The sequence below is a fragment of the Dendrobium catenatum genome, unplaced genomic scaffold (genome assembly GCF_001605985.2).
Source record: "Dendrobium catenatum unplaced genomic scaffold, ASM160598v2 fragScaff_scaffold_1220, whole genome shotgun sequence".
Lineage (NCBI taxonomy): Eukaryota > Viridiplantae > Streptophyta > Magnoliopsida > Asparagales > Orchidaceae > Dendrobium > Dendrobium catenatum.
The window spans coordinates 12686000-12758088 of NW_021319682.1; the positions used below are offsets into that span (position 1 = coordinate 12686000).

Below are 72089 nucleotides of genomic sequence, written 5' to 3' on the forward strand. Positions count from 1 at the left end.
AAAGTTCATTAAATAAAAAGATAGTATATTTTAATCAAATTTGGGAGATAGAGAAAACTAAAATTTAAAATAATTGGAAATAAAAATAGGCTTCAGGTTACTAGTATGATCAGAACAATTTTTACAACTAGGAGGATGGACAAAGGTGAACTTCTCTCTCCTCTCTTCTCCAAGTTGTAATTGATGTAACTCACTTTTGAGTTGAAGCAGCCGAGAGCGATGAGTGGACTGCAGCCGGAGTTCCAAGGTTGCCCAGATATGATGTGTGGATTCCAAATTAAGAATGTAAGGTAGCAATGAAGCTGAGACGGTGGAGTAGATGGCAGACGCTAAATGTTGGTCGATGAGCATCCACGTTGAGTACTGTGGATTTATAATCACTGAACCATCAGAAGAGAGAAGCTGTTTTGGGGGTTTTGGAATATCTCCAGTCAAATAACCTTCATAGTTATTTGCTGTAAATAACTTCAGCAGCTCAGACTTCCATATGAGGTGATTGTCGGTTGTGAGCTGTACCGTGACCATAGTTTTCACATTAGACATGAAAAACTTCAGCTGAGGAGGAATGCTAACTTCAGAAGATGTATCTTTCGGTACATCAGATGACGAGGAGGTTGCAGAAGTCGCCATGAGTGATAAGGCAAACCTAGTGCTCTGATACCATGAAGACGCTCATTGTCTTCGACCTGCAAAGAAGAGAAAAGCAGAATGAAGAGGCAAGGAGTTAAGGAATCAAGAAATGAGCTAGGAAAAGTTACTGTTCATCTTCCTTAGTTCCGGCAGCTACAATACTTGCTCATATATAAAGAGGAGTTAGTTACATATGAACGTCTCGGATTAATAGCAGAGTTCCGACGGCTTATAATCAAAGCAGAGCACGTCAGATGAAATGGAGCAGAGGCGAGTGGAGCTGGTAGCCGAGTGAGACGGAAGCCATCTTATGCATACGATGTACTAACTATCAGTTGTTCTTATCAATTACCACCCTGTGAGCAATGTCATCGAATCGCCTCCACCTGCTCATCACCATCAAACAGTTACCGCTAAACCTCCACCTTATAAACAATACTACTTAATCAAATTGTCAAACCGTTTTCACATAAGACAAAGCCAGAAACTCATACTTTTTTAATCCCACCTTTTCAATTTGGGGGATGGGTGAATCCTTAGAACCTACACTTACCTAATGAAATCATTTTAACTAGGTCATGCCTTATGATATTTCCTTCTTAGATTTTTCTACATAAAACTCTTATGCATCTTGTGATATCTTATCTATGTGTGTATGAAATCTTGTGCAATGCTAAGATTTAACAAAATCTTCAACATACAATAGTTTTACATTATGCGTTAGAAAAATCCCCCCTTGCAAGCACAACGAATACATGTTTGATAGTCAACGAGAGTAATAATCACAACAACAAAGCTTCCCAATCTAGCATTCATCATTCCAATGACTAATTTTTAAATAAGGGACGTAAATACTCTGCCTCTTTCGTCCCTAACAAGTGTAACCCTATTGGAGAAGCTACATTGAGTCCGCCCCTAAAAGATCATTTTGGAGATATGGAGGACCTTAGAATGAAATCCTTTAGCTCAGCTTAAAGTGAAAGAAGAATAGGTCATCGATTTATGTGGTTCAACTTTATAGCCAACATCAATGGTCCAAAGAAAAATAAAGATTTCACTAATAAAAGATAAAATATATAACATACCAATGAGGTCCATCTTGTTTTGTTGGCTATAGAGCTTGTGGATGAAGGAAAAGAAAATTGGAGAAAATATTTTAAAAGTTATGCGATTAAAGTTCATTAAATAAAAAGATAATATATTTTAATCAAATTTGGGAGATAGAGAAAACTAAAATTTAAAATCATTTGAAAAAAAGTTAGGCTTCAGATTATTACTATGATCAGAATAACTTTTACAACTAGGAGGATTGACAAAGTGAACTTCTCTCTCCTCTCTTCTAACCCTACTGTAATATCTTCTCTTCCTCTCCTTCACAGCCAATGAATCAAATGAGGATGAGAGGTTATGGCTTATATACTTAAAAAATGAGTTAGTGGATTATGATTTTTAAAAAAAATAAATTTTCAGGATCAGAATTACAACACTCCAAACTATAGCACCGTAGCGCTACCCTCTAAACATTATAAATCCGAGAGGTTTGAGCCACGGCACTCACAAGTACAGCACCACAACACTCATTTAGATTTCATGCATACAAAATTTCCATGAGGGTTATTATAGGTCATTAATGATATTTAATTATATAAAATGTTGGGTTATTATAGGTGGCTTGTTAGTAGATGGGAGTTATATATCCAATGTGTCAAGTGATCAAAAGCCAAAGGTGCGCTTCCCTCCAAGCATAAGTCATTGAAGATGCATGTAGGGATGGCCCTTATTAGGTGAAGAACTAATGGGTCTGATCAATCTGATTCAAAGATTCATCATATATATTGCACACATATTCTTCAAGGAAATTATTTGAATTTATGGGTCACTAAATCAATAGCATTTGATTGTAATGTTAGATTTATATGACACTATTGGAAAATAATATGTAAACTATTTCAATACAACTCTTCAAATTTTCATCAGTACTCCCTCCTGAATTGATATAAGCATAAACTTCTTCCCTAAGTTTAAAGGACAAATTAATATTTTTCATCATTGACATATCTTCAAGAGATGGCTTATTTTATCCTACATTAAAGTTTCACTTAGGATAACTTTTGACGGCTACTTTTTTTGTTACTTTTAAGAAACTTTTGTGCTATAAAATTACTATATAAAGCAGTAAAAAAAACTGTCTCAAATGAAACCTACATCTCGTTCACATTATAAGTGATATGCAAAATCTGCATTGATAACTTGTCAAAAATTGCAAAGCAAACTAAAAATATTAAATAGAAACCGATGCAAATAAATCAATTTGTGAATTTAAGTTTCATTTGGGACGATTTTCTTATTGCTTCTTAGTAAATGTGATTTTGTATTACTACACACTAGAAGAGAACATCTTCCTCATAGCTTCTTAAGAAAGCTCCACTCACGCTTTACAAGTTCTAACAAAATCCAAAAGCATATTTAAGTTAATTACCTTCTAAAACTGGCACCATAACTGTTGGATAATTACCCCAACATTAACACTTTGAAGGCGAGTTTTACAAACCCTGAGAGAGTTAATGCGACATAAGCTCAATTCAAATACAACACCAGGATCCCTCCCTCCTCCCTCCTCCCTCCCTCAATCTTTTGGCTGCCATCCATAGAACTGTTCCTTCATGTCACTTCTCTGGGGAAAAATATGATAAGATAACTTATATAAGGAATTAAGACAAGATGAAGAGCAGCAGCTAAGGAAACATCACAACACAAGCATTTTTACACGCCAATCTATCAGCTTCAACCTTTATAAAACAAGGTTAACTTCAAAAAAATATATTTGAAAAAACCAGAACCATTACCAGGGAGGGTTACCTAGAAGCAAGCCTTCTTCTGGCAACCTTGGTCCTGTAACACCAGAGTTCAAAAGCCTCAGTCAGGTCAGGATATCCAGCATATTCAGATCTCAACCAATCTGATAAGATACCCGCTTGGTCTGATGATGGTAAGGTGAGAATGATTGAGACAAAAGCTGATTCCAATCCCTGCCAAATTTCACCATCCAACTTAGCTGGTGAGTCTTCTTCCCTCATTATTTTATCCTGCTCCAACAAAGCCCTCACTCTCTGCACAAAAGGAAGCCAAATCTTCACCAAGCTAATTCTGCCCAAGGTAGAAACAATGGCATTACCAAATCCAATGGTCTCCAACACCTTGGAAACCACCTCAACTATTTTAATTTCAACATCCATGTCATCTGAAACTGACTTCGCATGCTCAGCAGCTCTGAGTATGTTTGCAGATGCCTCCAACCAGTAATGCACCAAATCCTTCATTATTTCCATCTTGCCAAGTATCTGACAAGCCCATGAGATATCACACAGATGCGACCAAAATTCGTGGACTTTGCTCTCCAAAACACAATCAATTGATACAGTCAACATCGACTCTACAAAACTGTCAAATCTGCACAATAACCTCTTAATACAATCCTTTACAACTGACCTTATGAACTCATCATCCAAGGCAAAAAGAGGGGGATCGTCATCCTCAGTAAGCATGTACTCCAGCTGCTCCTGAGCAGAAGATTTCAGTTCCCGCATGGATATAGGGGGAGATGAAGTAGCAAAACGAATTGCTGAGATGAAAATCCCAGTAAGTGAAGTTTGGCAAACTGGTTGAAGACGAGAGAGAATACTTTTGTATTGTTCTCCAAGGTTAGGAATCGTCTTTAAAATCTCCTCTTCCTCGGCCTCCTCCCATGGAACGGCTTCCAGGTACTCCTTGCAATCACTAGCAATTTGATGACAACCCAGATGGATGGAAACTTGGAGCATGCCAAGCGCATTTCTTACTCCATAGCATTTATGAGGCCCTTTCACATAAAGAAGGCGAAGTGCAGTGACGTGAAAGTTAAAATCCAATTCTTGGCAGTAGACTTCCACACAGTTACGAGAATCAATTATCTGGCATGTAGGCCAATCATCAGAGAGCCGCTCAGCAAAGTACTTGCTCTTCTCTACGAGAACTTTGGAATGGCAGTAGAACCAGTCATCCCGACCTTCATGTGTCCTTAGCCTGACAACAGTGTCACTTGTTGCACGATCACCAAATGCTAATGCAACCATTGATGATTTTCCCCTGAGCTCAGAGAGGATAAAAAAAAGGCAAATCATAACTATTAGATAAGTCTTGGTGGAGTATTAGATAATTCTGGATGGAGTAGGAGAGCGGGTAAAGGCCCATAAGCAAAAGAGTTTTCTTAGTAAAACATCAGGTCACATGAAGAACTCAAAGTAAAAAAAAAAAAAAATAGAATGTTTCCAACTTTTCAAGCTCCCTCAGATTTTTTTATTTATTCGTTTTTGGTTAGCTGCTTTAGAAGAATCAATTTAAAGAACAATTTTATAGCATAATATTAATTAAGCAGTAACATGGTAGGGTGATGCACTTAAAGACTATTAAATAGAAATAACTAATCACAATGACAAAGTTATCATCTAAATTGAACGTTGAAGTATCTTATTTTTAGAAAAATTGATGAACTTATTTCTCAATAATAATGATGAAAACTAAAACATTGAAATTAGAATACAGAATGAATGCATTCTTAAATGCACGGGTAGAATTTCAAAGCAAAACTTAAGTTTTGCAAACCAAATTGAAGCATAAATGCTATCAGCCACCGCAATCAATCCCCTTCTATCCAAGGTTACCTAAAAAATGGGGAGAATAATCATATGCTTAATTACCCATATGCCACCAAAGAAAAAGTTCAAGACAGTTGAGCCGAGCAAGATAAGGAATGTGCTTTTTGGAGCCTAGTCCACGACCAAGCTAATTTGTGCTACCTTCTTTTTTGTTTTTGCTTGCAGCAAAGCTGAAATATCCATGCAAGTTTGATGCCACTAGAGCTCGTACAAAGAAAACATAGATTCTCAAAATATGGAATTTAGAATGCGCGGCTAGAATATTCTTATATTCTTAAAAGAGAAGGTATTATTTTAATAAAACTGTATTCAACAATATGCTGCACCAATAAGATAGGCATTTTCCATACAACAATAACAACATCAAAGGCGGCATGGGCCCAACACCAAGGTCGCCTCCTAGTCTATTAGCGGAACAGGGAGGAACCAGCCCCTTTGTGGGGCTCATGCATTGATGGAAAATTCAAATAGGAGGGGCAGTTTAGGAGGTAAATTATTTAGGGAGGGGTTGTTTAGTAATTCTGCTTTTATTTGTATTCTCTAAATAGGGGAGAAAGGATTATGGTTAGAGTTATGGGAGATGTTTGCTGATTTCTGAATTTTCTCTTAAGTGTTTAGGCTCTAGCCGCAGGAGAGCCGGATCTTCCTTTGAAATTGAAGATCCATTGCATATTGTTTGTTTTCTTTTACGTTTTTATCAATTATCAAGTTCCCTAGTGTTTTGCCTAGGGATTTTCCTCAACATCCTGCTTGAACCTTGTTAAAAATTCCAAATTTCAGCCAAAGTTTCTTCAATTTCTGCATTTGTTTCCTATCAAATTGGTATCGAGCACTTTCTCGGGCAGAAAAAACAAGTTCTTTTTTTGCTGTCTTTTATGATTGGAACCTAGATCCAATTCATGACAACAAAGAATATGGATGCGTTGGAGAGCGAGATGGAACAACTCAAGGCCGGAGTAGAGAAAAAATATTCTGGGGTGAAGGGAAGACTCTTGGCCATCGAAAACCACTTTGGGAACTTTGAAGAGATGATGAAAAAGATGCTTGAGATGCAATCGAAAGCATCGTCGACGATTCCTAGGGTGGAACCACGAGGAAAAGAGATCCAGGAGGACAGTGATGAATTGGAGAGCATTTTCCATCAAGGACCGCCACATGGAGCACTGTTGTGGGCGGATCAGGTTATTCCGAAGGAAGGACAGCAATGAGGAAGGAAGCCAACCCTTTTGGGAGATTATCCTGGCATGGGGAGAGGTGTAATTGAGAAGGGCATGATTGGGGGGAGCCATGGGGTCAAAATCAACCAACGGAGGCAGGAAAGGAATCACACCACCACTACACTGGGGTAATTCCCACCACTACACTGGGGTAACCAACGGGGGAAGAAACCAATGGTATATGGATGCGAGGGCAAGGAAGCTAATATGCCGATCTTTGAAGGGAATGATGCTCAAGGTTGGGTGTACCAAGTGGAACGTTACTTCACCATCAATGGGCTGACTAAGTTGGAGAAACTCGTGGCGGCCGGTTTATGTTTGGAAGGGAGCCTTGTCCCAATGGAGGGAGGCGAGGTATCCGATCTACTCATGAGGAGAATTTAAGGAGTGCTTTTTGGAACATTTTCGAGCCATCCGAAAAGGGAACATCCACGAGCAGTTCTTTGCCCTAACTCAGGAAGGAACAATTATAGAGTAACGAGAGAAGTTTGAGCTGATGTCAGGGAGACTGAGGGGAATCTCTGAGGAAGGGCTGGAGGGGAATTTCATGAAGGGGCTTAGAGAGGACATATGGGTAGAACCAATGATATTGAGGCCAAGAGGGCAGAGAGAGACGATGTAGCTAGCTCAAAGGGTGGAGGAAAAATACAAGAGAGAGAAGACCATCATAAGCAACACGTGGGAGGGGCCTATCGGAGTACCCCTACAACTCCAGCTCCCATAACCCAAATAGTATCCTTCCAAAGAGAAGCACCTAGGGAGAAGAGCGATGGAGTTCGCCCCGCGGGGAACTTCAAGCAACTCACAGAGGCAGAGGTGCAGGATAAGAGGGCAAAGAGGTTATGTTTTTATATGTGATGAGAAGTACACGTCGGAGCATAGTTGTAAGGACCAAACTCTTCATGTTCTCAACTGTCTGTGATGACGAGGAAGCTGAGAAGGGAGGTAGGAGTGAGGCATCGATGGAGGAGAAAAAGCTTCACTTAAACATGACTGAGGTCTCCCTGAACTCAGTGGTGGGATTCACTCTAAATCACACTATGAAAGTGAGAGAAGAAATAGCATACAAGGTAGTTGTGATGATAGATAGTGGGACCACCCACAATTTCATCTCTAACTAGGTTGTAGACCAATTGGGGATGAAACTGGTGGACACAGCCACACAGGATGCTATGGGGTGATGATGGGGATAGGAATGATGGAGACAGGTAGAGGGGTAGTCTTGACCAAATAGGAGATCCATGTGAGGGAGAATTTTCTCCCATTGGAGCTGAGGAGCACTGATGTCATCCTAGGGATGACATGACTACAAACTTTGAGGGATACCAATGTGAATTGGGGGATGCTGATAATGAAGTTGATAATAGAAGGGACGAGGATGGTGATTAAGTGAGATGTAGGGCTCTCCAAAGCCATGGTATCACTAAAAAACATGGTAAGAGCCATACAGAAGAAGGGAGGAGGATTTCTAGCGGAGCTACAAAGCTTGGAAGGGATAAGAGGGGAGGAAGGAGGGAAAATCCCTCTTTCAGTACAAATCAATTATACAACAATTTCGTGAGGCTTTTCAGTCATCTTAGGGATTGTCACCACATAGGGGACATGAGCATGCCATCACGCTGAGGGAGGGGGTATCATCAATCTGTGTCAAACCTTACCACTACCCCCAAATCCAAAGGGATGAGATTGAAAGGTTGATCCGAGAGATGCTGGAGGCTGGAATCATTAGGCCAAGCGTGAGCCCTTTCTCTAGCCCAGTTCTACTAGTTAAAAATAAGTATGGAAGCTAACAATTTTGTGTGGACTGTTGGGCACTGAATAAAGAGACTGTGCCAGATAAGTTTTCTATTATAGTGATAGATGAGCTTTGTGGAGCGGGGGTCGAAGGTGGACCTAAAATCAGGATACCATCAAGTCCGAGTGAGAGAAGAAGATGTTCCCAAGATAGCTTTTAGGACAAATGAGGGACACTATAAGTTCTTGGTGATACCCTTTAATCTCACCAACGCACTTGTGCTACCTTCCAGTCCCTCATGAAAAAGGAGTTTCAACCTTGCCTCAGGAAGTTTGTTATGGTGTTTTTAAATGATATCTTAGTATATAGCAAGTCCATAGGATTGACAGGGTACTACAAGAGATTCGTGAGGGGATACATCACCATTGTTTGGCCTCTGACAGAGCAACTAAAGAAGGACATCTTCTTGTGGGGGGAGCAGCTACTCAGGCCTTGAGAGATTGAAGATGACAACGACCACAATTCTGGTCCCAGCACTACCCGATTTCAGTCAGACCTTCAACATGGAGATTAATGCTTCATGATATGGCTGATAGCAATTATGCTTCAATTTGGTTTGCAAAACTCAAGTTTTGCATTGAAATTCTACCCGTGCAGTGGCGGAATCACGTAGATGTGAGGGGCGTGGAGCTTAATGCTTCATAATATGGCTGATAGCAATTATGCTTCAATTTGGTTCGCAAAACTCAAGTTTTGCATTGAAATTCTACACGTGCAATGGCGAAATCACGTGGATGTGAGGGGGGGCAATTCCCCCCCCCCCCCCCCCCCCCCACAACCTATTTCCCCCCCCCCTCCACTCTCAAATTTTGGAATTTTGGGTGTTTCTTTCACTCTGAAGTGATGGAAGTGTCTAATTTACCACAAATGTTACTTGGTCAGCTTTTTTTATCTATAAACCTTATGTTTTAAATTTATTACTAAATAAAATTATAATTTCTTACTTTATAGATGTCGTAATTTATCACATTCTTCGTTGAAGCTTTTTTATTTATGGCATGCTGTTTTAATAGGTTAGATAAGATAATTTACATGTATTAATGTATCTTGTATTGTACCATATAATAAATTCAAATATATTAAAATGTTAATAAATAATAGAAGAGTTGACATAAATTAAGAAGAAGAATAACTTTTGATAAAATAGCTCGATGAAACTTGAATGGGCAAATCTCTATTAGTATATCTATACATCTTAGGATTCTCTTCAGTTTTTTATGTTATCATTACTCTGACAAACCTTTCAGCCACATATCAATAGAAATTTGGTGGCAAAGTTTTGACAACCTTTGATTTCTTTTTAGGAACCTCAAAATTGTCTGATGCATGCTCAGGAGATGAGAGAAAGTAGAATATTGGTTGTTTGCAACAACCCCAACACGTATACCAAAGATCCCATGCCATTGGTTATTAAGTGCTTGGTCGTTGCTTCTCATGCTTGGTCATATATTTCTTGAAGCACTTAGCGGCCTTATAATAGTGAACAGATGAGGAGATGGGAAACATTCATAATATATCTATGTAGTAGAAGAGAATAATCATTCAAATAACGCATTAATATTTATAAAATAAACATCCATGATGAAAGTTGAATTCATTTAATAAATTTGCAAAAAAAAATCTCCCATATAGCCTTTGATTTCTTTTCAGGAACCTCAAAATTGTCAGATGCATGCTCAGGAGATGAGAGGAAAGTAGAATATTGGTTGTTTGCAACAACCCCAACATGTATACCAAAGATCCCATGCCATTGGTTATTAAGTGCTTGGTCGTTGCTTCTCATGCTTGGTCATATATCTCTTGAAGCACTTAGCATTTTATAATAGTGAACAGATGAGGTCCTGAGGAGATGGGAAACAATCATAATATATCTATGTAGTAGAAGAGAATAATCATTCAAATAACGCATTAATATTTATAAAATAAACATCCATGATGAAAGTTGAATTCATTTAATAAATTTGCAAAAAAAAATCTCCCATATAGCCTTTGATTTCTTTTCAGGAACCTCAAAATTGTCAGATGCATGCTCAGGAGATGAGAGGAAAGTAGGATATTGGTTGTTTGCAACAACCCCAACATGTATACCAAAGATCCCATGCCATTGGTTATTAAGTGCTTGGTCGTTGCTTCTCATGCTTGGTCCCCCCCCCCTTTCAAAAGAGAGGCTAGTTCCGTCCCTGGAAACTGATGCTTCAAGATATGGGTTAGGGGCAGTACTTATGCAAAATCACAAACCCATAGTCAACTTCAGCCAGGCGTTGACAGCCAGAGATAGGCTGAAGTCAGTCTATAAGACGGAATTGATGACTATTGTATTGGCTATTCAGAAGTGGCGGTCGTACTTGTTGGGCCGACATTTCATCATCGGGACCGACTAGTGAAAGCTTGAAGTACTTAGTAGAGCAGAGGATGGTAACTGAGGAGCGTCAAAGGCAACTGTCAAAGTTGTTGGGATATGATTTTGAAATTCAGTATAGGCCAGGGATGAAAAACAAGGCGGCAGATGCCTTGTCTAAATGTGTGGAGGAGCTCCAGGAGAGTGATTTCGACACCACTAATGTTGGATTGGGGGGCTATTAAGGAAGAAAGTGCACAAGACAAGGAGATGAAAAGGATCAGAGAGGATCTGCTGAAAGATGAGTAGCCATCTGGGTTATTCAGTAGATGGGGAGAGACTCTATACCAAGGGAGGTTTGTGCTGCCAGAAACCTCAATTTATATCCCGCACTTGCTATAGGAGCTCCACGGGAGCACTATTGAGGGTAACTCTGGTGTATAATGATTGGCGACTGAATTATATTGAAAGGGGATGCACAAAGATGCAGAGGAGATGGTGGCCAAGTGTGAGATTTGCTAGAGGAACAAGTATATGGCTATGGCTCTAAGGGGGGTACTACAGTCGTTGGCACTTCCAGACATAGTGTAGGAAGAAGTCTCTATGGATTTCATATACGGGCTACCACGATCAGAGGGGTTTATAAATATTATGGTGGTGGTGGACAGACTAAGAAAATATGCTCATTTCATTCCTCTATGACAACTTTACATGACAGTAACAGTGGTATCAGCTTTCATTAGAGAGGTGGTCAAATTACAAGGGATACTAGAGTCTATAGTGTCACTTTTGGAGGGAGTTGTTCAGGTTGCAGGGGACTGTGCTGAAGAAAAACACCATTTACCACCCTCAAATTGATGGGCAGATCGAGATGGTTAACAGGATCTTGGAAACATATCTGCGATGCTTTGCTTCAAAAACACCTCAGCTGTTGGCTAAGTGGATGGCGTGGACAGAGTACTGGTACAACACTTCGTACCATTCAACGTCCTAGATGACTCCTTTCAAAGTGTTGTATGAAAGGGATCCTCCTTGTTGCACTTTGGGCAAAGTGACACATCAATCTTTTTAGTGGAGCAGTACTTGAAAGAGCAGGACAGGATACTAGAGGAATTGAAAATACATATGTTGAGAGCCCAGTAGTTTATGAAAAGGTAGGCTAATGAGCACAGGAAGGGCATTCAGTTTGAGGTAAGGGATATGGTGTATTTGAAGCTTCGTCTATACAAGAAGAGGATAGTGGCTAGAGGAGGAATGAGAAGCTGACTCTGCGATACTTTGGCCATTTTGAGATAGAAGAGAGGATCGGAGCCGTAGAGTTTCTACTGAAGCTATCTCCGACCACGACCATACACCCGATATTCCACTTGTCACAATTGAGGAGAGCTATAGGAGATCGCACCTCAGTTGCAGAGTTACCAGTGACACTGACAAAGGACCTGAAGGTGGTTCTGGAATCGCTGGAGTTGGTAGAAATACAACAGGGGAGGGAGGAAGTAAGTGCTAATTAAGTGGAAAAACCTACCTGAGTGCGACGCTACTTAGGAGTCGTATGAGCATATGAAACACAAATTTTCGTCATTCCACCTTGAGGACAATGTGATTCTTTGGGAGGGGGTATTGATAAACCGGTCCAGGATGGACCGATCCAGCCGACCCAACACTAGGGCCGGCTCTTGGTCTATTCCAAGAGGAACAGGGAGCAGCCAGCCCACCTTTGTGGGGCCCATGCATTGCTGGAAAATTCAAATGGGAGGGGGGTAGTTTATGAGGGAAGTTATTCAGGGAGGGGTTGTTTAGTAGTTATGCTTTTATTTTTTATTCTCTAAATAGGGGAGAAGAGATTAGGGTTAGGGTTATGGGAGATGTTTGTTGATTTCTGAATTTCTCTTAGGTGTTTAGGCTCTAGCCACCGACTAGGGCTTGGGAGAACCGGATCTTCCTCTCGAATTGAAGATCCATTCTATCTTGTTTGTTTTCTTTTTCGTTTTTATCAATTGCCAAATTCCTTAGTATTTTGCCTGGGGATTTATCTCAAAATCCTGCTTGAATTTTCTGAAATTCCAAATTTCAGCCAAGGTTTCTTCAATTTCTGCATGTGTTTCCTATCAAATGCATGCTCAACTAACACACATAAACAGTATGAAAATTCATAGGACATTGAAGGATAAACCCATGTTCAAATTCAACAATAAACTATATAACAAATCATTAGCAACAGTTCATTTTTTTTCCCTGATGAAACTTCCGAAGTGTAATGACCATGAAGTCATAAAAATCAGTTGACATCATCTATTTGAACTTGAACTCATCTGCATGAACTATACAACGAAAGCAAGTCAATATTCATCCCATCTGCATGATACAAACGAAGGATCTGGGGCAGAGCTAAAACATTTCTTAAAGAGGACATACAAGTACAGAAGAAACATGTTTTATAGAAAGAAATTTTGCACTTGTGCAAACTCTCAACCATTTTGCTCTAGGCTGGAGACCAGCACTTTTGGTATCAAAGACTTCTTTCTGAAAACAAATCTTTAAGAAAATTTTTGCTCTCAAAATAAAAAAAAAAAAATCTGGAGACAGTCTAGGACCAAAAACTCTAAGTTCAATTAATTTACCTTATTCACTTGTCTTTTTCTCTCTCATATCTTACATAAATGACTAATTGATGTAATGTCGGTACCCTTGTGACTGTGACATTCATCAAGTTAAATCATGAATATTCTCACTTGATCACTGAGGTTCTCTTCGTGTTCTTAATCTCTCTTTATGCAACATGAAATTATCAATCCAAATGCTACAAAACTTGTAGCTCAAAAATCCTTGAGACATCCTACTAAAGTGAAGAAAGTGAATTCACCTCATCATTTGTGTGTTATTTCATCTTTCGTGGCTTTAATTGAAGTGTGTTGACTCTATGATCCCATAGTGTATGTGAATCTATTTTGATGATACAAACATATGAGGAAGAAACTAATGCTATATGATGACATTTCCAAGTTTAAAGATTGCAAGGACTTGGGTGTAAGATTCAAGACAATTGATGACAAATCCTATGACGAGAGAAGCATCAGAAACTCAAAACAAACTCAAGAGATGATAGAGAAGATGAAAGAGTAATTTATAGTCTATTAGTGGCAATAGAAAAATTAGTTTTGTATTCTGCTAGATGATTATTCCTGGGTCCAAGCTCTCTTTAGGAAATCCATTAAGTAAATACTATTAATTACTCAAAGTTATATTAATATTCTATATTTTAATCAAGTTAGTTAAATAGATTTTAGAAAAAATTTACAAAACAATTTGATCAATAATTTTATTAATTTTTACTAATTAAGGTTTAATTAAGATTAAAATAGTAATAAATATATAATTATTTTATAATTGCAAAAATAGCTTGTAATTTTATTCACATTAGATGCATCACATTTTTGCATGCAAAACCGTATAAATATAATATAAGTATTTATCAAAATCATTTAAATATAAGATTGAAAAAAAGTTCAAGAAAATAACCAAACTAACCTTCCACTAAATCTTATAATGAATGCGAGTAGGGGTGTCAATAAATGACCCGACTCAAAAAATTTGAGTTCAGGTTGACCAGTTTACTAAATGGGTCGGGTTCGGGTTGATCCACGAATTTGCTTTTGACCCAAAAATGACACATTTAATATACTTTTTTCTTATTTTTTTTAATTTGTTGGTATAATCTTCTTATTTTTATTAAATATTTCAAACTTTATAGTTAATAATTTACCAAAAAAAAATAACCAAAATGAGTTAACGAGGCATTCGGGTTGGTAGCAGTCGAATTCGGGTTGGTAGCAGTCGGATTCGGGTTAACTGAATTTTGGTCAAGCCAATTTCGGGTCAGACCTGAACCTGACGCGTCAATCCATTTTGACCCCTAAATTCGAGGCAATAAGCATCTAAGCAGCAATGGTCTTATAACCTTGGGTGTTTTGGTAACATTTGAATCAGCCTATAAGGTGAATAGTAGTTTAATGCTAGTTTATTGACCAAAATGGTAAATTTGAAAAAAGGGAGCTTTACTAAGACATTTTAATGGATTTTGGTGATTAAATCGAGTCTATATAAACCCTAAATTCTCAAATGAATAGGTTAGTGAAACTGCTATAAAAATCCTTTATGCCACGATCTCTCTAAAGCACTTCTCTTGAAGAACATTGTCATTATTTCTAAGGGATGAATTCTTCATTCCCAAAAAGCTTGAGAGCCTTTAAAGATCATTCATTTGCAAGCTAAATTTCAGTGCACAATGATCATCAAACGCTGCATGGTTTCTTTAATTTTTCATTTTTCATCCTTTATTACAATACTTGGTTACACCAAAAAATCAAAATATGTAGTTCATTTTTGTTTCCTTTTGTTATGTCATGGAAAGACTTGGTGATCTAGTATTTTTAGTTTTTATTTGCACTTGCCCGTTAAGGAGAGTGTATTTGTTAGGTTGTGATGTTCTTGATCTGCTTGAAGAACGGAGTTTAGGCTTGTGGTAGCAAGTCTGAGTAGTGGAATACTAATTTGAGAAGGAATTAGGTGTCCATGTAGACTGGTTTTAGTTGAATAACATAATTATTTTATATGTTGTCAACTTGTTTACTCTTTTAATTGCCCTTTTACTTATTTGTATTTATAATGTTAATTTTGCACTTATTTCTATTAATTGCAAATAATAATTCAGCCCCTATCCCCTCTTTATATGTCATACTCTTAAATTGATATCATAGAATTAACTCATTTGATAAAATCACCCAGGATAAACTACACATGGCACACAATTTATCTTTGACCAAATTTAGTTCGTGCAAATAACCCCTTGCAAAATAAATGCAACATATTTTACCAAATTTACTTTGTGCAGATTCTATGACCCAAACAAAACAAAATTACTTTGCATATAAACACTTCAGCTTAAGTCTCACCAAATCAAACAGAACATACAAACAACAAGCACCTTGAGCTTGCAATCAAGAATCCTAATCTGAACAGAATGATGTCTTAAAAGTCACCTCAAATGAAGAAATGAGCTTAAGACGTACTCACGCCCTAAGAGACAATAAAGCCTCTTACAAGTGGTAGGAAACAATTTGACAAAGAATCCAAGTTAAAATACAATGCAGTAGAGTCTAATTTCAAGATTTATAGCTGAGACATCCAGCCAGTAAAAGCATTCTAAGGTTAGAATCCAGACATAAAACTCCAATGCCCAGCAGTTAGCATTGAATGGAACTTCCAATGAATGAACCATACAAAAAGCTTCCGAAGAGAGAACTGAGGCACGTGGGTCATTACCTCAAGGCTGAACTCTGGCGAGAATATCTCACAATGGCACGGCCTCCACTGTTCTTGATTTTTTATGACATTCTCTTCTACCATGTTTCCCTCGGTCTTTCCCAGCTCCTCCCAATTTCCAGCTATAACTGAAATTTTGAAGAGTATTTGAGATTATGCAGGCCTATTTCATAAAAAGTGCTCAATGAACATGACACAAACATCAAGAAATACATACATAATAACTATTAAAACCGCTAAATCAACAAATTATCTGTATGCACCAATGATTTACTTTCATCCAACAATTTATTGAACAAGACAATTATCAAGAGAGGTCATAGTTAGCCTGCTAATCAATGCAAGTAGAAATCATAGTAAAAAATAAGCATTTGCATCATAATGGTATATATAAAAGAATGACCCAAGGAATGTCTATCAATAACAGTACAATGTCAGTCTCTCATACCAGCCCACATCTAAAGGGTTGTTTGGTTGCAACTATTATAAGTGTAAAGTAGAATTAAAGAAAAAGTTTTGAAATTTGTGGTGTTCAGTTGGAAGAAGGAAAAAAAAAAAGTGGAGTAAAACATAGGTCTAGTTGAAATTCCTTACCTACTCATTTAAAGTTAGATATATGTTGATATGAGGTAAGAATGTACTTACATTATTGTATGTTAACTCTATAAGCTGGAGTGAGTAGTTGGCTTGGGCTAATTCTTAGTTTATAATGATTGTAAAGATTGTGGCGATTATGCAATGAAATGGTGTTGATTTTATAACAAGCCTCACTTCGAGTTGTTAAGGTGAACAATTTATAACCTTAAACCCCCTTAATGTTGTTTTGCTCGTATTGGTAATGTTCTTTTCATAATGAGAAAAATCACTTGATGTGTTTTGTTTGTACAAGGATCAATGGGAGAGGAGAGATTTAATATGAAGTTAAAACTTACTTCTCAATGTAAGGTGCATGTGATTAATTTCATATCTTGCTATCTTTTATATGCATTAAGGATTACGGAGTGAGATTTTGAGGATTGGCAAATCTCATTCTTTTAAAATGTGGAGAAGTTATGTTTCTCATACTTTTAATGTTTATTTGTATTGAATATACTATGCCAGAGGCTTTGCTGCTCGAATTTTTTTTTAATTATATTAATTGAATTTAAGTTTGCTTATTAGTAAATTGTTTGTTTGTGTGGATGTCTAAGGTGACATCATGCATTCTATCATGTAATGTTTTTGTTTGTCAAGATGATTAAGTTGTCCAATTTGGAAATTTACATCCATTGAGTATGGTATAGTCCAGCAGAACTTCACACCTTTATGTTGCTATACTTAAAGTAAGTCTACTTTGTAATTGTTAGGCATGAAGAGTATCAACTATACTTGCAATGTACTGTAAATGTAATGTTTGAAATGTGAAATCATAGTGCACATACGAATAAATTCTCATACCATAATTTCTGTCGCTTGTGAATGAGGTTTTGCCTTGTAAGAAGGTACAGCCATATTTATAATCTAGTGCAAATAGATTTTTGCACTCCAAAGATCCTAATGCCCGAATTTATGTTTGATAGGTGCAGTTGAGTTAATGAACCACCGAACCAACCCATAGCTCCACCACCCTAGAATTGGCAATGAAATGGAATGAGTATTAATCTTGAATCAAGATTAAGAGCACCAAATCGATAGAGAGAGAGAGTGCATGTGGGGGTTCTGGTGAAGGCAGAATGAAAAAAGAAGAGAATGAGCAAAAGATTGAGTTCAAGAGAAACAAGAGAGCAAGGAATCAAACAAGAACTGAGGATGAGATCTATGATATGAGGATGAAGGTACGTGCTAAAAAGAGAGAGAGACCAAGGGAAAAGAGGATTGGCCGGAGCTCAGAGCCAATTGTGCGAGTTCTTTGCAAAGTTATGTCAAGGGCTTTCCACTTGAAGGCTTGTAGTAGCAGGACTTCATCATCATTCTACGATCAACTAGGTAAACTCGGAACCCTAGATTTCTTTATGCTAATACAATGATGTTTTATGCGTATGAATTAGGGTTATTAGGTTATTTGTGAGAGCTTAATTAAGATGAAACTTGAATTTAAACTCAGCTTAACATTGATTTAAATTAATTCGTGAATAATTTTACATATCAAAGGGTCTTGGCTTAGGCAATATACTCTCTAATTTCTAACATAGAGATCTCAGGTGCCAATCTAAGTCCTTACAAATATGAAAAATTTCTCCAAATCTACACAGATTAAATATTTATAATTGGCCCTGTACCCGCCTCATATCTATAACTGTCCTTATGCTCACCTTATATCTATGCTAGCCTTGAGCCCGCCTAATAAAAATATTGGATAGATTTCTATCCTCCAAGAAAAAATAAGTAATTTCACACACCTGTATTTTAATTTATGTAGTTAATCATCTTGGAATTGAAGATTTGGAGCAATGAACCTACAATTGTCCTACATAATCTTCAAGCATAGGGATTTTATCTAGATTATATAAGCAAATCTTAGAAGCTAAGAATCACAAAATTCTAGGGTTCTGATATTTTATACTATAATTTTATATATTTTAAACTTGGATGTTAAGAATCATAGAAAGCACGAGTAAATGATATTTTACATTTGTATTCTTGAATAAATGATAGTGAAAGTTGTTTGGTTGGTAGAATTTTGAGTGTAAAGTAAACACATGAGTTTAAAAAATTATGGGTTTGGACAATTGTGCACATTATTTTGGGAGTTAGACTTCACCTTCTAGTTCATTTTGAGTTTAGAATCTTTCCCATTTAGAGCAAATTCCAAATACACAGCTTGGGTAAAAGTGATGTCTACTGCCCGTCGCCACCTATCACAAGTTGCTACCTATCGTTAGCAACCATCATCAGCCTCCGTCCCTTATTGTCAACTGTTGTTGCTGCCACCAATCACAGACCCCAATCACCATCGGCCTCAGGCCCTCAACCATCACCATCATAGGTCACCGCCAACTATTACCACCTCTACTTATCGTCAGGCATTGCCCTCATTGTCCGCCGACTCCAATCAACTAGTATTCCAAATGCATTACTATTTTACTTTGCATTCCCTTACTTGAAATCAAATAAAAATAAACAAATAAACTCCTGAATTTGTATATACTCAATCAAACAACTCAAAAATATTTTCAATAAACTAATTTTATTATGCACTACATTCGTTTTTCATCAAACGTAATAGCACCTAAGTTGTAAATGAATAATGAGACTATTTATAAAGAGGTTTCATAGTTATGTTATAAAGTAGAGAACAATAAATTATTATTATCCTTTTAATTTCATTGAGTATAAGGTTGTGTATTGATAATAAGAGTTTAAAAGAATTAGCTTTATATTTTATAATTATTTTTTAACAAAATCACTTGATTATTATAAATAAAGGTTAATGGAAAAAGTTTAATATAGATGAAGATATTAATGATTATTTTGTTGTGTGTCACTTAAAAATTGTTGATTATAAGAATGTGTAAATTGGTTGTTATGATTTTTTTAACCTTTTGATACCCATTGTATTGAATGTATAGTTGATATGGATTCCTTTGAATCTAGGTATTATGAAGTGCCATGTATTGAAGCAAGATAGGTCAGAGTGATGATCGATATATCATATTGATGATGATCTCTATCAAGTGGGCAACTCTTTATTCTTTATGGGATAAGCATACACTTGTTATGGTTGTCTTGTGATGTTTATGAGCATTGTTTGATAGGTATAAATTAATCATGCTCAACAAATCCTCTACTCTATTGATATATAGCAAACTTTAATCATACAAATTTTAAAATATTTATTAAAACACATTGCTCATGATATAAAATTTATAAGATATATATTTGAATGATCGATGGATATAAATGTCGATAGTACCCTCTGAATGATAAGGCTAAGCAATTCTTAGCATGACTCGAGGGTCAATAGACTCTACTATATAGGTGAAAACCTTCCTTTTATTTAGGGTATTACAAATAACCAACTACGAATAAGGTATAATAGTGAATGATTGATGAGCTGTTTCGGGGTGTATAAACATGGTATGTGATGCAACATGAGAATATTAATTTTTTTAAAGATAACATTGAAATAAAATGATATGATTAAATGGATAGCCTCCTCATTTTCAAATTGCATGATTATTACATAGGCAAATAGGCTCAATATAATTATAGCAGTTTCATTGTCATGTTGTTGTTTTAGTTTTTAGTAAAATGTAATTTAGTAGTAGTGGTGGTATAATGTTTGGTCGACAACATTTTAGGTATAAAGTAAAGCAAAAATAGGAGTTTTAAAAATACAACCGTTTGGATGTCTGTGTTTCAAATACAAAGTATTTTTTGAGTGAATTTGAAATTATTTGAGCAAATTCCAAATACACATCTTGTGTAAATTGATGTCGGCAACCACTGCCACTGTCAATCATTGTCTACAACCTCCGATTAACTGTTATTCTAAATGTACTGCTATTTTACTCTACATTTATTTACTTTAAATTAAAAAAAAGTAAATTATTGCATGTGTGGTGTACTCAACCAAATAACTCAAACGTATTTTCAATACAATATATTTACTTTGCATTGCATTACTTTTTTAGAAGCAAAAAAAAAACCCTAAGTAGTTCAGGAACATGATAAAATTCGGCCAATGCTTGTACAAGATTCATCCTTGATCGACATATTGAGAAATCAGGATTTATTTTATGCCCATTGGATTCCTTATGTAATTCATCAATGTATCAACAACAACATCAAGCCTTTATCCCACTACATGGGATCGACTACATGAATCCTTTTTCTCCATTGTGTCCTGTTAAAAATCAATTTCTCATTTAAATCTAATAAATAAATATCATTTTTAATATTTTTAACCAAGTATTTTTAGGTCTACATCTGCCTTTCTTAATATAAGTCAAATATAATACATCTACTTTTCTAACCGGGTCATAAGAAGGTCATCATTTTATGTGACCAAACCATCTAAGGAGACTCTCTCTAATCATATCTTCTACTGGAGCTACTCCAACCTTTTCACTTATATGCTCATTTCGTATCCTGTCTCTAAGGGTAAATCCAATCACCTGAGCATCATCATTTCTGTAACACTTAACTTAGTATTATGCTTCTTTTTTAATGGCTAACATTCTGCACCATAAAGCATAGCAGATCTCACCACCATCTTATAGAATTTTCCCTTAAGTTTGAGGGAGACTTTTCTATCACACAACAAGCCCGATGCATTTCTACACTTCAACTATCCAACTTGAATTCTACTGATAATATCCCCATCTATTTCACCATCACTCTGAATAATAGATCCAAGATATCTAAAATATGTACTCTTATTAATGACTTGATCGCCCAAAGTCACAATCCCCCACTAGATCAAGCACTACTAAAATTACACTCCATATATCCAGTTTTAGATCTACTAAATTGAAAACCTTTTTAGACTCTAAGTTTGATATCCATAATTCAAGTTTACCATCAACTCCCTTTATAGTCTTATCAACAAGAAGAATATCATCAACAAAAAGCATACACCAAGGTACATCCTCTTGCAAATGTCTAGTGAGAACATCCATGACTAAAGCAAAAAGATATGGGCTTAAGGCTGATCCTTGATGTAATCCAACCGAAATAGGAAAATACTTGGTCAACCCACCTTGTATATGAACACAAATAATAGCTCCTATATACATATCTTTAATGATTTGAATATAAGCATTTTTAACTCCTTTCTTTTCAAGAACTCTCCATAGCACTCCTCTTGAAACTTTACATATTTTCTCTAAATCAATAAATATCATATGTAGATTCTCCTTATTCTCTCTATATTTCTCCATCAAACTTAGGGGAGTAAACGAGTCGAGTCAATTCAAGTTTTAACACTATCAAGCTCAGCTCGTCAGTTGAAAAGCGAGCTCGAACTCGAGCTCGTCCCACTGTAAACGAGCTAGAGCCGACTCGTCGAGGCACTCGATTTTTGTGCCCGTTTTCAATTTCCCGCCCGGTTTCCGTTTTCCCGCCCTATTTTCATTTAGGAGAAAATAAAGCTGCAGCTTTCTCCAATGTAATAAATATACATATGGATTGATAGAATTAAAAAGGTTGTAGCTTTTAAGCCTTATTAACGAGCTCATTTAGAGAGAGAGAGATGGAGAGAGAGACAGAGGGATTGAGCATTTTTTTTCTACTGTCAGAGAGGTATTAGCATTATTATTCAAGTGTGTGTGTGTGTGAGAGAGAGAGAGAGGGGCATAGTAGCAGATTTCAAAATCAAGCTTTGAAAATTCTTGAAATACATGCAGGTGGGAATTTAAAATATAGGTGGGAGTGGGATTTATACATCATTTATTATTAATTATTTTAAAATATTTAAATCTAATAAATTCGAGCTGACTCGTGAGCTCACGAGCCAAGTCGAGCTCAAGCTCGAACTCGAGCTCGTTTACTAAATGAGCTCGAGTTTGAGCTCGAGATTGACTCGTGAGCTCGATAAGCTCGGCTTGCGAGCCCATAAATGAGTCGAGCTCAAGCTGGCTCGGCTCACATACACCCCTAATCAAACCTCTCAATAAATGTTTGGCTTCCATGGTAGACCTACTCGGCATGAATCCAAATTGATTTTGAGAAACATTAGTATCACGCCGCAACTTAAGCTCCATAACTCGCTCCCATAATTTTAAAGTATGAACAATTAATTTAATTCCTCTATAATTCGCACAATTTTGTGCATCTCCTTTATTCTTAAAAATATGAATCAACATACTCATTCTCCACTCATCTTACATCTTTTTAGGCTTCAAAATAGTATTAAAAAAGTTTAATAAGCCAAGAAATCCCTTCATCTCCTAAGCATTTCCACACCTCTATTGGAATATCATCAGATCCAACAACTTTTCCACTTCATTTTCTTTAAAGCTTCTCTAACTTCGGTTTTACTAATACGCCGATAAAAACAAAAATCTTTATTTTCATTTAGGATTCTTAGGTCACTAAAGTCAATCGTATTCTCACAATTTTCATTAAAAAGTTTAGCAAAATTTATTATCCGCCTTTGTTAAATATCATCTTCTAAGAAAATTACTTTTTTATCTTCATTCTTAATACACTTCACTTGAACTAAATCATTATTACTTCTATCTCTTTGTTTAGCTAACTTATACACATATTTTTCTCCCTTAGTATCTAATTTATTATATAAATCATTAAAAGCTAAGATATTTGCATTGCATATTATTTTCTTAGATTCCTTGCATGCCTCTTTATATATTTCCCAATTATCAATTTTTTTTACAACTAAATTAATTTTTATAACAAATCTTCTTATTTTTATCTTTTCTTGTACATTTAAATTTCACCACCAACTATTTTTATTATTAGACGTTTTCCCCTTTGATACTTCAAGCATATATTTTGCAATATTCTTAATATCACTAGACACTTTTTCCCACATAACATTAGCATCCTCATGCCCAGACAAAATCTTAAAATCTAAAATCTTTCTCTCAAAAATATTTTTTTTAATATTTTTTAAATGCCCCCATTTAATCTTAGAATATCTCTTAACTTTATTTTTTATTTTCTTCCCCTTCATCTTGAAGTCCAAAACTAAAAAGCAATGTTGGGTACATAAACTTTCACTCGGAATAACTTTATAATTATTGCAATATAAACGATCTAATTTTCTTATAAGAAAATAATCAATATGAGATTTACTATATTCATTCTTAAACATGATGAGATGTTGATCTCTTTTCTTAAATAAGATATTAGCAATTAAAAAAAAAATGTATGCAAATGCAATATATATGAATTGACTATAATGTATTGTCACTTCTCCTTATGAAGATACATAGTGTTTGACACATGTTAGACATGACCACACATCCGAAATGCCTCCAACACATGTCAGTCATGATGTCTGATTATAATAATACTAAAAAGTTCGGACACATGTCCTAAATATTTTATAAGAAAAGTATTTTTTAACTAAATTTCTTCTATTTTAATTTTTTTATTATTAAAAAACTAAAAAGCAAAATTTTTTCTTCCCTCTCTATAGCTCCAAATCAATCATCTACACGTAATTACCTGCCCTCAAACATTCTCATTTTCATTTCTCAACCGAGTAGTGGCTAGGGTTTCACATTGACACCTAATGCCATCACAACATCAATGTCCGACACTATCTCAATATCGACATCCGACACTATCACAACATCGACATCTGAAACCATCTCGACATCAATGTATGACACCGTCTTAATATTGACATCCACTGTCATCTCAAAATCAACATATGAAACCATCTCGATGTCATGATCTGATGCCATCTTGACAATGATGCCTGACATTAGCAATTTCTACACCCAGTTACACATCAATTCTATCTCAATAACTTATCTTTATTTAACTCCATCTCAACATCGATAGCCAACACCGTCTTGACATCAACGCCCAATACCCAATGCCCAATGTCGAATACACGACATTGACACTCGATTCTCAATAGTATTATCGTCTCCCATGTTGATTTTTGACTCACAATATTGACATCAGACTCTTAATATTATAATCTTAATCATTTTAAGAACAAATCTTATTTAAATGACTTATTTTTTTATTATTCTTCATATTCTGCTTATTTAATGTCTATGTACTACTTTTTAAGTTATAAAAAATATATTGTCATATCCAGCTCATATCCATGTCTTATATTTTTCAATAATTAGTTTGTCATATTTCCATGTCATGTCGTGTTCAGGTCTTTGCATCCTAGTGCATGCACAAAATTATATTAATCGTGTTATGTGATTTGAGATCAAATTTGAAGAGTTGACTTCTTAAGAATTATTTGGTGGATTATTTTATGGACTTAATTTGCTGACCTAATCTAAACCCAATTCTTTCAAGATTATTGGTTTTATGAGTAAATATTTTGATCATCCCATACACCTCCTTTAATGTTTTAGAACTCCCTCTCAAAAAGTTTCAGTCCATGTGAAGGACGGTCCTTCCATTGTAAGCACTTGTACAATACATAATACCATCCCACACACCCTCCATCCTACAAGCAGCTCTCGACCACTTCTTCAAAGCCACCTTCAATCAACTTCTATGAAGCCTAAACACTTCTATTAACCATTTCAGGTCACATAAACACAAAATAAAAATAATCATTCACATTCTCTTCAACAATCCTGCTATTATCATACATCAATTGGTATTAGAGCCTCTCAATTATCTTGCATCATTTTGTATCAATCATTGAACAGCTGCAAGAAGTTAAATCAACAAGGTTACAACCAACTGCATTCATATTGGTAAGAAAGCTTCATTCACACTAATTCATTCAAATCTACTTCTAATAACCTCCTCTCATCTTCTATACTCCATTAAAAAATATCTATCTCTGATCCTTTATCAAAAGTCCACCACAACTTCAACAGCTATAAGCATGCAAGTGGATTTCTAGCATTTAATGCAATGAATGTCACTTTGCATATGATTTCTTGTGAACTTTATAGCACAACAATAGTTTTTTTATTAATTGTCACTTCTAATAACTTCCATCAGATAAGTTTTGATTAAACTAATGCAAAAATTATAATTAAAAATATGCCTTGTTTATGGTGCCACTTGTAATAATCATATAGCATTTCCTATGCCTTGTCATTTACAACTTCGCTAATAGGTTTCACCCACTGAATTTATTTCCCACAAACTCGTACCTATTTATTTTATAGTTTTTTAGGTAACTATCTCATCATCTTAGAGTAGAAAGCTTCAAGATTTACAATTCAAGAACCTTGACAAGGTGATTAAGGTCAAGTTATTTAATTTATTTAACAATAGTTTATCTTTCAAATGAGTTATTATAATAGTTAACATTCGTTTATATTTTTGTGGATAAATATTTGGATGTCATGAACTTCTAGATGCTCCGATTATATATATCAATCATCGTGGACATGTTATACTCTTTGGATTAACTCTAAATTAATCAACTCACCCCCATCATTTCTAGTTACTGTTAATTTTCCTATAGACCCATTGAGCTAATTTTGACATTTGATCTCAGCATCTTAACCAAACAACTTTAACTCAAAAACCAGGCCAAGTCAATTGAGTTCCTTTAACAAAACAAAAAGGTAAAGAGATTAACCGGAAACTGCAATACCTACTTACAATGACCAAAACGTCACAACCTTGAGTCCCGATATGAGAAATCCATACTAGCAGTGACTGAATGAAAAAGAGAAAACAATAGAACTGAAGAAACAATCCGGCGGTTCCATCCCATCGCAACCCACTGCAGTAAAAACAGAGACAAAAAAGATGACGATCGCTACCGAAAGCTCACCAATCAGCGATGGTGTATTCCTCGTGCCACCTAGGCAACAAGATCCCTTCTGAAGAAATGGAAACACTGATCGGAGGAGAAGAAGATGAGGGCTGCGGCTGCAACGGGGACCCGAATGTAAGGGTTTACCACACAATGAGAATGAGGACAGAATAAAAGATAAATCCAACGAACAGAAGAGGACGCTTTACTCGCGAATCTTTACTTTCTCCCTCGAATACCTCGATATGGTCCATTGGGTGACGGATTATGGTATTCGAGTATTTCTGGAAGTTCACCGTTTTGTTGTCACTCTCTTTCAAGTTCCGGAAATATATATTGGTTCAGTTGAACTAGGCTTTATAAATCACGATAATCTCTCATATTTCACACACATAATTTTAATAATATTTCTTAGTTGAATTTGACTTTAAATCAAGTCAAATTGATTTGGGGCATATAGTAAATTGAGTCAAAATATATTAATTTGGTGATGACTTGTTAAGTTAAGGTTTCGTTTGGGGCGGCTTTATTGTTGCTTCTTAAAACAGCTTTTTAGTATAAAAAATTAAATTTTTATATTAAAAAGTTGTTTTAAGAAATAGTAAAAAAATCGTCCCAAAGGAAACCTAAGTTGATGAAAGAGATAAATTGAGAAAATTATTTTATTATGTTTATTGTCAATTTTTATTATATTGTTCTAATATTGTATAAAGATGAATTAATTTATTATTGAGAGAACTAAATCATAACTCATAAGTATAAATATGATGATGATTAAATCATTTTAATTTGAAATTACTTGGTTATAAAAGATAAAATCCATTCTTTTGGGATAAAAACTTTGTACCTTAAAAGTTATAGTGGAAGAATGAGTATATCATCTTAACTTTGCACAAAAAATTATATACACATGGATAATCATAAGAGACACAAGTTTTTATGTAAAAAATTAGGAAAAAAACATCAAAGCTTGGTTCAGCTGAAATGATCCACTATTTAAGTAAGTTTACAAAGGTTTGTCATCCATTTAATTAGAAAGGAAGGTATAAAAAATTATGGATAGCTAGTTGATCTCTAGTGATTGTGATAGAGAACACTAAATAAATTATGGTGGATGATGATAACAATCACATGATCTAACTTAGTCGATAGATGTAATTATCACCAAGCGGCGTTCAAGATACAGTCATTGGGTAATAAACTTTGAACAATAGAAGTCAAGCGATTATAGTTGAGCAATTGCAATCTGATGACGATGATCAAAGATGGTGATTGAGCGACGAAGTCAATAAATAATAGCTGGGCAATGACGATTGAGTAATAATGGTCAAGCAATTGTGAATAGGTGACAATAATTACTAATGGTGATCATAAATACCGATCGTAGGGCAAGGCTCTATAGCTCTTTATTTATCTGAGCTCACTTCAAATTCATGTCATCATCATGTGAAAAATAAGAATATATTTATAGTTATTTTTAATGACATTTTGGCAATTTTAACCATCATATAATAATAAAAATGTCAATTTTTTGAAAAAAAAAGTCCATTTTTTTTAATTATAAGAAAATATTGTAAATCCTCCTTCCTTCACCAATAAATGCCTACCACTGGTCAATTATAATTAAAATATTCTTATTTTTGGTGAATTTATGCAGTAAAACTAATTATTGCAATATCATAATTGTTTTAATGTAGGTAATATCTTTAGCCATGTTCATAATTGATATATCTTAGCTTTAGCCTTGAATCAATTAATTAGCATGAGGAATGGTGTTTACTATATTAGGTCGATAGCTGGTAATTAAATAAGCACCTTTCATAAGCAAGAGACTCCAACATTATTAATTAAGTTTTCGTTTGAGATTCTTTTTTTAATTACTTTCTAAATCAATTTTTTTTATAAAATTTTTTTGAACTAAAAATTTTTATAAAAAAAATTTATTTAAAAAAATTGTCCCAAACAAAATCCAAAAAACTTCATGAGCAACATTCTATTCAGGATCATATCTGTATCAAAGTACCAAAATTCAGTACCATCTCTTAATAGAGATAAAGCAGGTTATGCAACTTGCATCTTTGCATTATGTGGACAAATGCTAACCTAGCGCACAAACTATAAAAATATATGCTTTTATTTGTGTGCACAAAATTAGATGTAACTATTGTCTTAATTAAATTTATAAAAAGCAAAAGATAAATAAAAATGAAAGATTAATTTAAATGGTACTTATCTTATTGTATATCATTTTTACAACATGATGTAATATATTTTCTGCAAGTGGTCATCTTTGATTTTGCATTGCATAAAAACTTCGATGTGGTAACTAAGATAATAATGGACGGTCCTAAATATATCCTGAAAGTTCTATCAAGTAGGGGTGTCAATTTCGGGTCACGGGTCGGGTTCGGGTTGAATCTGAAACTGACCCGGCACTATTTGGATCAACCCGAGCCTGACCCGATTTTGAAAACGGGTCAGTTTTTTCTGACCCAAACCCAACCCGCTTAGGGTCCGGGTCAACCCGAATGATTTGTTTCCAACAAAAACTGCTAGTTTTCGGGTCAAAATGGGTATATCTCCTCTTTTTCGGGTAAAAAACGAGTCAAATGGGGCCAATCTCAGGTTGTCGGGTCAAATTTGGGTTTTCTGGTCAAAATCACATCAATTTCGGGTCAAAGGATTAACCCGAACCCGACCCGATTTTTGAAACAGGTCCAAATGTTGAACCTGAACCCGACCTGTTTCGGGTTCGGGTTGGCCCTAACCCAAAATGTTAGAGTCGGATTTTCGGGTCGTGTCAAATATTGACACCCTTAGTATCAAGGTTGAAAATGCCACAACATATATATAGGAGAAGATATAGAATTGAATAAAATTAAGATTGATTTAGAGTGTATTGAGTGAAAGTTGAAATAGTTATGAACTTAGGCTTCATTTGGAACGGCTTTTTATTGCTTCTTAAAGCATAAATTTTGTTACTAGAAAGCTGCTTTAAGAATCAGTAAGAAATCGTCCGAAATGAAGCCTTACTTGATTTAACAAAGTTCGATCAAAGTTGAGATTGTGTGGTTGATCACATGAGAAATTAAAATCATCTGAGATTAGATCTGAATAAGTTATCATTGGGTCTATCCATGATGATCATGTTAGTTCTCCTAAGGCCCTCCATAGGTCTACTAAGTTTGGAGATAGTCTAAGGGCATAATAAGTTGTGTTTGGTGAAGTCATGACTAAATGGGTCACAAACTCTAAATTATGTTTATATATGTTAAGGTTGTTAAAATCCAATTTTAAAAGTATGTCATTTTTTCTCACTCTCGTTATTCTTAATTTGAACGTGCGACTCAAATTTTTATGGCTTAAGTGAGGTGAACTTTTATAGTAGCAACATTATAATGCAGGATCAAAATAAAAAGATAGATTATCAATAGCTTTAATTTGTATAAACCATCACATAAAATACTAGAACCAATGAAATGATTATGCTTAATAAACAATATATATATATATATCTTTTCAAATTAAAAGTGTGTCCAACTATGTCAAATTTAAACAAAAGAAAATAAGTTTTTTATAAAGAGAATGAACATAAAATTTTTGAAAAAGGTCTAAATGATGTATAGTAAGTAAAATCAAACAATATGTTATAATGCCTTCAACCATTGACTTGATTACTAATAAAGATAAATATTACATTTAAGATTATAATTTATGCTATAAGCTTTCTTTGTATTGTATTGAAAACATATGTTATAAAACTAAAATAATTCTACCAAGTAATATAAAAAGTTTCAATTAAATTTCACTTGGAACATATTAAAGCATTAAGTTTTTCTATTCTTATTTTTATTTGAATAAAATCTTAGGCTTCGTTTGGGACAACTTTCTTAATACTTTCTAAAACCGTTTTCTAGTTCAAATATTTCTAATTCAAAAAATTTTGCAGTAGAAAGCCGTTTTTAGAAAGTAGTAAAAAAATTGTTACAAATGAAACCTTACATTTTTGCATTCTTTGTTTCTTATTATGGATTTTTTTTTCCCCCAAACTTTCTTTATAGATAATTGTCCCATAAGATTTATTGAAAGAATCTGTTATATATCTCGCTAGCTTGGCCTAGCAATTCATGCACGTTCCACTTAATGGTATTATGAACTATTTTGAATGGGGCGTATGAGAAGGCAAGGTGCTCTCATAATGAACTGGACAATAAAGTTTTTGTTCATTCATTTTCTCTCATGGATCATAGTTTTGATATTATATTTATCGTCTTGATGATGTGTTCAACACTGTCATGTGAACCATTAAATATTATGGTGGTTGACGTACCCATTAGTGTCATGGTTGATGACTTATTAGCTAGCAAGTCAGATAATGATGGTTCTTCCATATATTTCATGTGTTGCGCGCAGGCTTCCAGTCAAGGCTGAATCAGTTTCAATTTTGAGGGGAGGCAAATACAACATAAAAATAATTAAATATTAAAAAAATATTATATATATATTACAAAAGGTTTTTTAAAAAAATTTAAGCAAAAAAAAAATAAAGAAGAAAAGTATAATTAAACTGTCATGAAAAGCATGAAAGAGAATATTAGAACTAAATGTGAATAATCATATAGATATTTTAGGACAAGTTTGGACAGAAGAGTTTTTTAGGGGTGGCAAAAAAAAAATTTTTTATAAAATTTTTTTTTTACTCCTATAAATTTTATTTTTTTTTAGGGTGGCAATTGCCCCCCTAAGCTACATGTGGTTCCGCCCTTGCTTACAGTGCACTTTTAAGTGTTGGAAATTACAGACTTGATTTTGTTTGATGCTATTATGAGCATAAACATCAAGCTTATTCTCCTATTTAATTTTTCCAAGCATTGTCAAAAGACTTATGTAATTTGAAATAGCTTTTTTTATTATTTTGTAAAGCAACTTTTTGATATAAAAATTTCTACAACAACTACAACAACATCAGGCCTCTAGTTTAAAAAAATATATATTATGCTAAAAAATATTATAGAAAGCAATAAAATAGCTGTCCCAAACAAAATCTAAGGCTTCATTTGGGACGGCTTTCTTACTGCTTTTTAAAGCGGTTTTTTGTACAAAAATTTTACTATTGAAAAGCTGCTTTAAGAAGCAAGAAGAAAGCCATCCCAAACGAAGCCTAAGACTTTATTTGGAAGTCTTTCTAAATTTTCATGATAAGAAAAGTAGTCAAACAATATGTATTCAGAAGGCAGTTTTTTATCGCTATTTGAAAATTTTGGGTTTAAAAATTTGGGTTTAAAAAACTATTTCTAGTAAAAAAACATTTTTGAAATTATTGCTAAGAAAAGAATTTTAAAAAACAAAAATTAAATGCTTAAGCTATTCCAAATAAAGCCTAAATAAACCATACCAATAATCTTATCAAATATGAATGACTAATCAAGATCTCGTACACCAAAGTGAAATTAGACTTTTTCACGCCACTAGGAGAAATTTAGCCCATTATAGTTCAAAACATATGAAGCGTGCAAAAGAAAGAAACATGATCATGTACTATAATTACTTAAAGCCCTCATATATTAATACTTTTGACTCATATAAAATGTTTGGGAAAATAATAAGTATATTAAATTATTAGTTTTGTGTAGAATCTAATTGTGTTGATCAATTCGGTGGTTCTATTAACTTAGACTTCAATCTCATAGGTCAAGCTTGTTAGGGGGCTCCCTCTGCTTGGGGTCAGGGGCCTTGACCCAGATTATTTTTTTTGTACAGTCATATAACACTACGACATTGTACATTAGGGCATGACAACGTTGTACACTTGTGCGTTGTAATCTTGACTCGGAGACTAAGATTAGAGCTATGTGGCACTCAAATGCTAGCATCGTAGCACAACAAGTTAGGTTGGAGATAGAGAGTGCAGCTAGCGCAGCCGCACTGCAAGTCAAGTTGGACAATTTTATTTCTCATTTTTTATATTTAACTTGAAGGATTGCACCCCTTCATGTTGTAGAAGTGAGTCTCTTTATCTATTTTGTGTGAGAACGGTTTGTGAAGTGAAAAGATACAAGAAGAGTGTGAGAGAGAGGAAGATATGCATAAATTCTCCAAATTTTTCATAATAAATTTCTTGGTATTGTGCGGCTCCATGATTGTTTTCCTGATTTCAACTTTTTCCACGTTAAGATTCCGCTGGGATAGCTTTCTAGCCGCTTTCAGAAGTAACTTTTTATTATAAAAAATTTAATTTTTGTATTAGAAAGTTGATTTAAGAAGCAATAAGAAAGCCAGTCTCAAACGCAACCTAAATTATGGTGTTCATTTTCATTATTTTCTTTTTTTTATTATATGTTTTGCCGTATGGTTCACTTCCCAACATAAATCAATATTACATATATTAAATCTGTAACTATTGCCTGATAATAACTGTAATAATATACAGAGTTATTGCTCATTTTATTTTATAATTGCTAGGTAGATATAGTGACAACTAGCTTTTGCTTAATTTGATTCTTAAGCTTCTCATTGGCTACAGTTCAAGAAGTCAATGGTTTATATCTTCTTAATTATGTTTCGTTGTCATAAATTTAATAATCTTCGGTTATGGATCCGTATAAACCTGCATAAACGGAAAATTGTGAGTTGTTTAACTAAACCTCTAACGCATAATCAAACATTAATTATGCAACCATTTTTTTTATGCTCTTTATTTATAAATTAAATAATTATTAAGAAAATACTTTGATCCATAAATTTTAGTTCACTCCATCGCCGCTACCGGCAGCTAGGGGTGCCAGTGTTTGACACGGCTTGAAAATCCGACTCGAACCCGACCTGAAAATTTCTGGTTAGGGTCAACCCTAACCCGAAATGGGTCGGGTTCGAGTTCAACATTTTGACCAGTTTCAAAAATCGGATCGGGTTCGGGTTAACCCTTTGACCCCAAAACCCAATTTTGACCCGACAACTCGAGATAGACCCATTTTTGACCTGAAAAAGAGGAGATATACCTGTTTTTTTACCCAAAAAGAGGAGATAGACTCGTTTTGACTCGAAAACTAGCAATTTTTTTTGTTGGAAACGGGTCATTCGGGTCGTGTCGGGTTGACCCGGACTCGAAGCGGGTCGGGTTCGGGTTGACCCGAATAGTGCCGGGTCAGTTTCGGGTTCGAAGCAAACCTGACCCGTGACTCGAAATTGACACCCCTACCGGCAACCACCTAACTCCGCTACCTATCGCCTCCGTCAGCCATCCCCCATCACCTACTGCTCACTGTCGGTCATTGCCTCCCACCATCACTATTGTCATCTGTCGTCCATCGCTCGCCACCTTCATCTGCTAGCACCTATTGCTACTACTTGGTGCCAGCCGTTGCCGCCGCCACCACTCTTTATTTTACTTCAAATCAAATAAAAAATAATCACATGCATTTTACACTCATCCAACCAAACTGCCCTAATTCGAGCGCTTGATTGATTAATTATAATTACTTTTAATTAAACTAATTAAATTAATGAATCAAGTTGGCCACTTGACTAAAATATTTGATTGGTGTGACTTGCGCAGCTCAATTCCAACTCTTGCGGAGTTGATTTTGTATACGTGGATCTGACGTTGGTTAAAGTTTTGTTGGATGATTTATAGGTGGCACATCTCGTAAATTATTAATGAAATGGCCATATTTGCGGGAATTTTTTTTAAACAAGTTGCCCTAATAAAAAAATCTTAAGTCTAACTTTCTTTCTTTTTTTGGGCAGGCGCGGGACCATGGGAAGGCACGAGTGTCCTGAGCGGCAGCACGAGTCGCCGACGTCCAACTTTTTTGGAAGTCACTTATTTGTGCAATGGTGGGCCCATAAGTTCTGAGATGGAGTTTATTGGATTTTATTTATTTTTTTTGGGTAAACCCGGGGTTAAAAAAGCCCATATATTAAAATGAACAAAAGATTACAAGTAAACCTGTAAAAGAAAAAAAGTAAAGCAGCAGCTAACAAAAGCAAAAACCTCCCAGCATGCCAAAATAGAGAGGCAGTTGGAGGAGATTACAATCAGGACTCAGAAAGAAAATAGGACCAAAACCCTAATCAACAAAAGATCAGAGATAAACCCACAAAGCCGCGGCGGTGGCTCTGATTGCCGTAAATAACAAAACTTGAAGGTGCATCTGTAGAGGTGAAAGGCCACCGCAGAACCTCCAGCCGTTGACATAGGAAGTGATTTCAAGCCAGGTTGCCAAGTAGACCATCCGAGGCAAGAAAAAATGGGGATGGCCTTGCTCATCATTGTCGGATTGTAATACCCCTCCACCAGAATCAAGCACTGTAGTCCAAAGCTCTCCAAAAATCACCTGGAAGGATCTTGAGTAACGGGGCAGCCACAGCCCCCAAAAAATTTTGTATACCCAGACAACCCGAGCCGAATAAGAGACATAAAGAATGCTCCAGGACATCGAAAATAACCAACAGGAAGCACATAAGCTCACCGAATGAGCAAAAGTTAGATACCAGTAAACCTCCTCAGCAAAAGAATGCTCCAAGATTTTATCATTTGTTGGGTTAATTTAAAAATACAATATAAATTTAATAATATCTGCAAAATTATGTAATTTTTTTAAAATTATGTAAATATTAATTCCATTTTCAGGTTCAAATATACCAAAGAAAATTAAGCAATTTGTTTTTTTTTTTTTATTTGAAGTTTTTGAATAGAAGAGTTGCTATAATAAGCGATTTAATTTGTGTTAATCAAAAAGCTCTTAGATATGTAAAGTAATGGTTCATGAATTATGAATAAAAACTAAAAGGCTTGTTAACACCTTCTTCTAGCACTAAGGGTTTGTTTGGGACAATTTTCTCATGCTTTGTTTTTTAGATCGCAACTACACTTTTTTTAGCTATTGTTTTCTATAATTTTTCATTCTGAAAAGCTGCTTTTCACCGCAGCTTTCATAAAGTTACTTTTACATTCAATAATTTTACAATCAACTATACAAAAAGTTGCAACAGTCACGAACATACAAATATATGACGGTAGAGTTGCGATAACATGATTGAATTCAATGTCTTATGATATTATATAATTTTATAAGGTGCTAGTTACGTTTGATGTTCATGCTTCCTTAATTACTCTTATCTAATGTTGCAATATAAATATTAAATTTAGAGGGATTTACATATATAGCCCTCAAAATCATCACATTTACATATTTAATCTTTAAAAATAAGTATTTATTCGCGTAACATTTAAAACATTAACAAAAAAAATTCCGTATCACCATTTGTTAAAGATTAAGGTTTCATTTGGGACAGCTTCTTACTGCTTTTTAAAACAACTTTCTAATACAAATATTTTTAATTCAAAAAAAATTTATATATGAAAGCTATTTTAGAAAGCAACAAAGACTTCGTTTGGATTGCTTTATTATTGCTTCTTAAAGCAGTTTTTTAGCATTTTTTTTTACTAAAAAATAGCTTTAAATCCGTCCCAAATGAAGCAAAAAAGTTGTCCCAAATAAAGACTAAATGGAAGTGATAGTCATTGTCAATGATAGCAACATTGGCAACGGAATTATCAAGAGTGAAATAAAAAATGACGTTGTGAGTAGAGATAGAGCAAGCAGAGACAGCCTTGTGAGCCGACTCGAACTTAATGGATTAAGCTTAAGTTTAAGTTCAAACTCAATTAATTAGTTAAACTTAAATCCAAATCTGAAAAAACTCAAACTCAAGTCGACTCTTTTACACTCTTACTTTCATCCCTCCAATTTTTACTTAAATATATAATTTAAGGGTCCCATTTGGAATAGTTATAATTTTTTATATAAGTGGTTATAAAATTATTATTAAGAAAATAATTTTTCTAAAGTTTCTCGCAAATTTTTTTTTAATATAATTGTTTTTAAATAATAAAAAAATATGATTAAATAAAAATTATAATAAACACAGAATAATCTCTGGAAGCCTAAACCATTAATTCTTCAGTCCTGTTCGATTCGGCCGAAGTACGACGACTTTGACCGTTGGTGATTCGTAAGCGTCGTCGGCCACACAATTAATAAAATTTTCTTCTCGGCGCATTCGGTGGAGGGAATAACTGAGAAAACTTATAAAATAGGCCATTATATGGATGCATGCATGCCTGACATAACCATAAAAATATACTGAATTATTGGTCATTAAAAATACTTCAGTCTGCCACGTGTCACAAATCTGATTCTATTTGTATTAATTAGATGCATGATGGAATATTTTGCCTGCATTATTATTGTCAGCAATGTATGTTAACATGATGCCATATATTTGCCCTTTTTTAAATGGAAAATGTCATTTTGACTGAAGTAATTGGCTGGCTAGGTTAGGAGAACCGATCATTTATAAATTATAGAAATTATATGCAAGTAGGAAGATAAAAAAAAAATTATATAAATATTATTTAATGAGTAACTAAATAAATAAAAATTGAAGGAGAAATTAATAGAATTTTCTTGTTATCTTGAAAATATATTCAATTCTTGAAGTAATCTTAATCATTCATATGTACATTATTAGTAGTTGTAGAGGTCCGTTTTAGCGTCTCAAGAGGGTCTCTTTGATCGGCTCTCAGAAATGCTCCCCATGATGATTTCTCTCGACAATAGTGTTATTTCTTTATATATATATATATATTTAACCCAACATAGTAATTCCTCTTGAATGCTTCTCAAACACTCGTTCAGAAGCCAGTAATAATACCCCACCGGGCTTAGCTTAGTTGGTGGGCGAGCATGGTCAGGAACCCCCCAACCCATGTTTGAATCCCCTCTCATGCGACGCGACCTCTTAGGTGGAGAGAAAATAATTATGTTCATGCACCTGTGGGCTGGTTGCTGGTAGGCTCACCAAGGGATTAGTTACACTGTCAAGCATCTCCTAAGAGAGGTGGCAGCGGGTAGATACCCTCGTTCAAAAAAAAAAAAACCATTGATTGATGTTAGCACCAACTACTAAAATTTTTAATAAATGTACAATTTGTGCACTGCATTTAGTACCCGTAGGTTAGATTGTTAATGATTAGATATCCTCAACATCTTGATTAGTCACTCATTAACTCCATCATAGAATATTGGTGGCCTCTAGCATAATTATCGTGCATTTTTCCTCCAATCATGATGATATATTCATCTTAGATTATGAAGTATATGATTCCTCTAAATACCAGGCTACTATCTTTGTTAACCCTAATGTGATACAATACAACTAATCTATATAATCTTGAAAAAAATATAGATTTGTGGCTTTGATCTCTAATTTCTTGTTAGTTTTATATTTTTTAGTAGATCTATGTTTTATTTCATTGAATTATAATTTATGCATGCATTCAAGTTAAATTCTTTGGTTTTATAATGGTTAATATGTGATTTTTCATGTTAAAAAATTAGGATAATAATTTCTTTTTAATTTTTTGGTAGATCCAAATTTTTTTTTAAGTGTTGTATGTTAGATCCACTTTTATTTCTAATATTTTATATTTTTCTATGCCAGATCTATGTTAATAATTTATTTTTGAAATATTAATTATGTTGCTTATTCTCTTATTTTTTCTTAATATTTTTATTAATTATTATTAAGTTTATAAAAAAACTATATTATTTTGATGCAATAACTAATTAAGTTAATTATGGTAAGATTTAAATCAAATTTATTTATATTATTGGATAGTTATTTTCTTATTTAGAACTATATTATGTTTATGTATTATGATTAAGATTTTGTTGTATGTGCATAATTTATAAAAGTAATTATATATCAATTCTTAAATAAACTTAATGATTCCTTTAAAATATTAATTTAGTTAATAATTTCTTGATTTAGATCGTTATTATTGTTGCGTCCTGGAATATTCATGACGGTAGAGAAATATATAGTTTAATTTCTTAGCGTTGTATGATCCAGCACACAAGCAGATAAGAGAGAGTGTAGCGTTCATAAGAGACACCAGAGTTTTTACGTGAAAAACCCCTAAAAAGGGTCGGGAGAAAAATCATGTGGTCTGACCCAGTTTGAATGAATCAACTAGTATTTGCAGTCGATTACAAATGAGGCCATTCCTTGGGAGAAGCCATAAGCTTGATGCAACAAATGTATGTCATATAGAGTACATTACATTGTGGGAGTTACAATAATCAATATAGACATGTTTGTTTGGTTGACAGGACCATAGTTGATATGATAGAGGTCAGGAATATTATAGTAGGCAGAAGACCGGGGTTAGAAAGACCGTTGCATGGCGATGTAGGTCAGAATGACTGTAGTAGGTGATAGAGGTCGAAAAGACCATAAGTCAAAATGAGATAGGGGTCTGAAAAGCGATAGTTGGCATGAAACCCAGGTTAGAAAGACCGTAGTAGTAGAGTGATACTTCAGTAGAATTTCAGGCATCAAGTGGTGGTCCAACCGAAGTCGGGCCTCATGTGGTGGTATGGCAGAAGTCCAGGCCTCAGGTGGTGGTCCGGTAGAAGTCCGGGCGTCACATGGTGGTCTGGGAGAAGTTCGGGCCTCAGGTGGCGGTCTGACAAAATTTCGAGCCTCAGGTGGTGGTTTGACAGAACTTTGGGAGTCAGATGGTGGTCCGGCAGAACCAAGGGCCTCTAGTGTTGGCCCGGCGGAGCACAGAGCCTCAAGTGGTGATCTGGTGGAAGTAATGGCCTCAAGTGGTGGTCCTGTGGAGCTCAGGGCCTCAACTGGTGGTCCGGCGGTGCAATGACGTCAGGCGGTGATCCGACGGAGGTGAGGACCTCAAGTGGTGGTTTGGCGAAACTCAGGGCCTCAAGTGGTGGTCCGGCGGAGCAATGATGTTAGGGGGTGGTTCAACGGAGGTGAGGGCTCAAGTGGTTGTCCGGCGAGGGTGAGCGCCTCAAGTGGTGGTCCAGCGGAGCAATGACGTCAGGCGGTGATCCTGCGGAACTCAGGTGGTGGTCGAGGAGGAGCTTATTCCTTCTCTTCCTTCTCTTCTCTTCTTCTCCTCTTACTCCGGTTCATTTTCAAGAGTAATGAGGGATCTATTTATAGATTTCTGGAGTTGCATGGCCCGTAAATAGGTGAGAGATCAAGGGTAAATGGGGAGTAGTAGGATGGACGGCCGATGTTGAATCCCTTGATCATGGACCATTTGATGGACATTTGAATGTCTTAGTGATGTCAGAATTCAACGATCTTGGCTCATTGGATTCGTCTCACCGAGTCGCTTGATTCGACTATAAGCATGTCATGTTTGGAAACCGTTCTGTAATAAAAATTGTGGTTTGAACCTTCCAACAGTGCTTCGGGTCCTCAATTTGGACTCATTTGGGCTCGGATTGAGTCGAATTTTGTGTCGTTGAGTTCGTATTTCCGATACGCTCAATTCGCCTATAAGTTTGCTGAAATCGAAGTTGAGATTTTAAAGTTTCCAACTTGATTTTGTCTCAAGATTCGTGCCCAATCAAGGTAATTTTTTAATGATATATCAATTATATTTTTATTATGATTAAGATCGAAAAGATTGTATTTATAAATTTTTAAATAAATTATGTATGGGTTTTAAGTTAAATTTAGTTGTACATTTAAATATTGATTTTTTTTTTAATTTCATTTAAATATCTATTATGAAAGTACTTTTTTGATATTGATTATGAAAGTATTTTTTTGTCCGTATCATATTTGTTTATTATGATTAAGCTTATGAAAGGATTTTTTTATTATTATGTGTATATAATTTATCATCATATTTAAATATAATTGATATATTTTAATAATTATACATAGGTTTGAATTAAATTAAAATAATTTGTATTTGTTTTAAGAACTTAGTTCCAATGTGATAAGAGAATTGACTATATATACATGATTGAAACTAATGCATATTCAAAATCAACGATCATAAGTGTATAATCCACTATATATTTCCTAATTAAAAATGATTAACTAAAGAGTTTTTTTGAATATTTTGTATTAATAGCTTCTAAACAATTTGATTTTAGATTTGAGAGAAAATTTAGATATTCATATTTTAAAAAGAGTAATTGTATTTGATACGTCATGCAAAAATTATCTTGATCGGGCACAAATGTCGAGGCAAAAATCAAGTTGGAAACTTCAAAAATTAAATCCGGGATCACCTGAACTTCGATTTCTGCAAACTTATAGCTGAATTGAGCATCCCGGAAATACGAACCCAACGACACCAAATTCAACTCAATCCGAGCCCAAATGAGCCCAAATCAAGCGCCCGAAATGTTGTTGGAAAGCTCGTACCACAATTTGAGTTACCAAAAGGTCTCCGATATTAACGAGCTTATAGTTGAATCGAGCGGCTCGACGAGACAAATTCAACGAAACCAAGATCGCCGAATTCCGACACCACTAAGGCCTTCAAATATCCAACGAACGGTGCACGATCAAAGGATTCAATATCAGCCGTCCATTCGACCACTCCCTATTTGCCCTTGATCTCACACATATTTACAAGCTATGCCACTCTAGAAAATCTATAAATAAAGCCCTCATTTCTCATGAGAGGGGACCCAAACAAGAATAATAAGAGAAGAAGAAGAGAAGAGGAAGGAGAATCAGCTCCTCGACCACCGCTGGAGTTCTTCCCGCCGCCCGAACACGCCGGGATTCTGCCGGATATTCGGGAGAATGCTTGAATTCTGCACAACTTTGTAACTGAATTTCAATCCAGAAGAAATTCATTATAATCTGACCGTCCTGACTTGTGGGACGAATCAACTTATTGTAATTCACACAACACTAGTGGAACTTTTCAACTGGGCACGGCCCCGTGGTTTTTTCCCTTTTTTCAGGGTTTTCCACGTAAAAATCATGGTGTTCATTTTCCTTTCCTATTTGTGTGCTGAATATTTGTACAACGCTCAGACGTAAAATTACAAACTCTACCGCCACGTATATTTTAGCCCGCAACAGTATTGAACTCCACAAGTGGCTCAAACTGGTTCATCATTGTCAGACAGATTTAAAAAAAAAAAAGAAAACATTTATATAGAGTTATTCCTGAGAGGTGGATATCTCAGTTATCAACGTCGTCCCTATACCCCTATTGATAGCAGGTCATCTTTGGGAGCCTTAATTATTTAGCCAAAGTAGCCCTTGTCACCAGCCTAACCTGAATCAATTTTATTGTACGTATCCATGCTATCCTTTAATGTCACCAAAGGACATAATACATGTCAAATCTTCTTGACCAGGGTGTGGGTTGCATGTTACCACAAATATGACATGTTAAAAAATCCCCTAAGTAATCGTTTTCTCAGGTACCATTCATACTCTAGTCCCCACGTACTACACCTAGTCAACGTCGAGGTTCCCTAACATCATCATCAATCCTGTGATCAACCTATCTCATGCATCAATGCTTAGCTTTTGTCACCATGTCGCTTCATCATGATCTATAGGCCATACCTTTGTTCCAACAATGATGTCATCCACTCAGAGACGTAGGGAGAGATAAGCCTGTAATGTGGGATAGAATAATGGAAAAGGAGAATTTAAGAATACAACACGAAAGAAGAGCATGCATAAATAGAGAAACACATAGAGAGGGTACACACTTCATAAGAGAAGATCATCCCAGCTCCTTCATCTATCTAGAGATAAATCTACTTTTGTCTTTTATAACCTATGATGATAAGAGCACCCTTCTCTCTCTATGTAAAAAGCTTGTAATGTTTATTTGATTAGTGATATTATTTTTGCTCTTGCCTTAATAAATATTGGTCATTCTCATAAAAACCACTAGAATTTTTAGTGTCATGATCTTCTTAGAGCGTGTGTATATGTATATATATATATATATTCTCCTTTATTGAATATAGCTATGCAGAATCATTTTGTCTACACGTTTAGTAATGAATGTTTTTTTTTTGAAAAGATTCTAATTAGTAATGAATGTGAGTGACATATTCCCATCTATATCATTATCTTTGAATATTTAAGGAGTGTACTAAGCGTTGTCACCTAAGCTTGACAAGTTTTAGCAATCAATATCCCAATTTTTATATATGATTTGAGGAGTATAATACCTCTCAACATGTATTATTAGAATATACATCTTCATGCATAATAAACTAATTCAAATGAATTAATTGTATATAAAATAATGAATACAAAATAAAAAGATATTATTTGATTCATGTTTCGAATCATATTCAAACCAAATATGAAAATTTTCGAATAAAATTTTCAATCTTTATTATAGTATATAGAAATATTTTGAGCAACAAAAATTTATTAATTTCAATCATTTCAATATAATTTTATGGATAAAAAATCCTCTCTTCATTTTTCTTAATGAGTAGGCTGCAAGCACATACAGATGTCTTCACGCAGAGCGACCGACACTGTGTTTGCTGTTATTGACCGCGGTGAGATCCCTGCATCGTGCAGAATTACTAGTAGCCAGGAGGCTCTCGTATTCAAAGCCGCCGGCTGACATATTCGTCCTGCTCGGACGCCCCTTACCATTTCCTCGCACAAAAGAAGGTTTACGAGAGAGACAGAGAGAGATAAGTTCGCTCTCTTAGTCTCTTTGTAGCGTTTGCCGATGGCTTCTACGACCCACTGGGGAACCGTCCTCTTTCCTCTGTCTCCGTTCCGTGCTTGGCTGTCCTACTTCGCCGTCGAAAGTGTCATATTTGTTCGACTTTAGATCTGTGAGGGATTTTATCAGTTCTTCCCCGATTTAGTAGAGTGAGGGCGAGATTTGACAGGACGGGAGATATGAATGTGGTGAAGGGGCAAGATTGGCAGCCTTGCAATAAGAAGAGGTTGTGAAAACGAAGAATTACGGTTTAATTGGGCGGCAAGGTGAAGGGTTGGGGGAAAGACGGACAGAGATGAGCTCGACAGCGAGAATGCGGGTGGGGAGGTATGAGATAGGAAGGACTTTGGGGGAGGGTTCGTTCGCGAAGGTCAAGTTTGCGCGGAACGTGGAGACAGGAGAGAATGTTGCCATCAAGATCCTGGACAAGGAGAAGGTCCTCCTTCACAAGATGGTTGGCCAGGTCTTACTTTTTTCATTCTCTGATCGCTGGTCTGAAAAAAAATTAATTTTCTTTTTCCCGTTGAGCAATTGTTACTGTTCGGTTAAATTTTTGGTTTTTTCCTGGAGTGGTTGTTATGTTTATGATGGTATTAGTTCTGATTGTGTATGATTTTGGCTCTTGATACAGCCTACATGTTTTATTTGTCTAGCTTTATATTCTGTTTTTTGTTTTCTGGTTTCAAGAGTTATTTCAGACGGTAATTTTTTTCTTTTTACTTCTCCAGTTGATGCACACACTCTTCAGTTTAATAAGATATGGTAGATTTTTGTAAGTCTTCTGTAAAACCTTCAGATTACAGCCACCGTATTTTGAAGTGTTTTTCGGCTCCTCCTTTTATCACTCATATCTCTGATGTAGATCCCTCCTAGAAAATTACGGTGTTAATTTATCTTGTTCTGCCGAGAGAGAGAGAGAGAGAGAGAGAGAGAGAGAGAGAGAGAGAGAGAGAGAGAGATTTTGACATATTTTTCAATCATGTAACATCAAGTTAGAAAATAAAAATGATTCCTTAAACTTTATCATAAAAATTATTATCCTGCCAAATTTTATCAAATTCTAAGAAGATTTGATTATGCTTTGGCCATCAAGTATATTAAAATAGCTACATAACAAACAATATGGATAAGATAGATAATTTATTAATTGTGTAGAAATACTTAAATCATATAGATCTTTGTGAGTATGTATTAAAAGTCATCTGGAACAATTTCAATCGATTTGAATAAAAAAAATTATATAGAAGTTGTATTTTTAATTATGGACATAAAAAATCATCTATTTCTTTATCAAATTTGATCAACGCTTAAATCTTTATAAAAAGTGTTCAAATTTTATTTCTAAGCTGTTCTTTGATTTGGATCAACATCAATAATCTTGGTCTCACAATTGAATATAGTAATTATTATGTAGAGAATGAACTTTTTTTGGCATAAAGAATAGTAGTCTATCTCCCAACCTCTCTCTCTCTCTCTCTCTCTCTCTCTCATATATATATATGAGAGAGAGAGAATGAGAGGTATAGTTATGGATCTTATGGTTTTCCTTCATTCAATATTTTCCTTTTACTTTGAGGTTTTGATTAATTTCTCATTATCTTTATCACGTTGGTTTCTCTTCTTTCACATTTAAGATTCCAATTTGAAGCATCTTTGTCAAGAGAAATATTACGTGCATAGCTCTATATGCAGATTATGTGAATACACAGCTGCCTATTGAGTATACAACCAGTATACAACTGTACACTCATATAGTCCGCACATAGAGCTAGATATGTGATACTTTTTTCCTTTCCTAATGTGTTTACTTGTTGCACCTTACTTAGCCTTTATCTCATTCTGAGACATCAAAATATATAATGTTCAGACCTTTTCTGAAAGCAAACATTAATTCCTTAGGCAAATTCAAGTTTCTATTTCTTATTTGTTGACATGCAAAATGTATTTTTCATGAATCCCTATGGCTTTTTGAAACCCAGCCACCTTTACTTAAACATCTTTTTTCTTCTGGAGCATTTTCTATCGCTATTCAACAAGTCCTCTGATGCAACTAGAAGCCATTCAAAAATACTCTTGAAATTTTTATGAGAGACTTATGTTGTGATTAAATTTGCATACTTGTAACCTGCAGATCAAACGGGAAATTTCTACCATGAAGCTGATTAGACACCCAAATGTAATAAGGATGTATGAGGTAAGGAAGGACTTTCTTGTGAATGCTGGGTTGGTTCTCCTTTTTTGGTTTTTCTTTTTCTTTATGGCCTTAGATTTTCATGTAGGGCATGATTACGGCTTCGTTTGGGGAGGACTTCTTCTTAAAGCAACTTTTTAATATAGAAATTTTAATTTTTTAACTAAAAAGCAGAAAGAAAGCCGTCCCAAACAAAGCCTACATTTGTATGCTTGGTTCGTTTTCTTATTGCTTCATAAGGCATAAAGGGAATCAGCGAGTGCACACTGATTCTGTGTTTTCTTCATGCATAATGTGCTGCTGTTTTTAGACTTCATTGTATTCATGAGTTTCAGACTCTAGATATGCTCTAATATCTTAATCTGAAGCCTTTTACATAATGTTTTCTATAAAATTAATTGGCGGCATTATCTAATTGTTTTAATTGCTAATTTAATGCTTATGCAGGTGATGGCAAGCAAGACAAAGATATACATTGTATTGGAGCTTGTGACAGGTGGTGAACTCTTTGACAAGATTGTAAGAAGATTAACTTGTATTGATTCAGATTAAATCACCATTCATTTTAATGCAAAGGATTAGCTTTCTTCCTGCCATCTTTTTGGCAATATCTTGTATTTCATGTGTCAGGCAAGCAGTGGAAGATTGAAGGAGGATGAAGCAAGGAAGTACTTTCAACAGCTAATCAATGCCGTGGACTATTGTCACAGCAGGGGCGTCTATCACAGGGACCTAAAGGTGCCCTTCATTCCCTCCTCTCTCACACACACATTTTCCAATTCTGTTAGCAACTTTTGTACCTTTTGCGAATTCTTATAACAATTCATTCTGCCAATTCTGTTTGCATCTTCTGTAACTTCAAGTATTCTTATAACAGTTCATTTTGAATGGAAATCTTGTCTTAATATAGTTTATAATGTGGTCATTATGACAGCCAGAAAATCTGCTTTTAGATGTCAATGGGCTTCTCAAAGTCTCGGATTTTGGACTAAGTGCACTTCCTCAACAAGTTCGTGTAAGTTAAATGATTGAGTTTAAATTCATTAGTTGTCTTGATGGCTGCTTAAGCATGATAAAGACCAGCTGACTGGACTAGCTATCATCATGGGTTCTTGAAAATTGCCCTTCTCATGTTTATGTTAACTGAGAACAAATGACAATATTTGCTGTGTAGGAAGATGGACTGCTTCACACAACATGTGGAACACCAAATTATGTTGCTCCAGAGGTATATTTAGGACTAGGCAATTTTGCTTTTGGTTTTTCATTCCATCTCGTTCTTTTTCTTTCGTATTATAACTTAGGTTATATGCAGGTGATAAACAATAAAGGCTATGATGGAGCCAAGGCAGATCTTTGGTCATGCGGTGTTATCCTTTTTATTCTAATGGCAGGCTATTTGCCTTTTGAAGATTCTAACCTAATGATACTTTATAAGAAGGTGAGCTATTTAGTCGAGCAGAAATTGTTCTTTTGCGATATGAATATTGTAAGGTAAACATGATTAACATTTTGTGTTATGTGGTGGCTGGTGCAGATCTTTAAAGCTGATTTTACATGTCCTGCTTGGTTCTCCACCAGCGTGAAGAAGCTTATTAAGAGGATTTTGGATCCTAATCCCCAAACTGTAGGTTCTTATCTCGCAATTGGTAATAATGAACTATTGAACTAAATTCTTTAAACTAGTAAAAAAAAAATCCGCTTAATTGTGTTCTGCAGCGCATGACAATGGCAGAAGTGATCGAAAATGAGTGGTTTAAGAAGGGATACCAACCTCCAAGTTTTGAAACAGCTGAAATTAGTCTTGATGATGTAAATGCGATCTTTGATGAATCGGGGGTAATACTTAGCAATTCTTTCAGTCTACCTTATTTTTTGTAAGACTTGAGACTGAACCTCTGATGCAATATTTTTAATTTTTAAACTTGCAGGAGTCAGCGAATCTTGTTGTTGAGCAGCGACTAGAAAGACCATCTCAGATGAATGCATTTGAGCTTATTTCTACATCCCAAGGTCTAAATCTTGGAAGCTTGTTTGAGAAGCAGATGGTATGTCCATTTCTTGGATTGATCAAATGATCTTTGTCCATGCAATTTGATTTTGGTATTTCTTTACTTCTTCTAGTGTTAATTCTGTGACGTCCTTTTTGTCCTTAATGCATGAGCCTGTGCTTCAAAAAAATGTTTAAGAAGGTGAAATCTTACGGAAGGCACTTTTATCTATTGTGGGCAGGGCTGAAAGTCACATGAATTGCCCATTTTTACTATTTTTAAATACAAAAACATGTTAAAAATAAACTTACGCATAGAAAGTACATCTAGATTTTTTAAAAATATATAATTTTTTTTCAATTGAGGACAGTTTTTATAGAAAGTAAACTACAAAGCAGGCATAAAATGCATTTGAAGTTCGTTGATGGCCTACTGAGGGGGCTTCAATGGGATGGCAGATGGGGGGCTTAGGCGATGAGATAACAGGTGGTGTTTTTTGATGTGTGGTTAACAAGAATTAGGGATTGCAAGCAAATTTTAATTTATGAGTTCAAAATGATTAGTTAGCTTGGTTAACTTAAAAAATAACTTAATTTAAGATATTTGAGCTTAGGAAAATAATGTTTTAATGTATTTGACCATAAGTTTACCCTTCTAGCCTTCCAGAAATGTTAACAAATTTAGAATTTACAGTAGTTGCAATCTTCCCTATTTATAATATACATGAATAAAGACATGATGTGAAATGAACATTGTTTACATATATTATTGATGAATATAGAAGGAATATTGCTTATATTTAAGTCATTCAGGATATATATGCAGGAGTTGTTACTTGTTCAAACACAAGGTGGTTTGACCAATTATTTTCCTATTTCAGTTGGATTACATCAAGGATAAGCTTTGAGCCCGTATCTTTTTGCTTTAGTCATGGATATTCGCACTAGACATTTGCAAGAGGTTGTACCCCGGTGTATGCTTTTTGTGGATGATATTCTTATTGAAGGTTAACTTGATTTATGGAGGTCAATCTTAGAGTCTACAGGTTTTCATTTGAGTAAATCTAAAACTAAATATATGGAGTTTGATTTTAATAGTAATAGATCTCGTGGGGGGATTGTAACTTTGGGCGATCTTGTAATTAATAAGATTACACGTTTTAGATATCTTTGGTCTATCGTTCAAAGTGATGGTGGAATAGATGGAGATATTATTAGTAGAATTCGAGTTGGATGGTTGAAGTGGAGGAATGCATCGGGCGTGTTGTGTGATAGAAAAGTCCCCTCAAACTTAAGGAAAATTTCTATAAGATGGTGGTGAGACCTGCAATGCTTTATGGTACAAAATGTTGGCCGTTAAAAGAGAAGCATAATATTAAGTTAAGTGTTGCAGAGATGAGGATGCCCAAGTGAATGAGTGGTTTTACTCTTAGAGATAGGATATGAAATGAGCATATACGTGAATAGTTTGGAGTAGTTCCAGTGGAAGATAAGATTAGAGAGAGTTGCCTTAGATGATTTGGTTACATAAAACAACAACCTTCTAATGACCCGGTTAGGAAAGTAGATGTATTAGATTTAGCTTATGTTAAGAAAGATAGATGTAGACCTAAAAAATCTTGGTTAGAAAATATTAGAAATGACATTTCTTTATTAGATTTAAATGAGAATTTGACTATTAACAGACACAATGGAGGAAAAAGATTCAAGTTGCCGACTCACACAATGAGATAAAGGCTTGATGTTGTTATTGTATAAAAGGAATATTAATTACACAAACTATTTAAGCATGAAATGCATTGTATATACATTTCATAAAATAATTAATATGTTAAAATCAATTGCCAAGAAGGGAGGACTTAGAAAAGCGTGAGGCAATTATGAGAAGAGCAAAAAGTTTTATCGAGTTCTTGAGAAACACTAAGAAACCAATGAAAACATGTCGTTGCTAATGCAACTGCACAACACCGCCTCAGCTCTCCATTGCCGCATAGAGAAATCTTGATTGTTTTGCTATCTTTGGGCCCCCAATTTGGGAAGATGGGGAGCTAGAGCATCACATCACGTTTTCTCTATGACGCCCCAAGGATCTGACTTGGAAGAATTAATCCTTTAAACCATCAACTTACCAGAGCTATCTATGCCATTCATCAGTAAAATCAGTACAATATATTCTATAATTTAAAACGTAATGTAAACATTTATTATTCATTCCTCAAAAGTCATTTACAATACTTAGGATCTTTATAATTATCACGTATCCATTCTGTCCTGAGTACAAAAAGAATAATTATATAAAAAAAAAGAACGTAACCTGAAGAATCCTGATCAACCTCACACTCCTACTCTTATATAAAAAAAAGAACATAACCTGAAGAATCCTGATCAACCTCACACTCCTACTCCCTTGCCCTGACCTTAAATCATTAACCATATATAATGAGCTTAAAAAGCCCAACAGGTCACCAAATACCTACAACTGAAATCAAAGCACGGTGCAGAAACAATATGCATGTCAATCAGTCAAATCATAGCAATAACTTTCACATGATCATTGAGTTAATGCAGAAACATAAATCAATACAGAAATAGGAATCAATGCATAATCAGTATCAATTCAAAAACAGTAAAATCCACAATCGACAGTAGAAGAATCAGTAAACAGTATAGAAGTCCGTAAAGCTCTACGAATCAGTACGTGCGTCAAATCTCTACAGTAGTCGTCGTATCTATAACATTAGTCAAATCAATAGAGAAATCTTCGGGTCAATAATATCAGTTAAATCAATGAAGAAATCGTCGTATCTGTAATATCAGTTAAACCCATAAAGAAATCATCGGGTCAATAATATTAGTCGGTATAAAATCATATAAAGCATCAAATCGATACATCATTAATGACTATTGCAATCAAATCAATGAAATAAAATCGTAACATCGTTCGAGACAGTTAGAATCAATCAATGCAGTAAAATCATATCAAAACATACATTTGCAATTCCAGTTATTCAATATCACGTGCTCAGTGTATCACATGCACTACAGTTAATCTATATCACATGTTCAGTGTATCACATGCATAATGTCAGTACAGTGACTCAGTGGTATCAATGCCTTTATCAGTGTCTGTATCAGTAACAATCCAGTGATTGAAATAGTAATGCAATAACAGTGAAATCGTACAGTAACAGTAAATCTGTACAGTAACGATAAATCCGTACAATATCAATAAATCCGTACAGTAGTAATAAATTCGTACAATAATGAAAACAATGATGAAATACATGCTTTTCAGTGATCACTCTCAACAAGTAAAAGCCCTGGCTATTATGGTGTTTTTTCAGTCTTGTATCAGTATCAGTATCAGTATCTTATATCATTATCCGTTGGCTCAGTAAATAGAGTCTCCACTTATATTATAAATTCGTACTAATAGAGGGAAAGAAATGATAAAAAATGTGGTTGTACTACCTCCTCTTATATTACTGTCTATCACAAAGTTAAGAAAGAAACTTTTCTTAAAATTTCTAATGGGAAAACAATGATTTATTGTTGGATATGCTTTTAACTGTGATATGGTGCCTGTTGGGGGACCTTGGTTTTGCTTGAGCCTGATTTGTGAGGGCTTAATTTTTGGTCATTTCTCCTGTCTGCTTTGCATTTCTCCTCTCCGATCAACCTGCTCTATTGCCTTATGGTTATAGATTCATATTAGCTCTGCTTCCCTGGTGCATTCTGGATCATTTCTTCGTTCTTACTGGAAACCTGTTTATCGAGTACATTCTATGATGATTTCTTTATCGATTTTGGACATTGAGGGGTTTTTTTCAATCCTTGGATGATGATGACTACCTCGGGTAATTTTTCAGGTCGACCCCTTGAATGGCCTTTCGGCAACCAAGGGTCTCTATGCCTTCGGTGCTATCTGATTTGCATGCCAACTTGAATCCCTGAGTCTAGGTTTTTGCCATTTTTGCATTTTTGCTGTAATGCTTTTTTCATTGTTAATTTTTTTGGTCTCCCCCTCTTTTCTATTGGGTGAGCTTTTGCTTTTTTGACTCCTTTAGAGTGTTATTAATTTTTGACTTTGGAGTTTCTTAGCTCCCTTTCCCTGTATTTTTACTTTTAATTTTATACATCAATGAACGAGATACCAAAAAAAAAAAAGAAAAAAAGAAGAAGAGGATTTTAGGACATTTTGTAGATTTCTTTCCAACGTCATTTCCTTAAAATGAATATGTTGTCTTCGTGCCTGTTGCGCAGGGTCTTGTTCAACGGGAAACAAGATTCGCATCAAAACTGCCTGCTGAAGAAATACTTTCAAAGATAGAAGAAGCTGCCAAACCTTTGGGCTTTAATTCCGAGAAACGAAATTACAAGGTATTCCACGCTCCTGCCGTATGCTTTCTTTTTCGATAGCTAAATTCCAAACATTTTTCTTGAATATTCTGTTTGAGCATCAAACATTTGACCATGAATTAAGAGGTCTTATTCCTATTATTGCCACTACTGCAAGTTCATTATCGACTGCTGCTGATTATTCAAAATTCTTCCTTTCAGTTGAAACTGGAAGGCGAAAAAAGTGGAAGGAAAGGTCCTTTAGCCATTGCAACACAGGCATGTTCTTTGAACCATTTCATTTGATTTGTCGCAACTCAGTAGTTGATTTCAGAAATCCAAATATTGATTTCCCTATTTGATTCTGAAGGTTTTCGAAGTAGCTCCATCATTAAACATGGTAGAGGTCCGTAAGGCCAGAGGTGACACTCTTGAATTTCATAAGGTGCGTGATAAACCATTAATTATTTTGTGTGGGCATCGAATGCCGTCCGGAGACCAATCAAAATGCTCTACATCATCCATTCGCTCAGTACTGCTGCTCGGTACCGCTGGCGTGGTGCATTCTAGTTGGTCTCTAGACGGTGTTCTCCGTCCAGCCTCCGCATAAAATAATTTCTCGAGAGAAACACCCTACCATCTAGATGATCTATTGAACTTAAAGCTTAAGCTAAGAATTTTCCACCGTCTTTTGTCCTTTTCAGTTCTACAAAAACATCTCAGCCGGGCTGAAAGATATCATCTGGAAAACTTGACAACTGAAGCAACTTCAAGTTCCGATTAACACCAGACCTGTGTAAAATGACTTGACTTGATGCATACTGCTTTTGATCCATTGCTTGGCTATATAATTTCTGAAATGTTTGTCTGTGCTGTTTTGTAAATTTCCTGAAACTTGCGGTCCTATGTTTTATATTTCCAATGTATTACTATTTGGTTTCCTCGTGTTTCTATCTCCAACCCAATTTTATCTTGCACTCAATAGTCCCCTACTCTATGTAATATGTAAGTGGGGCATATTTTCTTCCGTTGTTACACATTGCAGACAAAAGAAATGGTCCACTGAAGGTGAAATTATTTCGTGCGGTCACCGGAAGCTATTCAGAGATGAATCAGATACGTCATTTTTTTTTGCAGTGTACCAGTTTTATATATCGTTGTGTACTGGGTGATGTGTGGCGCATCATAATTCACCTCGGGATAATTCAGTGATCGCACGTAATAATTTCTCCCACTGAAGGAATTATCTACTTACTATTATGATGTGCCACATCAACGGGTGAGGCACTCATCTTGACGAGAAAAAAATTTGAAATAAAGGCTATGTAATTCAAACTTTAGCTGATTGTATCAGGGGTTTTCCACGTAAAAACTTTGGTGTCTCTTATGAACGCTACACCCTCTCACTTATCTGATTGTGTGCTGGATCTTCGTACAACGCTAAGACGTTAAACTATATATTTCTCAACCGCCGCGAATATTCCAGGACGCAACAATATATATATTATTTTTCATAATAACTTCACAATTACTCTGAATTTGTTGCCTAATGCGGCATCTTTTAAATTTCATGTGGTTTGAGTAAATTCAAAATACATTGAAAAGGAACCAAGGTGGGGATTCCAAATTTCTCAATTAAATATTTTATATTTATTTTTCTCTTAATCAAATTCCTTACATTTTAAAACCTTGCATTTGTTTTACTTAACATACATTCGAACTAATGCCCTCAACTAATTTAATGTTATGTGTATTGTCAACATTAACCACACTATCAACTAATCATTTGTTAAGAGGGATTTACATACATATCACAATAGTTTTATATATTTACATATCTAACTTCTAAATATTTATATTTATTTTAACAAGATTACAATCATTAATTGATATAAAAAATATCATTAGATTTAATTGTTCTAAATTGAAATGCACATTTTTATATAAATCTTTTGATTAGTTTAGACTTTAGGATGTTATATAAGTAATGCAATAAAAAAAATGATATTAGATATGTAAAATGTAAACTCTTCTTATATATATAAGTGAGGCACTTAGCTCTAAAAAAATATTAAAAAAATCATTAATTTAAATTTATCGATAATGAAATATGCATATATATATAATGCTTAGTAATATAAAATTTTAGATATTAAATATGTATGATAAATTTGCCAAATATCTAATTGAGCATGAATCTCACTGCATATTTAAATTTAAAACTTTCAAAATTAAATATAGGAAGATCTAAAATATGATTTCACCAAACTTATAGTCAAATTGAACGTCTCGATATGCAGAACCTAACAACATCAAAAGTGATCATATCTATGTTCAAATAAGCTCAGATCAAGTATTTGTAGTATAATAAGAAACTTTAATACACTAATTGGAGGATCAAATAATCTTCAAATCTTACATTCTTATAGCCAAATTGAATGTCTCGACGAGATGAATCAAATGAGCCCTATTGTCACTTAATTATGGTCGTATTCTAGCTTAGTTGCTTTGGAAAGTTCATGTAATTATGAGAATCTCGCATTAATCAATCCTCTATGTTAAAAATGTTTAGAAGAAAAAACATCAAGCTTTCTTTTAACTATGCTTGTACAATACACTAACTCCATGCTCATATGTTTTCAAGTTTTAGGAAAACCCCACATGAAAAATTGTCGCCCGCATGGGAATAACCCTATTAGGCAACTCCCCCCCTACACAACAAAATCCATATTAAGTAGCTTGTGAGTCACTTATAGCATGTGAGTTTAGATGGTTACTCTATACGATAAGATTCGTGTTAATCAGTGTATGAATCCCTTCCTACATGTTGGTCTAGGTGGTTATCCTCATGAAGATTATAATGTCAAAACAAATTCAGGCCCACTTGAGGTGACATAATGTTGAGTTATCGATGTCAATCTAGAGATACAATGAAGAGTTAAAACTTGGATAAATTTGCATATCACCAGCAAGTAAATATTATCATGTTCATTCATTCACAAGAGTTAGGCGAGTTAAAAACTTGAAGAAATTTATCATGAAGGAACAAGTCTTATTATGTTTTTTACCCTGCCTTATTCATCCATATAAGAAAGCCAAATTATAACCTAGAAGAATTCAAAGAAGGTCATACACATAAATGAGGAGACAAGTGAGCAAAAAAATATTCTTTCATTCATTTTAAATGTCATTATATATGCATATTGCAAAAGAAAAATATGAAAAAAAAAAAAGGAGGACGACCTCAATGATTATTTGAGCTCACCTCGTCGCATTCTTCAATGGAGTCTAACATCAGCTCATAGAAGAAGCCTTTGTCTTCAGAAAAACTTACTATCGAGCTTGTTGGAGGTGATCAGCTTCTGCAAGTAGTACTCAATTCTCACATCGTACTGTTTCAAGATAACCTCTTGGTACAATGGAGTGTTAGAGAAAGCCATCAACTTCTCCTTTCTTTTCCTTGAAGTCACTAGCTTCCCAAGTGAGTTATTCAACAGTAACCTATAGTAGCTCGTCAACTTCCTTCAAGAAGGTGTCCTACCTTCATTGCTTCTCTTGCTGGGCTGCATCACTTGTCAAGCCCCGGAATTTAATTTGAAAGATTTCTTTCTTTTATATTTTATTATACAACATCTAAAGTCATCTAATTTCATATATAAGTAATATACAACAAAAACAAATTAGATAATTCAAAGCATTAATATATACATATGTATTCATTTCACAAAAAAAATATATACACTACTTAGAATCTATAAAATCATATCATAACTACTCTGTTACAAGTATAAAAGAATAACTAAAATAACAAGAACTTAGATCTGAAGGATCCCGATCAATCTCACACTCCTGCTCCACTGTCTTGACAAGAAATTATTTAACCACATATAATGAGCTCAAGAGCCCAACGAGAAATCAAAACCTGCAACTGAACTCAAAGCACGATAAAAAAATAATATGCATATCAATAATCAAATTATAATAGTAGCATTAATATGATCACAAATCAATACAAAAATAGTAAAACACACATGCAATAGTAGTAAAGTTTATAACCAATAAAGTGATGCGGTACGTACAAAAGTTGGTCAAATAGTACAATATATAAATCAATAAACTAGTATGGGTGTCGAATCATTAAAGCAATTATCGTATCAGTACAATCAATTAGTTAAGAAATAGAATAAAGCGATAAAATTAAATGATTAGTAAAGACTATCGAAATCATATCAATGCAGTAAAATCATATATGAGTGTATACATATTATTCAGTTATTATATATTAGTGCCTTAATTACATGCTCGATATATCATAGCTCAATCAATATCAATATAATAAAGTAGTAAAATCATATAATAACAGTAATATTGAATCCATAACATATATTTTAGTAGTTACACTAAAAAAGTAAGGAGAGTACCTAATTTAAGCAGTATTTTTCCAGTAAGCATTAATTTGTATTAATATCTTGTTGGCTCAGTAAATAGAGTTATTACTCTTTACCTATCGGGATAATAATAACTTTTTATAACTCCCAATCAATATCATGTAAATTAGTAAAAGGATAACACCGAACCATAATATTTAAAGAAAAGCTCGTCGGTCCGCCATCATATAAAAGTCAATCAATCTCTAGCCAATGTCAGCAGAACCACCTTTAATTTGATTAGTCCTCACACATATTATTATCAAAGTACTATAACAATAATAAAAATACATTATTACTCAACCACATACCTACATTCATTTTCAATATTTGTTTTAAGAGTATGCTGACAATAAAAATATCACTTATTCAATAAGTTGAAATAGTACAAAATACAATAACTTTCATTTTAACGGTTGAAATTCAATCAAAATGTCCTAGATAATCAGTATGATAAAATACAAAAAGTTGTGTGGTAAAAATTCAATAAATTCAGATAAAATACAATAAAATTATTTATGGGGTGAATTAAATAGTCAAAATTAAAATATTTAAAAATAAAGACAGTATTAAAATTATCTACAATGACCTGATAAATTTTTACAAAAACGGCAAAGCGAACCGGCCACTAAAAATTAGCTTTCTCTCTTTCTCTCCGCTGCACTGCAATTCAAATAGGAATTCATATTTATTTTTTTTTTCAATTATTTCCACAAATTTTGATTGTTACATCTCTCCTAGCCAACTTGACCTTCAAGACTCCATCTTCTTATTGGCCGCCTATCTATATGCTAACTCCTCATAAAGGATTGACTTCAACTTCCTCGTGTCATCCCTTAAAATGGCGAGTGTTCTAACTACTTGTCGCAACACAACTCTTTCACTGAATATGTCATATCATGTCGGACAAGTAATAGGTGATGCCCAAGATCCAAAAAAAAAAAACTTGCATTTATATAGCCTAAAAGTTTTAGTACCAAATTTGTTCAAACTCTTAATACCCATTTCACCACCACCTTCTGAAGTCACCCATTCATTTTGCTACCTTCACTAATGATCCTATAGACTCTACATCATAATAAGGCCCATATATTGAAAGCTTCTTAAATCCTACTCCTCTACATGCAAAGGGGGGAGTTTACACAGTTAAGTTGATATATATCAAAGGGCCAAAATTTTTTACATGCAAAAGGTTGAGTTAATGGGGCTAATAAATTGACAACTTCCTAAAACCCAATCCTCTATGTTAGACTCAACATGATTAAGCTGAAAACTGTTCAAGGTCCAATCCTCTATATGCAAAGTGCTGAGTTTGTTAGATCCTAAATTGAATGTTAAATTGAAATCTTAAATTGTAAAATTCTATTTTATTATAAAAATTTAACATAATTATGACTTTTTAAAAAATAAATTAACTAAATTTCAAGTTGATTCAAATTCAAATTAGCCAAGTTGAAATCGATCCAATTCTATTTGAGCCGGCTCCAAGTCGAATTGGATGGAGCCACGATCCAAGTTCGATATATGCACTACTAACATCATTTTATTTGATTTCGAGTCACCCTTAGCTCGGCTCGAAATCAAATTGTTCTCAGGCTAATTCGATGGGAGAGACATTATGAGAGAGGATGAGAAGAGGCATAATTTATTAAAATACTGAGATTTTTAATTTCAATGCATAATAATAAAAAATAACATCTTCCATTATCTATTTATAGAAATAAGGTTTACAATTCAAATTATAAATTAATCATATCTTCCAATCCACATTCAAAGATGGTCTTATTATTAAACTGAAATTTAAAACCAAGAATATCTCAAAAGAATAAATTCCACCTAATTAAAAAAAAAAAAAAACTGATAAACTAAATGCAATTTAAATTCATGAAGCTATGTTAGTCTGCTTAGATTTAGATCTAGTTGCAAGTCTTGCTTTGATTTCATATTTTGCATCGGAATCTAAGTAGGTATGTAAACGAGTCGAGCTGAGCTCGAGTCACCTTCGACTTGAGCTAGAGCATGATTGACTAATCGAGTTTGAGCTTAAGCTCGATCTTTACTCTACGAGTTCAAACTAGCTAATGAGCTGATTCATTTATTATGAAAGAGAGAAAATTGACTATGATTTGAACAATTATTATAATATAATAGTAAAAAGAATAAAAATTTATAAGAAAAATAATGCTTAATCACTTAATATAATAAAATGATATAATTTTTAAATATTTATAACAACTTTGTACTTAAAATTTGGAACCATAATATATTAAGTATATTTTATATTAATATATTTTAAACTAGCCAACTCGCGAGCTAACGAGTCGAGTCAGGCAGGCTCAAGTTTGACTTTTTAGCTCATTGAGCTCGGCTCACGAGCTATTTTTTGAGTCAAATCCGAGCTAATTCACTAGTCGGATTGATTCACTTACACCCTCTAGCAACATGCATGCATCTATAACATAAGATATAAAATTTTTATTTTTCAAGATTCAACAAAAAATTGAACATTTACTTGCTAAAACAAAGGGACTCAAGTAACTGTGCCAACAAAGGAAACCGCAAGCAAAAGACCAAACAGCAAAAATCCAAAACATCAAACGGACGTCAGCCAACAGCCTTGCGTGAAGCGCACGACCAGATTCATAAGGTCCTACACCAAATTAAATAAACAACTTCAATGGAAATTCTAATCACATTGCATGAGACCCCACAGATAGAACAATTATTAGGTCCAGACACTGACTTAGTTCTATATCCGGACTTCAATAACATATCGCTACGAGCTCTTACTCTTTACCGTGCGGCCCGACGACCCGACCCGGACCGGAACCAGGTATTGCTATGTATTGGCTGATTTGTGCATACCGGGGTATTGGTCAGTATTGCTCGACAATAACGAGAAATACCATTCTGTTAAGAGACCAATACCTAGCAATACCGAGCAATACCTAGTAAAAACCCGGTTTTGCTAGGTATTGCTCAGTATTGCTCGGTATTTCTAGGTATTGGTCTTGGCAAAGCGGTATTTCTCGTTAGTGTCAAGCAATACCTAGCAATACCCGAACATAGCAATACCGGGTTCTGGTCCGGGTCGGGTCGTCGGGCCGCGTGGTAAAGAATAAGAGCACGTGGTGACATGTTATTGACTTCCGGATGTACAACAATGTCAGGTGTCCGGACCTAATAATTATTCCCACATATAAGCTCCTTGTCTTTGTTGCTGCTTCTTTCTCCAGCAATCTTCATATTTGAATATTATTATAGCACCACGCCTTTTAAATATCATCGTTAGTTATGTAAAGTTAATAACATCTCAAGTAGAGAAATATATCATTAGTTGATTATGTCAGAATTGAGGGAAGGTATGAACTGGATAATTAGGTTTTATTTGGGAAGATTTACTTTTTAAAAGCAGATATAAAGTAATGGTCAAAAGTTATTATAAAGGAAGCCTAAGTATAGTAGGGTGTAAACGAGTCGAGTCGAGCTCGAGTCACCTCTGATTTGAGTGTGAGCTTGATTCCTTAATCGAGTTCGACCTCGAACTCAAGCTTTATTCTGCGAGTTCTAGCTGGCTTGTTTATTATGAAAGAGAGAAAATAATTATGATTTAAGCAATTAGTATAATAAAATATTAAAAAGAATGAGATATTATAAAGAATAATAAAGAATTACTTAATATAAAAAAATTATGTACAAATTTTAAATATTTTTAACAATTTTGTATTTAAAATCATGAATTATAATAAATTTTAAGTATATTTTATATTAATATTTTTTAAACGAGCTAGCTCAAGAGCTTACGAGTCGAGTCGGGCTTGGCTCGTTAGCTCATCGAGCTCGGCTCAAGAGCCATTTATCGAGCCGAGCACGAGCCGGTTCACGAGTCGGCTTAACTCACTTACACTCATATTTCCTTGTCTTCTCCAAGATGAATAATATGAATAATTTAGTTTGTTTTCGAGAATAAAAATGAACTCAACTCTCTTTGGTTTGTTGGTTGAGAGCTCTAGCTGGCCAACTAAGAGTTCTTGGGTTTGAGTCTTACGTATGTGATATGTGTATGAACTTGACTTAATTGACCTAAATATCCCAAAAAAAGAATAAAAATGCTATTTTGATGCAACAAGAGGCTGAATCAAATCATCTATAACATGTTTTGCGCCCTTGTTATAAGTAACACTTTTGAGTAATTGATATATGAAGACATTCATTTTTCAATAAAAGGATTTTTATTTTTTTGGCTTTAAATAAAAAACCCAATTTTTTTTTGGGAAAATTGGGGCAAAGCCCGTATATTAAAATTGAAAAATGGTTACAATATTAAGCACAAAACTTGTAAAACCCAAAAAATTACAATCAATCCACAGCTAAAGATCAAATCCCTGCCACAAAAACTAAGCAAAATAGATGGATAACCAAACGGGCTCAGTCATAAGGGAACCGGACCAAACAGAACAAATCAGCATGAAGGCAGCCAAATCAGAACCCCCAAAACTTATCTGAACGGACAAGCCCCGGTTGCCAGAGAACGCAAAACTGACGGAGGGCAGGTTGCACGAAGTGCCATTCGCAATGCCATAGAAGGGACAAGTAGGCCCTGGCCATCCAGGGGCAAAGGGGGCAGGAACCGGACCCGATCATCATTGCCCAGGTAATCCATCAGAAATAGAGTGGTGCTGCAGCAAGAAGCAATGTGGAAACTTGATATTCAGCCTTTCAAAAGATTTCCAGCACTTCGTCTTAGCCTTGATAGCTTGAGAAATCTTAAAACATATGGAGCTAATGTCCTCAGAAATCCCCTCAAAACATCTAACATTTCTTTCTCTCCAAAGAAAGTAGACAGAGCAACAAATGACCAAAAAACAAAAATTCTTATCTTGCCTATCTAAGTGTTGCATATCTTCAAAAAATTCAAAACTTTGTAGTAATGAAGGCCTAAAAAGGAAACAGCCGAGAGAGGGGAGAAGAGCAGAAAGTACCCCAAAAGAAAATTCACATAGGAAAAACATGTGCAATATGGATTCATCTTCCTTGCCACAAAGATGGCATATACTACCGGTATGAATGTTACGAATTCTCAAAATGTCTGCAGTTTTTAAACCATCACAAACCGCAAGCCAACCATACGATGAGTATCTCAGAGCAAACCTCTTATGCCAAATGAAAGAGGCCCAGCTAACCTTTTCAAACTCCACAAAAAATAACTTCCTGAAGGTTTTGAAGGAAGGCTTACCACTACCAACCCATTCAACACAGCCCGAAATGTGTTGAAGAATTGGAATGGAATGGATGTAATGAGAAATACCTGAAAGCATATAACCAGAAAGCTGCCAATGCCCCTCACACACAAAATTCTGTACAGCAATGAACTCAGCATTAGAATAATGTAAAAGCTCAGATGCGGCTGAGCCATTAATCCAGGGGTCCCAAATAGCATCCAGAATACAGTTATCCCGAGTGACGACAAATTTTAAGAACGGTTTAAGTTTGGTAGCAGTAGCACATGTAAAACACAAATACTTAGAAGCTTTAGGAGAGGATGGCTTAAAAGGGGATAAATACTTCTGTCTAAACCATTCCACAGTGAGAGAATTTTGGGAGAAAAATCTCCAGATGAAGGAGCAACTAAAACCAAAAGAGAGTGATTGAATGTCCGGTATCCCTAGCCCACCAAGCTCAGTAGGGAGACAGGTTTTCTTCCAGGATATTAAATGTAGTTTCTTTTCAGTGGAGGAACCATGAAAAGAAACCTAAAACATAGCCTATCAATAACTTTGCAACAACTCTTAGATAAAATAGCTCCTCTAATCCAATAAGCGATAGTGTTAGCGATGGTGAACTTCAAATACTGAATTCTATATGCAAAAGACAAGAATTTAACTTTCCAACCAGCAAGTAGAGTAGACAGTTTACTCAGGAGTGGTTGGAAGTGAGTAGCAGTAAGATTTTTAATAGATATAGGGAGCCCCAAATAACTGAAGCCTGAAGGAATGGTCAGTTAAGGAGAACCCGAGCAGAGTAGAAATATCCTTGGCATTTGTGGTATTAGTGGAGAAGAGGACCGAGCTTTTTGAGTCATTGATGCAAAGACCCGATAAAGCAGCAAAGCTATTAAGAACATCTTTAAGTGCCTTGGCATTAAGTAACGAGGCCTCACCAAACACCAGAACGTCATCTGCATAAAGCAGATGATTGAAGTCCATATTGCCATAAGAAATACCTTTGAATTCACCCTCATCCAACATGCAAGAGAAAGCATCCATCACCACAGTGAAAAGAAGTGGAGATAGCGGGCACCCTTGACGAAGACCTGAAGAGGATTTAAAGAAACCCTCCAAAGACCCATTGATATTAACGTAAAAGGGAGTATCCAAAATACAACCCTTGATCCAATTGATAAATTGCTGAGGAAACCCCTTCATAGAAAGCCTTTGAATAAGAAATTCCCTAGAGACCGTGTCAAATGTTTTCTTTATGTCTAATTTTGCACACAAAAAAAATTTAACTTTAACAGCATTAAAGGTCCTCAAAATATTCTCCGCCAGCACAATATTATATGAAGCAATTCTATTGGAAATGAAGCCAGACTGGCTCTTATGAATAATAAGGGCAATACTTCTTTAAGCCTATTAGCCAAAATCTTTGCAATGATCTTATAAAGAACATTGCAAAGAGAAATAGGACGGTAATCAGAGATATTTGAGGCATGAGAATGCTTAGGAATTAATGCAATAGCCGTGGCTTTAGCAGCAGGAGGTAGGTTACCCGTAGAGAAGAAATGCTTAACAGCATTGCAAACATACAACCTAATTACCTCCCAGGACTTCTTGTAGAAGGAGAAGGTGAATCCATCAGGTCCAGGCGAGGAAGCATTTGGCCCAGAAAAAACAACAACTTTGATCTCCTCATTGGTGACCGGGCAATGAGAGGTAAGATCAAATGAGGAGGGATAGTATCACCAGCAGTGAAACTAGAGAGGGACGGGTTGCAGAGTTTAGGGGTATTGTATAAATTCTTAAAGTAAGAAATCGCAGCAATGGCAATATCCTGGTGAGTAGAGAAAGTGCCTTCAGAAGTAGTGAGCTCAGAAATCCGGTTATGGTTTCCTCTAGACTTAATGCAAGCATACAAAAACCCCAGATCATCTTCCCCATTGGAAAGCCATCTGGCTTTGGCCCTCTGAATAATCCAAGAAGACCAGGCAGAATTCAAATTGTGGAGTTCCCTGTTAATATCTTTGAGTTTAGCATTTAAAATAGGGTCAAGGGGATTAGCATTGATATGGCATAAAAAATGGGATTGCCTTTGCTCCACAGCAGAAATTTTATATTTAATAAAAGAGGAATCAGCCCACTCTTTTTTCTTTAAAAAGGATTTCAAAAGTCTCAATTTCCCATAGAGGTTGCAAATAGGACTACCACCAAAGTGCACAGAAAAAGCAGCAATAAGATCCGACCAATACCCCTCCATATTAGTCCAATAATCCTTAAACTGAAACCTTCCATAAATGGAATTAACAGATCCAGAATGAAGTAAAATAGGGGAGTGATCCGAGGTACCAGGGGGTTCAACCTTATAAAAGGATTTAGGATAAAGATCAAGCCAATGTTGATTCACCATCATCCTATCTAATTTAACATGAACAGGGTCACTAGCTCTTTGGTTGAACCATGTGTAGTGAAGTCCAGTAGAGGCCAGGTCAAAAGTACCCGAGGAAGAGTACCAGTTGTTAAGTTCCCCGAGTTGGCTAAAATGAGGAGGGGCACCCCCCAACTTATCATTAGCATTTTTGAAACAGTTGAAATCCCCCATAATGATCCAAGGAGAATTAATATTGGCAGCAATGGAAGCCAACTCAAACCAAAGAGATTTTCTATCTTCCAGGGAATTAGCCGCATAGACCACATATATCCAAAATTTCTCAGAATCACCAGTTTGAATAGCACCATGAATTAATTGAGACGAGCAAAATGGAGTAAAATTGATCACGTCAGAATTCCACTTTAACCAAATCCGACCCGAATTTGAAAAATTAAAGTTGTCACAACTTTTCTCATTAGAAAAAATCATATGAGTATGAAAAAAACCACTGATCAGTTAGATGGGAAGACGAAATCTTCGCTTCCAGGATACAGAGAAAGTCAATATGATGAGCAGCAATGAGACGTTTACAGGTTAGAACTCTATCCGAGCTAGTAAATCCCCGGACGTTCCAACTACATATATTAGGAAGGGTCATTTTGACTTGGAGGGTTGCGGTTTTTTAGAGTTTTTGGCTCTAGTAGATTTAGAGGAATTGGCTTTATGGTTGGTGGACTTGATATGAGGGTCATTCAATTTAGACCCAACAATATTAGAGGAAGATTTGGGGGATTCTTGCAGGTCTTCATCAGGTGGCTCTTCTGGCTCAAGAATAGCGAATTTGTTGGGTGAAAGGGAGGTATGAGGCTATAGCGAATTCCAAGTGGTGGGGGTAATAACAGCCTCCAAATTCTGTGGAGAATTCACCATTGCGGAATTTTCAGGGGCAGCAGCGGAGGTAATTCAGAGGAGGGGGGGGGGGGGGGGGGGGGGGGGGGGGGGGGGGGGGGGGCTCAGAAGAATAGAAGTCTTCAGAAGGTGAGTTAAGGTTCGGAATTGGAGTTAGAACTTTTGGTGGAGCTGTGGTGGGTTGAGGAGGGAGAGAAGTGGTCGGTATCAAGTTGTGGGGTGGTAAGGTGTTCAAAGTAGGCAAAGAGGGGGGAGGTTGGTCAGTGACAGATGTAGGCAAAGAAGGAGGAGGTTGGTCAGAGTCCACTTGGGGCTCAAGAGGAGAGGGAGGAATGTTAACCGTGAGGGATTCCTTTGGCAATGGCAGCAAGGCCGGGCCTATAGAAGGAGGAGGCAATCTGGGGGGACGAGCACGGCTAGTACTTCGGCCACGGGAAGTAGGGAGGGGTTGAGACTTAGGTTGTGGGTTTTTGTAACAGAGAGAGGTGGGATGGACAATAGACCCATAGCCAGAGCAAGGAACCGGCTTCCAATCATAGATAACTTTGAGAGAGAAATCATCTCCATCCATAGAGATAGGAATTTCATCAGGTAGGGTTGAAGAGCTAGTAATCAAGACACAAACTCTGGCATATGTCAAACGAGTTTTCTTGGCCGTTAAAGCATCCACAGCCAAGGGGTGTCCGATGAAGCTAGCGATTTTTGAAATACCCTCCGGATTCCAATCCGCAAGGGGAAGGTCCACGATTTTAATCCAAAGAGGGATGGATGTAAAATCTTCCCTTTTCGGCTTGAATTTCGGAGTCCATTTCTGTAAAATGAAAGGTCTCCCAAAAAAGAACCAGGCCCCCCCCCCCCGACCAGGCCGCCTCAAAATCCTCCGGGGAAGTAAACTTAAAGAGGAAAAAACCATCGTTGAGAGAAAGTAGCTCAACCGAACCTTTGGGCTGCCATAGTTTTTTGACGATGTTCAGCAAACTCAGATACGTCGGTCTAGGGCCAACCGAGTAACCGACGAGTGAAAGATGCCAATCTGGAACTCCTCTTTCCAGCTCCGCGGCCGATAAAGGAACCTTCGTAGGGTTGGGGACGAACTTGAGAGAGAACTCACTTGCTACCGGGTCTTTGTTGGTAAGATTGGAGATGAAGTTTAGGTTAGTGAGAGGAGCCAGGGAAGAGGAAGAGGCTCCAGGGAGAGGGGGAAAGTCCTTGAGGTAAGAAGAAGAGGTGGAGGTGATAGTGAGTGGCGGGGGAGGGGAAAAACCCTCCCCAAGCTGGCGGCGCGGGAAGGGGAAACAGAATCGCCCAAACAGCTAAACCCTAGCAGAGCAATTTGCTAACTTCCTCGCAGTTCTTTAAAGCCCAATTTTCACAATTTGACATAATATTTGTACAATGGTAAACTTCAAAGTAATTGTTTGACTATCCATATATGACTAATTTAAGCTTACAGTATCACATTGCTCCAATTTAAACTATTAATTATAAAAACATTAATTCAAAATAATCTCTTGAGACTAAATTGAGAACAATTTTATGCTGTCAAGGGACTAAGGCTTCATTTGGGACGGTTTTTTTACTACTTCTTAAAGCAGCTTTTTAGTACAAAATTTTTTCTACATTATTCGTTTTTAATTTTGTACTAAAAAGTTGTTTTAAGAAACAGTAAGAAAACCGTCCCAAATGAAGCCTAAATTGCGATCAATTTTATATCTCAATTACAATATGAGTGATTATTTGAATCAATTTTATATCGCAATTATTATTTCTTAAAGCAGCTTTCTAGTATAAAAATTTCTCTATATTATTCATTTTTAATTTTTGTACTAAAAAATTATTTTAAAAAAATAATAAGAAACTGTCTCAAACAAAGCCTAAATTAGTAAATTATGATCAATTTTATACCACAATTACAATATGAGAGATTATTTTGAATCAATTTTGTCTAATCGATGAGCTAAATTGGAATAATATGATACTCTCGATTAAATTTGGCCATAAACGAATAATCCATAGTCTACTGTTGTTTGACATATTCAAATATTTTCTTCGAAAAAATTCATTATAGGCTCTTCACTATCTTCAAAGGACGAAAGAATTAGCCCGTTGAGGCAATGCAAGCTCTTGTTGACCTTACCCAAATAGCCATTACTCAATTTTGTTCAGTCTTTCATGCTGCCAGGTTTTATTGGTTCATATGATGCATATTATTGCACTTAAATCTTGTCATGTCTCTTATTTTTATTCAGTGCTCTTTTGATTCATTTAAAAAATAAATATATAGTAAAATAAATGCAATATAAAATATAAAGTAAAATTATAATTTTAAATTATTGGGTTTAAATGATATGCATGAGATTATTTTTCTTTTTGTTTGATTTGCAATAAATTGAATTTAATTAAAATAGCTGTGAAACCTCTAAAGTAAACGAAAACTAAAATCTTAAACATCGATGTGCCTTTTGATGTAATGACTGCAATTTCCGTAAGAAACTTAGCAATTAAGTGTGCTCATCCCAGAGCAATACTGGGATGGGTGACCTACTAAGAAGTTACACCAATAGGACAAAATCATGAGGCTCTTAGGCCAAAGAGGATAATATCTCGATAGTTAAAAGTTTGGGCTGCTACAATAGCAATTGGTTTGTAGAGGTGACAAAAAATGAGCTGGATGTTCAATGGACAACAATATTGGTGGCCAACAACCAAAAGTGGCGGGCTATGACGGGTGATAGTCGAAAGCGAGGGGAGCACGAAGCTTCACTTAACGAACAAATTCATAATCTATTGAAAATGATGCAACTCATCTTGGTTTGTTAGCTGGGAGCTTTGACTACCAACCAAGGGGTCTTAGGTTTGAGTTTTGCATATGTGATGTGTGTGTGAATTTGACTTAATTGACCTAAATATACTTATTTTTCGACTATTTTTTACCCTTTCCTTATAAAAAATGCTTAGAAAAATGCACAAATAAGTTGAACTGATAGAATATTAGGAAGAAAGAGGCATATTTTTTATAATATTTTAATTTTTTTGTGAAATAATTTGCTTTTAAGTGGGTTTAGCATCTTATGAGTTTGCTTAAAAAGAGCATTCATAACTGATTTCAAATAATAAGGGTGGGATTAATCATTAGATTAGGGTTTCATTTCTGTGAATTAGGAGATAACTAATGGTCTATAGTTCTTTTCTTTTCTTTTCTTTTTATTTAGGATATTTGATTGTCTAATTTCAATTATTCACTTTTATTTCTTCCGAGATTCAAATCCTAAAACTTCTTTTGAAATTAAAATAGCTTTTTTTTAGACCGCAATCATAATTTCTATTTAACCGGTTTTATTTTTTATTCTCAAAAATTTTGTGTACTAACAAACTTTTTTCTACAAAATATTTAAAAAATTACTTTCGTAATAATAACTTTACAAAACATTAAAAAAGTTATCATAAGTTTTTTTATTGCTTCTTAAAAAAAAAATTTTATATTAAAAATATATTTTTAGAAGTAATAAAAATACCGTCACAAATGAAACCTAGATCTTTAAATTGGAGCCTAAGCCCTCACCTACCAAGATTAGGCTAGAAGTGGGCAGCATGACTGCAGCTTAGACCTGATAAGATATTTCATGATATTACTATGAAGTAGTGGTCCTCCTCTATTGGGCTTTTGGAGTGCTGTGACAGGAAATACATGTGAATGCAATTATGTGGATTGCTACATAACTAATGTGATAAACTTATTTGCTTTGATATATTTTACAAATCAATAAATAAATGGTCCTAACAGTACTTCTTCGAGGCCTTTTGTCAGCAGAAATTTTTATGTAAAATAAGAAGACAATAGAAAAAAACAATAATTTTTTTTTTTTTTCAATTTTTACCTTCATTTTTTTATTTTTTTTAATAATGTTTGCATTAGCCTTCAACTAAAATATCTTTAAATTATTTTATCTTATCTTATATTTCTTTCTCTCAATATTATATATATATTCCATGATTGTATACCATATATCTTTGAATATTCTTGTTGCGTGTTAGAAAATACGCGACGGTAGAGTTTGTAAATTCGCGTCTGAGCGTTGTACATAAGTTTAACACACAAACAGGAAAAAGGAATGAACACCAAGAGTTTTTACGTGGAAAACCCAAAAATGGGAAAAACCACGGGGCCTCGCCCAGTTGCAAATTTCCACTAGTGTCTTCGTAGATTACAAATGGCGGATTTCTTCCCACAAGTCGGGATAATCCAAATACAACTTGTCTTTTCCACCAAATTCACAAAATCCTGCGAATTCCCTGAGTTTCCTGAAAATCCGGCAGAGTTCCGGCGTCTTCAAGCGGCAGGAAGAGCTCCGGCGGCGGTGGTCGAGGAGGTGAGGAATCTCCTTTTCCCCTTTCTCCTTCTCCTTCTCTTCTTCTTCTCTCTCTTCCCTTCCCCCCTTGGTGTAGAATGAGGGCTCTATTTATAGTTTTTCTGGAGTGGCATAGCCCGTAAATAGGCGTGAGATCAAGGGCGAACAGGGAGTGGTTTGAATGGACGGTCGATATCGAATCTTTTGATCATGCACCATTCGTTGGACATTTGATGGCCTTAATGATGTCGGAATTCGATGATCTTGGGCTCGTTGGATTCGTCTCGTCGAGCCGCTCGATTCGAGTATAAGCTCGTCAAAATCGGAGACCGTTTGGTAACTCAAATTACGGTTTGAACCTTCCAACAGTGCTTCGAACCTTTGATTCGGACTCATTTGGGCTCGGATTGGGTTGATCTTGGTGTCGTTGGGTTTGTATTTCCGAGACGCTCAGTTTGACTGTAAGCTCGCTGAAATCGGAGTTCATATGCTCCCGAAATTAATTTTTGAAGTTTCCAACTAGGTTTTGCCTCGAGATTCGTGCCCGATCAAGATAATTTTTGCATGACGTATCAATTCTAAATTTAATTATTCTCCAATAGCATTAAATAACAAAAAGCAGATTTAATTATTGCTTATAATAACTAAAAACTTTAGTCAATAAAATAGGCTTGAGTGAGAGCAAAGGGGTCGTCAATAAAATTTTGGTGATAATAAATAGACTCTATGACATGAAGAATTCATATTGAACAAATTTAGAATCGAGAAAGGAGCTGTTTGATTTGAAGTAAAATGGATATGAGTATTCCAAATACAAGATTTTGAAAATATTAGCATTTGATTTGAAGTAAAATAAATGTAGCTCAAAATTTTAGTGAATTTGGAATGCATCCTCTAGTGCAAATTTTGTATTCTTGGAATTCGTCAAAATTTGGCAATTTCAAAATATACACTTGATACATCGTCAAAAAATTATCTTAATCGGGAGCGAATCTCGATGCAAAATCAAATTTGAAAACTTCAAAAATTAATTCGGAGACCATCCGAACTCCGATTTCAGTAAACTTACAGTCGAACTGAGCGTCTCGGAAATACAAACCCAACGACACCAAATTCAACTCAATCCGAGCCCGAATGCGTCCAAATCAAGGACCCGAAGCGATGTTGGAAGGTTCAAACCACAATTTGGATTACCAAACGGTTTCCAAACATAACAAGCTTATACTCGAATCAAGCGGCTTGACGAGACGAATCCAACGAGCCCAAGATCGCCAAATTCTGACATCATTAAGGTCTTCAAATGTCTAAAGAACGGTGCATGATCAAGGGATTCAACATGTCATTCCCAAAATCTATAAATAGAGCTCCATCTCCTCTTGAAAAGGGACCCCGAGCCTAAGGAAAAAAGAGATAGATCGGAGTTCGCTCTTGCTTCCTAGCCTCCTCGACCACCGCCGGACCACCACTGGAGGCCCTCACCTCTGCTGGGCCACCGCCTAACGCCGTTGCTCCACCACTTGAGGCCCTCACCTCCACCGAACCACTACCTGACGTCGTTGCTCCACCGGACCACTACTTGAGGCTCTCACCTCCGCCGGACCACCACTTGACGTCGTTGCTCCGTCGGAACACCACTTAAGGCTCAGACTTCCGCCAAGCCGTCACTTGAGGCCTTGTGCTCCACCAGGACACCACTTGAGGCTCGACTTCTGTCGGACCACCACCTGAGGCCCGGAGTTTTGTCGGACACCCGCTTGAGGGCCTGTGCTCCACCAGAATATCACCTGAGGCCCGGACTTCCGTCGGACCGCTACTTTAGGCCTTGAGATCCACCAGGACACCACTCTATGCCTAGAGTTCTCCCAAAACACTGCAACCTCTATCAACAGACAACGGTCTTTCGGACCCCAGTCTCCTGCCGACTATGGTCCTTCAGATCTTCGTCGCCTACTATGGCCCTTCCGACCTTCATCACCAGACAACGGTCTTTCAGACCCCGGTCTCCTGCCAACTACGGTCTTTCAGACCCCGATCTGCTGCCAACTACAGTCTTCCAGACTCCTATCTTCTGCCGACTATGGTCCTCCAGACCTCCGTCGCCTACTACGGTCCTTCCGACCTCCATCACCAGAAAACGGTCTTTCAGACCTCGATCTTCTGCCGACTACGGTCCTCACAACCTCTATCACCTACTACAATCCTTACAACCTACATCGCCAGATAATGGTCTTCCTGACCCCAATCTCCTACCAAATACGGTCTTTTGAACCCTCGTCTCATGCCAACTATGGCCTTTCCAACCAAACAAACAAGTATATTATTGTAACTCGCACTATTTAATGCGCTCTATATGATGTACATTTGTACCATCAAGCCAAGGCCTTCTCCCAAGGAAGGGCCTCATTTGTAATCGACTGCAAATACTAGTGGATTCATTCAAACTGGGCCAGGCCCAGTGGTTTTTCCCCCCTTTTTCAGGGGTTTCCGCGTAAAAACTCTGGTGTCTCTTATGAATGCTACACCCTCTCTCTTATCTGATTGTGTACTGGATCTTCGTATAATGCTAAGACGTTAAACTATATATTTTCTCTACCGCCGCGAATACTCCATGACGCAACAACACTAAATTCATTGTTATTGTCGTTGCACGTCACCAACTCCACGACAGTGTTGGGTATGTGAAAGTAAAACACAACAATGAAACAAACAATAAAATAAAAGAGTAGAAAGAAAAATGCATCAGGATTTAATTAATTTGAAAAAATTTAAAATTGAGAAAAAATCACAAAGGAACACCACACCAAGAATTCAAATATGAAAATTTGAAAAAAATAAATACAAATCAATCTTCTCTATCACTCTCTCATTACTTCTCTTCTCTCTTACACTATTCTCACACACAAAACATAAGAGAAAGTTCATTTAATAACACCAATGGACGGCACCTTTAGTTAAAACGAGAAAGAAAACTGTCTAGCCTGCCTCGAATAACAGTACAACCCGATTGATCAGCACAATTAGATTCAACACAGACTAACGCACAGCCGACCGCCATCATCAGCCACCTTCACCGTCCTCCTCCACCCACCTCTAACCACCCATTGCGGCACTTATCACTAGCTTTCATTGCTGCTGACCATTGCCACCATTGCCACCACCCGTCTATGACCTCCACTTCCATCTCCACCACCTGTCTTTGACCTCCGCCGATTATCATCATTGTTAAACTTTATTCTAATTTTTTTAAGCCAAAAAATAATCTTTTGCATTACTGTATTTATCGTACACTCAATTAAATAATCTTAAAATATTTCAAATACTGTATTATTTTTTAATCAACCAAATATCCTCATAATATAATTGGAAGAAATCAAT

General features: G+C 35.5%; 2 protein-coding genes across 9 annotated transcripts; one reads left to right on the plus strand and one right to left on the minus strand.

The window, feature by feature from the left end:
- Positions 1–2984: 2984 nt before the first annotated feature.
- On the minus strand, positions 2985–26659 carry LOC110110066 (BTB/POZ domain-containing protein At3g05675). 8 transcript variants are annotated; one of them, XM_020841395.2, is made up of 5 exons: positions 26381–26659; positions 26206–26262; positions 15997–16124; positions 3490–4755; positions 2985–3304 (listed from the first exon to the last, which is right to left on the minus strand). In XM_020841395.2, the coding sequence occupies exons 4-5, from the start codon at positions 4740–4742 to the stop codon at positions 3292–3294; spliced, it is 1266 nt and encodes a 421-aa protein (XP_020697054.1). In that variant the 5' UTR covers positions 4743–4755; positions 15997–16124; positions 26206–26262; positions 26381–26659; the 3' UTR covers positions 2985–3291. The 8 variants fall into 8 exon arrangements, with proteins under 8 accessions (XP_020697054.1, XP_020697048.1, XP_020697040.1 ...); XM_020841389.2 differs by having other exon boundaries at positions 26202–26262; XM_020841381.2 differs by having other exon boundaries at positions 26198–26262.
- Positions 26660–42749: 16090 nt separating this feature from the next.
- Positions 42750–52419, plus strand: LOC110110059 (CBL-interacting protein kinase 23). The gene is made up of 14 exons (XM_020841362.2): positions 42750–43389; positions 45058–45120; positions 45565–45636; positions 45748–45855; positions 46052–46132; positions 46292–46345; positions 46433–46558; positions 46655–46744; positions 46837–46956; positions 47049–47165; positions 51371–51487; positions 51668–51724; positions 51816–51890; positions 52150–52419. The coding sequence occupies exons 1-14, from the start codon at positions 43222–43224 to the stop codon at positions 52198–52200; spliced, it is 1299 nt and encodes a 432-aa protein (XP_020697021.1). The 5' UTR covers positions 42750–43221; the 3' UTR covers positions 52201–52419.
- Positions 52420–72089: the final 19670 nt, after the last annotated feature.

What these genes read in the sequence shown, in the direction of transcription:
- LOC110110066 (XM_020841373.2), bottom strand. Translation starts at nt 4,742, where the DNA reads ATGGTTGCATTAGCATTTGGTGATCGTGCAACAAGTGACACTGTTGTC.
- LOC110110059 (XM_020841362.2), top strand. Translation starts at nt 43,222, where the DNA reads ATGAGCTCGACAGCGAGAATGCGGGTGGGGAGGTATGAGATAGGAAGG. An exon ending in CACTTCCTCAACAAGTTCGT is followed by an intron (nt 46,133 to 46,291) that starts GTAAGTTAAATG and finishes TTTGCTGTGTAG; the next exon opens with GAAGATGGACTGCTTCACAC. An exon ending in ACACTCTTGAATTTCATAAG is followed by an intron (nt 51,891 to 52,149) that starts GTGCGTGATAAA and finishes TGTCCTTTTCAG; the next exon opens with TTCTACAAAAACATCTCAGC.